This window comes from Mytilus galloprovincialis, chromosome 7 (assembly GCF_965363235.1).
Source record: "Mytilus galloprovincialis chromosome 7, xbMytGall1.hap1.1, whole genome shotgun sequence".
Taxonomy (NCBI): Eukaryota; Metazoa; Mollusca; class Bivalvia; order Mytilida; family Mytilidae; genus Mytilus; species Mytilus galloprovincialis.
The window spans coordinates 3,867,803-3,939,891 of NC_134844.1; the positions used below are offsets into that span (position 1 = coordinate 3,867,803).

Consider the following 72,089-nt stretch of genomic DNA (forward strand, 5'->3'; position numbering starts at 1 on the left):
TTTATATATAACACATGCACACCGAATAACGTACGTAGTACTTAAAATCTAAAATAAGTTGACATCTTATAACTCTGGGATACAGTTAACAGTTCAAACACTGTCTACCTCAATTTGTTGTAGAATACTATGTCATTGATAAGATCCAGTAAAATATAATGTAATCGTTGAACAGCGTTTATTTGTTTATGTAATCGAAAGTAGAAAGTCATTGAGCAAACCATCAGTAAACCAACATCGCAGATAGTGGGTAAAGAGGAGCTGACCAAGCACGTCTCAGTCAGATATAATGACCAAGACGTGATTGAATAATTGATTATTCCTTTTGTTCATACTTCTGTTTGATTTATAGTCTAATAGATGGATTGGATCCGTAGATTAAAACTGACGAGGAAAGGTAACACCCGGCAACCGAAAGCTTTAATTTTGGGAAACTTTGGTGGTCGAGTGGTCTAGCGCGTCGGGCACATTGCAAGGCGATTTGGTGTCAAGATATCTCAGTAGCATCAGTTCGAATCCAAGTGAGGGTAGAACAAAAACATTCCGAAAGCATGTTTACAGATCTAACATTGTTGGGCTAATGTTTAGAAGAATTATATATACAGAATGTATTTTCAGCCTTGTATCACCATCACTACTGATGATTTGATGGATAAGGTATGGTGTATAGTCGTCACTGGTTCAGACATGCTTAATGCATTTTTATAATTTGTGAAGTAAAGATATGTAGTTACGTTTAAAGAGTATTGGGTTTTGTTTTGATTCATGAGGTTACAAATTTGTAATCAAAACAATAGTCCAAAATTTACCTGTATTACTTGCTAATTTATATACAACACTAGCATTGTAAAAATTATTGACGCTGATCAAGGTTATTTGTTCAGGCGAAATATTTATCAACACTGTTTCATAACACCAAATTCAAATATTACCATGTATAGTACTATTGCTCAAATCTTAGTCTTGTTTAATCTGTTCGCTACCTGTGTAATTGTCCCCATTCATGTGAATTTTAAATTTGCTGGTTGGTCCTTTTAAGTGAATGTCTGCATGAAGTTGATGTGTTTTCATTGGATTTTTCTCCTAAGTTATGACTTTAAAACAGTGGTATACTACTGATGCCTTTATTTACAGACTTCTATATATAGGCTACTATACAGTGTGAGGTGCCTTCAGATTATTTTAATATTGTTTTTGGCTTCTAAAATACTTTTAAAAGCCTAAAGCAATTTAAAATTAACTTTGTTGTTTAAAATAGGACAAAATTACAAAATTTCCATTTGGGAGCTTTCATAGTAGAAATCCCCCGCAAATAGTGACAGTTGGCAGATATGTGAATTGGGACTATCATTTACTATGTTCAGTGGACTACGAAAGTGAGGTCAAATCTCTTTATTTTGTATTAATATGAGAAAGATCATATCATATTGAACACATGTACCAAGTTTCAAGTTGTTTGAACGAACAGATGCACAGCCTGAAAACATAAAGACTCTAGGTGGGGCACAAAAATGTAAAGCAATTTTTGTTTATCCATATGGCTGTTTTGATATTTAAAACTCACATGTTTATAAATAAAACAAGACCTAGGTTATGCATCAATTAGACATAAATATGTATGTTAAATAGTATGTAACTGTGTAAATGTGCATGATTAATACAGCACTGAATACTGTTGTGTAAATATGCATTTCTACATCAGTAAATTTGCATGCTTTCATTATTTTGTGAATAAATTATGCTGTTCATTTTCTTGTTGGAAGTGTTTTACATTAGTAATTTTTTGGCCTTTTATAGCTGACTATGTGGTATGGGCCAGCCTCATTGTTGAAGGCCCATAGTTGTTAATTTTTAGTGTCATTTTGTCTCTTGTGGAAAGTTGTTTCAATTGCAATCATACCACATCTTGTTCCTGTGTATAATAGGAACTATTGATATGACATATCAATGTCTTGGGGCTGTTCTTTATTTTCCCATAAATTTGATAATTTATCTTATTTATATTCACCCTGCCAGGTATAGATAGGTTTGAACCACACACCAACCCTTTACATGAAAGTCTTGGCATCACATGTCAATCAACAACTCATCTTCTCTGCTAGGTGAAATGAAGAACTATTATCAAAAGAATTAAATCTTATTTATTTTATTCTTATATATTTAGATATAAATGTAACGAAATGATATAACTGTATTGTCCCTGATGGTGGATATTATTGCAATAATCATGATAACAAACATGGACATCACATGAACAATAACAAGAGGCTCTCAAGAGCCTGAATCGCTCACCTTAATTCTTTTGGTTAAATCTCTCATCAATGATTATTTTGGCTTTTCAATTTATTTAAATGTTTTTTGGATCGTCCTATTTTCTTCAAAAGCCAAAAAAAATAATCATTTTCTCCTATGTTCTATTTTAGCCATAGGAGCTATGTTTCTTGACATACAAGGAAATAAAATATAAAATTTATACTAGATACTCTGAAACTCATTTAGCCTAAGTTTGGCTGAAATTGATACAGCAGTTTCAAAGGAGAAGATTTTTTTAAAGTAAGTCAACATGATGAACAAATTGTGAAAAAAGTCTTTAAAGGGCAATAACTCCTTAAGGGGTCAATTGACAATTTTGGTCAAATTGACTTAATTGAAGATCTTACTTTGCTGAACATTATTGCTGTTTACAACTGCATTTGACCCCTATGTTCTATTTTTAGCAATGGCGACCATGTTTGTTGATAGATCATAACTTCGGATACAATTTACAAACTAGATACCCTAAGGAACATTCAGTTAAAGTTTGGAAGTATTTGGCCCAGTAGTTTCAGAGGAGAAGATTTTTGTAAAAGATTACTAAGATTTACGAAAAATGGTTAAAAATTGACTATAAAGGGCAATAACTCCTAAAGGGGTCAACTGACCATTTCCGTCATGTTGACTTATTTGTAAATCTTACTTTGCTGAACATTATTGCTGTTTACAGTTTATCTCTATCTATAATAATATTCAAGATAATAACCAAAAACAGCAAAATTTCTTTAAAATTACCAATTCAGGGGCAGTAACCCAACAACAGGTTGTCTGATTCATCTGAAAATTTAAGGGCAGATAGATCTTGACCTGATAAACAATATTACCCAACGTCAGATTTGCTCTAAATGCTTTGGTTTTTGAGTTATAAGCCAAAAACTGCATTTGACCCCTATGTTCTATTTTTAGCAATGGCGACCATGTTTGTTGATAGATCATAACTTCGGATACAATTTACAAACTAGATACCCTAAGGAACATTCAGTTAAAGTTTGGAAGTATTTGGCCCAGTAGTTTCAGAGAAGATTTTTGTAAAAGATTACTAAGATTTACGAAAAATGGTTAAAAATTGACTATAAAGGGCAATAACTCCTAAAGGGGTCAACTGACCATTTCCGTCATGTTGACTTATTTGTAAATCTTACTTTGCTGAACATTATTGCTGTTTACAGTTTATCTCTATCTATAATAATATTCAAGATAATAACCAAAAACAGCAAAATTTCTTTAAAATTACCAATTCAGGGGCAGTAACCCAACAACAGGTTGTCTGATTCATCTGAAAATTTAAGGGCAGATAGATCTTGACCTGATAAACAATATTACCCCCATGTCAGATTTGCTCTAAATGCTTTGGTTTTTGAGTTATAAGCCAAAAACTGCATTTGACCCCTATGTTCTATTTTTAGCAATGGTGACCATGTTTGTTGATAGATCATAACTTCGGATACAATTTATAAACTAGATACCCTAAGGAACATTCAAATAAAGTTTGGAAGTATTTGGCCCAGTAGTTTCAGAGGAGAAGATTTTTGTAAAAGATTACTAAGATTTACGAAAAATGGTTAAAAATTGACTATAAAGGGCAATAACTCCTAAAGGGGTCAACTGACCATTTCCGTCATGTTGACTTATTTGTAAATCTTACTTTGCTGAACATTATTGCTGTTTACAGTTTATCTCTATCTATAATAATATTCAAGATAATAACCAAAAACAGCAAAATTTCCTTAAAATTACCAATTCAGAGGCAGCAACCCAACAACGGGTTGTCTGATTCATCTGAAAATTTCAGGGCAGATAGATCTTGACCTGATAAACAATATTACCCCATGTCAGATTTGCTCTAAATGCTTTGGTTTTTGAGTTATAAGCCAAAAACTGCATTTGACCCCTATGTTCTATTTTTAGCAATGGCGACCATGTTTGTTGATAGATCAAAACTTCGGATACAATTTATAAATTAGATACCCTAAGGAACATTCAGTTAAAGTTTGAAAGTATTTGGCCCAGTAGTTTCAGATGAGAAGATTCTTGAAATAGTTTACGACGACAGACGACAGACGACGACAGACGACGGACGCCGACGGACGCCAAGTGATGGCATAAGCTCACTTGTCCCTTCGGGACAGGTGAGCTAATAAAAGGTGGTATTTACTACAATAATGAAAGGTAGTATTAATTATCTGACCTGGTTACCTAAAAAGTAATTTTCAAATGTAAACAGTAAGTGTGCTGCTGCATTTAAATAAACTCATCATAGATACCAGGATTGAAATTTTGTATTTGGGCCAGACACACTTTTCGTTTACAAAAGATTCATCAGTGACTCTCGAATAAAAAAAAGTTGAAAAGGACATGAAGTTGGTAGTTTAAAAAAAGCATTGAGGACCAAAAATTCCTGAAAGTTTAAGCTAAAATCATTACAAAATGGATGTGTTTGAAAGTTATGAGTTTAGATATTCAAGATGATAATATCTACTACATATTTTAAAGAATTTAAAGGTACAGTAAACATTAATACTTTAAATTTTTGCAAGTACTAGAATTCCTATGAAAATTACTTTATTCGAGGATCTTCAAGCAAACAGTAAATGGAATAATCTTAGAATTATACACAAAACAATATCACATATTGATAAAAGTTTTAAATCAAAACTTATTTGTCTGACCAAAAATATTAATCTTAACAGTTTAGACGCAATATATCAGATCTTGGAATTTTTTTTTAAATAAAACGTTGAGTATCATAAAAAAAACTGCATTATGTTTTTGTGTATATAGAAGTAACACTTTTTACTTTTCTACTTTTGAATACAAAAATAACCTTATACAATTAAGAATCAGAAAATACATTTAATGTCAATGTATTTGCTATAACCAGAATGTAATATTACTTGGTTGGATATGTTATTCTAAATATGAATTATCTCCCTTAGATAACTTTCACATTTAAAGTAAAAAAAAAAGGAATGAATAAGAGATCTCCATTTAGAAGCAGAACAATCAAATAAATATTTTGTGAAGACAAAAAATACCTGATGAAAAAAAATAATGGCTTATAATGTTAGATATATCACCAACATTCATAAAGATGAAATATTTGTCTAAATACAAATTTTGATATGTAAGAATATATTTCATGGCAAATTTACATACAATTCAGCACTTTATTGTTTAAATAAAATAATGATATTTGTATATATGCAGATTTATGTGTATAAATATGAAAAATAAAATATGATGCAATGTCTGAATATTTGATTAATATTTAGAATGTTGATGACTTCAAATGAATCGATTTATTGTGTCATAATCTTTTAATGATATTAAAAATAAATCAATGAATCTTAATAGGAAAGTCCCCAATAAAGGTTTGTTGTATTATCCCTTTTCCAAAGTGCACTCCAAATGAAACAATTTGGACTTTGTGTGAAATAATACACAATATCCTCCTTTCTTATCAGATAAATGCTAATTTTAATGGATGGAGGAGGTGATACCTGCAAAGTGCTAACATTTAACACTTTTTGTTCAATTTGCAAACTGTGCCTAGTTACAATACAAAATTAGTAATCATTTAATTTTCAGTTTAAAGCCTGCATAAAAGAAATGCAATTACCTTGTACTAGAGATAAAAATATTGACCCTTTTCCAAAATCAAACTTTGTTTATGTAAAAATAATCTTTAAAATTTTACAAGCATCGGTTCTTAATGGTTCACAAGAAAGGGTAAGAGTGTAGATTATCTTTTGTCCTTCCTAAGGAAGCATATGTTAATATAAAATCTGAAAGGACATGCTCAAATCATCATTATAATTAATTTTATATTAACATTCCAATAGTTTTCATTTTTTTTTCAAAATTATTGCGAAAAAAAGTTGTATTTAAATGATTAGAAATAAATGTGGGGATGTTAGTGCTGATTTAAACAGACCTGTATAGATCATGTCACATAGAAAGGAAATCAGTTGTGTTTTTGTGGAACAAATAAAATCAACTTCATAAAACCTGATATATATATATATAGTAAACTGATTGAAAAAACATATCAATTCTCAATAACAAAATTTAAGCATTGTTTTAATTTGATACCACAGAAACACAACTAATTTAGTTCTAAAATCACACGTGTAATAAGATAAACTGATTCCTGACTAGTTTTTTCAATTCACTTTTAATTTTCATGATAAATGGCTCAATGAAAAAACATACAAAAATAATATGTAAATGTATGTACTTATAACATAAATCATATGATAACAAAAATATATATTTTTTTTTTGAAAATTTCAAAATAAACAAATGTACATAAATAAAATTTTCACAACCAATATAGAGTTATCTCCCATGCAATATACATGCACACATTGAACATCAGATCTAGGGTTATTTCCCTTGTTACATAGCCTATCACAGAAGTTTTTGAGATTCTGAAAAGTATAAAGGCAACCAAAGCTAGTGTTATAAAAGACAGTACAGTTTGTGTCTACAAATAATGGTGGACTACATTTACTGGCCTTAATAAAAATTGTTACATACATCACTTAAGTTTTTTTTAATGAGTTTTATAATATTGTAAAATAGCACTTTTGAAGATTTGTGGTTTGTTAAGATAAGTAATTGAAACATAAACATTCTCACTATAAAATGTATTAATGAACAGGCTATTATTTGAACTTGGAATTATTTTTAATTATGGAATTTGCATAATTTCTTGTGCTGGAATTTTTTGATAAATTTCAAGTTTATTTGGTAAAAAAATGGATTATTATGTTTTAAGCAGATCATAACACTTGCCATACAATGTATTTTGTATAGATAGTGTTGTGCGCGGCACAGTACATTCTATTGAAAATGTACTATCTTCTTTGTAATAGAAAGTGTTGTGTGCAGCACAGAACATTTAAATACAGAATAAACATGGAATTTATTAAAAATTTTCAGCACAAGAAATTATGCAAATTCCATAATTAAAAATAATTCCAAGTTCAAATAATAGCCTGTTAATGGTAAATGTGTACCATTCATACTGAATAAAAACTTAAATATATTTACTCTAATCAATCGACTGCATTCTTTCAAAAAATTCCACAATTGATGACTTTTTAATTATAGAATAATATACTTCATAAGGTAGAATATACTTCATAAAGTTTTTATCATATGAAAATAGCAGGTATTTGATTTTAAGACCAAGATTTACTGAAAATTTAAATAGATAACCATCAGTTTTGATAAATTGATTATGCTTATTTTAAAATATTCAGATCATAATTTTTTTCTTTAACATTTATTACTTTGCATCATAACATAATATAAATACAGCTGAAGTATAACTATGACAGAATAAAATTTTTGATAGGATTTTTATTATTAATCTGGAATCCTGATAATTTAGGTGTTGTGTTAATTTCATTTGGCATAACTGAATAAGTAATTATTTTCAACCTTGTTTTGTTTTATCTCTCTCTCTACGAAATGAAATTGAGAGAGAAACTAAATAATTTAACTTCCTTCTTCCTTAAATAATCAAAATATTTAATTTTTATTATCTTCTTTTATACAATAAATCAAACATTAAAAGGTTAAATTTATACAATTTTAACCTTTTAAACAGACTTAAAAAATTATTACATGTATTTGTCATTTCACAAGTAATTACCTAAAGGAAACATTTTATGGTGATAAAGTATTTAATATGATTTGATAGTATTTTGGATTCGAATACAAACTTTCAAGGAAATATAAAAAAAAAAAAAAAAAAAAAAAAAATAGAACTATTTTGCATAGTATTTGTAATTCTGTACATGATCATTTGACTAATTATGAGATATCGTTACGATTTGACTAATTATGAGATATTGTTATGATTTACTACCTAGATGTAGGAGAAAACAATAAAAAAAAATAGTTCAAAATTTTATAACATAAGATCATTCATTATTAACTATTTTAAAACGGTTATCTAATTTAAAAGCAAGATTTATTTGGAATTTTTTCCTACCTATATCAAATGTTTTTGGCAAGGTTAAAATGCAAATTGGAACATTTTAGTTATTTTGAAGGTTTAATAAAACACAAACGTATCTTAAAATTTGTAAGAAAATCTGTACAACTTCTTCAGTTATGAAAAATGTCAATACTAACAATATTCAGTCTTTTTTTAACCATAAAAACCTCAGGGGCTATATTGGACACCGTGTTACCTTGGAATCTGACAGCTTTGAACCCTGAAAGACTAGGGACCTGCCTACTGGACCCTGAGATACCTGGGAAAGTCTGTTAACTAAACCCTGAAAGACCTGTGAATCTGCCTTTAATGGACCCTGAGTAACCTTGGAAAGTGCCTGTACTGAACCTTGAGAATAATTTCAACACATAGACAATGTATTACTAAAAGAAGTTCTTAAAACTGGTCATGTGGAGTTTTGCATGGGCCAAGATGTCTGGAACAAGGCCATCAAGGTTTTAACATTGACCTTCAAACCCACTTAGATGACAGAGCACTGGGAAAAGTCAGAAATTGTTCAGACAGCTAAAACTAACATTACCATTTTAACAATAAAATATTACAAAAATAAACAAATATATAACTATAAATCACAACCATGAACATATAAAGTCAACATTCTCAGCACCGTAGACTTGCAGAATTTACATGTGAAATTCTCAATTCGTGTCACAACTCTTCCTCGGAATACAACTACATCTTCTTGATGTTCTTGGTCTGTTCCAACACAGTAGGTCAAGGCCATTTACGGATTATTTTTCCTGTATTTAGTAATCGTCTTTTATCATCGATCAGCACTATTGTCACTAATCACAGAACTGAAAAAGAGAAATACAACAATACAGGAAACACAGAAATTTAAGCTTTCCTATTCTATTGTATATTTGAAATTCACTCTGAAAAAAAACCCCTAAATCTTTATTTAAAACAATGAATTATTTCCCTTGTTTCGATGTATACTGGTAAAAAAAACTGGTTGGCTGCAGTCCAGAGCAATGGTGGTGGATGTACATAGAAAACTAAGTTGTTAAACTGTTTTTAATGTGTCATTTTGGGGTCTTTTATAGCTTAATGTGAGCCAATGATACCTGTTGAAGGTTGCATTTAAACCTATAATTGTAAACTTTTTATTCATTGTGACTTGGATGGAAAGTTGCACTTAGACCTATAATTGTAAACTTTTTATTCATTGTGACTTGGATGGAAAATTGTTTCATTTGATCTTATACCACATCTTCTTATTTATATTGAAATGGTTGTGACAGAAACAGGTTTCAATAAACAAGACTGAAGTATATCATTTCTTCTCAGTGCCAAAAGTGATTCAATTTAAAACTAAAAAGTGCTTCTCCTTTAAATGTTTTTGTAATTTGTGTCATTGGGTTGTTATTGGCGTTTAGCCTGCACCTCTTATTTTACATAAGAAACAGATTCAAATATTTACTACAGATATCATTTTAAAGAAGTTGTTAAATGAGTTAAAGGGTGCCATTATTTAAAGCAACCACTTAAAGTGGCTAATAACAGACTGCCCTTTCTTCATAGCCTGGATTTTTAATGAGGTTCAATAGACAGATTCACATTTATACTTTTATCTGCCTAAAATAAACTAGAGTAAGTTTTTTTACTGACTTTATTATGAATTTGTCTGTATTTATAATTTTGTACTTTAAATATTCTTTACACATAATAAAGAAGTCATTTACACCGACAACCGCATACTTTATCTTAAAATGTTCTTAATCCCAAATCTTTTGTTGTATAAATACCAGTCCCACATATATTATAACAGTTAAAAGCACTTATTATTTTAAACTTCTTAACATGTATCATCGGTATCAATTCTCACGGCACAATTTTGTCACAACACAAAACTAATTGAATTGCCAAAATATTTAAAAAAAACAAACATTTGGTCAAAATTAAGACTAATTTCTACATAAGGTTAAAATAAGGTTAAAATACAACTAATCTATTGAACTGGTTACTTTTACTTTTCTTGTTAATTTTTCATACTCTCTACATTCTCTAGGTGCCCTTTTTATAAAATTTTGCACACTCCAAATGCCCTTTTTTAATTAAATTAGTATGCCTTTTTTGTGGGAAACACTTAAAGAGTACCGTTATGTAAATGTTCTTTACCCTCAAAAGCTGGGCTTTAGTTTAGATACAACTCTGCATTATATTTGTCATAATCTTTACATCAAGCATTTGTACTCTCGGTATTGACCAATACAATGCTTACCCATGTTACAATGAGCCTAGGCATATGACACATGGCAAGATTAATTCTAGTCTTAAAACCTTAAAAGATATCCAGGTTTGCAATATTATCATCGGTACAATTAATGCTTATCCTTTAGTTTGAGTGTTGGTGCAATGCTGAATGCCTCTAATGGTTTAACTTTCCATGTCTTAATTTGTGTTGCTTTGATATTTCTCCAATACACCTTATCGCTAATCCCGGCTGACCCGGCAGCTTGAACTTTTGACGCATACAACAATCAATTTTCCATAGTGGAGTCAGATATTTTGTTTTGTGACGTCAAAAATTTACGGGAACCTGTGTGATATCTAGTAATGGCGGACAAATAGCGATAAGGTGTATTTACCCCAAATCTCAACATTAACAAGTAGCAACAAAAAGCATAACCTGACTAACCCAAAACATAACAAGTGTCATCAAAGATAAAACCAAACCTTACCTATTATCTGAGGCAGCACTTTTGGTAAATCCTGGTGTGTAGACAGTTGTTACAGATATCTTAGACTTATATCCATAATTATCATTTGTGTCACCATTAACATTGTTCTTGGAAGCACTTAATGAAGCATCAGTTCGTTGTGGAGACAGTCCGGCTGAACTGTCTGATTCATCAGCTGAGTAAAAAGATGTCTTTTTAGAAGTACTAGCACCACTGTCTCCTTGAGAATTAGATTTAACGATTTGTTTCTTAGGTCCACTCCAATTGTTATAAACCTGATTACGCTTAGAATCATCTTGTTGTTTGTTTGGATATGACAGTAGACTTGTTTGTGGCCAGTGTAGTCCTCCGTTTAACATGTAAGCATTTAATTGCTGAGGCGTTGATGTAGGTGTTGAGTTCTGAACACCCATCATTCGCATGTATTCACTCAGATCATAAGACATGTTTGGCACATTGTTATTATACATAGGACCTCCAAACCCTGATGGAGCTCCATAGGGTAAACCATACCCAGGTTGCTGAGCAAAGAACTGAGAGAATTCCACTGGGTTAAAGCCTTGTTGGAATCCATTAGGTGGAGGCAGAGGTGGCGCTGACAGCATCCCATACTGTTGTTGTTGTTGTAATAACTGCTGATGATACTGAGCCTGCATTTCTAATCTCTGCAAGCGTTCACGAGCTTCTAACTCACGAGTACGTTTAATATCAATATCAGCCTCCATTTCCCTGCGCCTTTCATCCTCTCTTTTTTTCTCCTTTTCTGTTGCATCCATGGTGATTTGTTCACTGATATGTTCTCTCTCTTTTCTACGAACAGTATTATCGAAAGTAAACTTCTTTTTCTTATTTTTAAGTTTTGGTGCATGATTATCGAATTCTCCAGGTCTCTGTTCACCTGGTTGTACTTTATCATACTCCGGTAGAACAACAATTTGTCCACTCTTACTAACATATGCCACACCAGCACGTTTCAAATATTTCTGATCACTACCATCCTCATTATCAGTATCTTCGTTACTTTCAATATGGCCATTTGTTTCAAACATGACCTGGTTATTGACAATTCTCTCTTCATCTGAGCTTTCACTACTCAGAGACACATGATCTTGGTAACCATTAGGTACCATGTATTTAAAGGCACGATTTGACAACTGTCCATCACTTAGATTTGGTCGACTTTCTACCGGAGTGCCGGAGAATGATGGCGTAGATGAGGATGATGATAAAGTCCAGTTCATTGGTTGTTCATTAACATTATCTAAGTCCTCTGATTTATTTTTCTTCAATACCTTCCCAGAAGCTTTACTTATAGAACCAAATGCATTTAACACACTTTTGTGAACAGAGTTTTTGAATTTTTTAATGCTGCCATGTTTTTTCTTTTCATCGTTTTCAATGCTTTTCTTGAACTTTCTCTCTTTTCCTTTTTGTTTCTTACCTTTATAATTTATTTCATTAACTTTTGCTGGGAATACTGATGATTTGAAGCCATTAGATTTGCCAAGACTTGAGGTCAATACCTCACTGTCAGATATATTATCATCAGAATCTAAGTCTACTTCTGGTGTCCAGTCTTTTGATGCATAAATAGAATTACGGTAACTATCCTTCTGAGAACCAATGCCACCCCCAGGAGTCATCTGTCGGGGATGATGTATAATTTCACCCTTTTGTTCTACCATATTGCCATTTGTAAAGACTGGAAGATTAGGCTTTTCACCTTTATTGATGGTAAAAACTTCTTTTGGAGATTCAACTTGAACATTTGTTTCTTGTACACTAGTCTCTCTCTTTTTAGTATCCTCTTTTTTATATTCCTCATTCTGTTTACGAATGCTATCAGTTCGTTTCACAGTAACCTGATCTGTATAAAACACAATGTTAGCTTCACTCTTTTCTTTCTCCTCTGCCTGAGCAGCTTTTAATTTCTCATCAATAGTAGGTCCAGTCTTTGCTCTATGATCACGCTCATAAGCAGCTTTTGCAAGCTGCTCCCGAAATGCCTGTGCTGGATCCATAGGTTTTTCTTTGACTGGTGTGGCATGTTTAACAATTTTAGTGGCCTTTGATTGTGCTGCTAGTTTTATATCGTGTTGCAAAAGACTGTTGAGTCTACGAATTGCACCATTCTGATCTTCACTGTTACTTGATGACTGAACGCTATTTGCAGTGCTTGTTTCAGATGTAACAGAATTTTGACGCTCAAATGAAGATGATGATGATCTATTGGGTTTCAGTGCCACTGGTGGTGGAGTTTTAACAGGTAAATCTTGATCATTTTTGGCACCTTCCAAGGTGTTTTTAGAAGCACTAAAATTCAAGTTGACATCAACTCTATTGTCTATATCACCATTGATAGGTGGAGTTGAAGTCATGGCTGGTTCTGAGTTTTGTCGCCGCATTGCACGATTTTCTGCAGCCTTCTGAATCTGTGATAAGAATTTATTCTGTTCAGTTTGTAAGGCTGGCTTATTGAAGCTATCTTGACGAACTGGTGGACTACGAACTTTTATAAAGTCACTAGCACTATTGGCCCTTGGTAGTTCTACCATTGATTTGTTCAATCTTTGATTAGTATTGCGTAATATTCCTGATCCTGGTGGAGGTGGGGGTGGCGGTGCGTTTGGGGGTGGAGGTGATGTAGCAGGAGCATATGATTTTCTGCTACCACTAGCAGAACTTGATGATCTATTAATAGAAACATTTTTCCTTGGTTGAGCATCATCATAATCTGCAGGTGGCTCCCTGTCTACTGAATATGATTTTAATATAGGTGGTGGCTTATTAGGTCTGGCAGGTGGTGTATGCATATTACTGCCTCTGGGTGTACTTGGGGCTGATTTAGACCCTGGTGCAGCTCTTGGTGTATTTGGGGCTGATTTAGACCCTGGAGGAGGAGGCGGTTGATTGGGAGGTGGTGGTGCTCGACTTTTCTTCTTACTGACAGCTGATCCAGCACTATGATAACTTTTGGCTGATCTAGTAGATGGCGCTCTTTCAAAGTTTGATTGTTTATCTTCTGCGTATGCTGATAGATCTTCAATCTTCCTCCCTGTTTTTCTTTCTAATTCAGCCAGAGTTTGATTACGTCGATATTCGGCTAACTGAGCATAAGTTAGGTTTTCTGAGTAAGGCATATCAAAGGAACTTTTAGCAGGAAGAGTTACCTTCCTTGGTCGATCATCATTATATTTAGGTTCATCAGGATGTTCTATAATCGTATTCTCTTTAGAGTAAAGAACAGATGAAGCAGAGAGTTGTCTGCGATGACCTTTGACATTAGTATTGTTATTACCACCACCACCATTAGTGTACATTGATACAGGGCGACGGTTCAAATCTCCATTTCTGTTGTCATTGGGTATATGTCCATTTGACCTTGGAGATAAGTTCCCATTTACATCCTGACTATTTATACCGTGTTTTGAACCATCATGAACCACTTCCCCATTAGTAATATTTCCATTATCATCTTCTAAACTTTCCGAACGGAAGATTTCTTTATATTCTGGATGAAAATCACTTAATTCCTGAGACACTGGTCTTAATAATGATTTGGCAGAGGAAGGAAGCACTATTGGCAAGACTTTATTTTCAGGATTAACATAACTTGGTCCCTGTGGCCCTAACTGACTGAGTCCACGAGCACTTGGTTGTGCACTGGGTCTAGCTGGTGGACCTTTTGGTGTTGTTGGTATAGAACGAGAGCTTTGGTTCTGTCCCATAGTGTCTCAGCTCTCTAGTGACCTATAAAATATATAGAGTAAATCTAAAATTACAAATTTAATTTTAGTCTAATCAATTTTATAACAATGATTAGAAGGTGTTTCATATAATGTAACAAAAGCATAATGTATACAATGTACTCTATTGTAGACTACATACAACTTCAACATGACAGGTTAATACACAGATTTTGTGAATTGGGTCCATTGCTATAAATGTTTACTATATATAACCTTAAATAAAACCCTGCAAAGTTTGATGCTTAACCACAATATGAACAAATGTTTCAGAAATTGACTGGACTACCCAAGTTTAATTTATAAATAACAAGTAACCTAGCTTAGACCAATGATCAACACATCTTTAGACAGTCATAAGAAATACTTTTTTTTTTTTTTAAATTTGACTTATTAATTCAACCAAGTAAGTAAATTTAATAACAGGCAAAAACCTCTTTTAAATGCATTGAATTTTTACATAAACATCAAAACTATAATCGTTTGTTAAAGATGTCAATTCTGGAGAAAACTTCATATTTTCTCAACATGCCATAAAATGACAAATGTCTATATTTTATAATCTATCACGTTTCTTAAACATTCCTTCTATTGTAGCAAACTAAATGTTGAAATAAGCAATAGAAAGAGAGCTACACCCTGTTAATACTATACAACAATACAAGTATACATTAGTAATATAAAGACTTATCCAGGCTAAATGTCCAACTTATTATTTATTTTTAATTTAAATACATCTATTATTAGTTGTAGGACAAGTTTATTTTAATATCTGTTTATGAAATTTCTCATTTTAATCCATAAATAATAAAAGGGTGCAACTACCGGCCTTGGATGAAATTGAAAACAAAAGTAATTGTGGAAAATAAACATAGCTTATACATTTGTAATTCAGTGGTAAGGGTTGGTTGTTGTCTATTGTATTTTGTTTCTTGTGTATAGTAAAATGTTGTCTGTTGTATTTTCCTTTTTGTTTAATGATATATTATAAATCAGGATGTTTCTTTTGTCTGAATTGTTTTTATATTTGTGAAAATGATGTCAAAATTTTGATAATCTAACTATAGTTTTTATGTTTTGCTCATTGTTAAAGGTCATACAGTGACCTATAGATGTTTACATCCACATCATTATGTCTCTAACATTTAGACAAGTACCTATGGTATAGAGACACCCTAAGGGACGACATCAAAAAAGTTCAATGTAGGATAAAAAACTTAATTCACATAGTTTTTTCACTGACCCCCCCCCCCCCCCCCCCCCCCCCCCTCCCCCCTTAACTTAATTTGGGAAAAATTGGTTGACCAATATAGTAATATGTGAAATTGATTTTGGATTAACAAAACTTGCAGCAATTGTTAACCCCCCCCACCCCCAAACTATTTGATTTAAGTTTTTTATCCTACATCGATCTTTTGATGTCGTCCCTAAGTTACTATAGTCATGTCCAATTTCCATTACTTGAAGAGGAAAATCAACAATGTTGGAAGTCTATTCCCTGAGTTACAAATCTTAGACATAACATAAGATAAACAAACTGATTAGTAATTCAGGAGCTGTTATCATATTGACCACAATTGTAGTGAAATATAACAAATAAACATCTTTTAATTAATTGTTATTACAATGTTAACCTCAATGTGTCAATAGGTAGTCACAAAACAAATATAAAACCTTTCAATTTATTGTCACTTAAAACAGAAATTCATATTAAATATTCAAATCAACAATAAATATGATTTCTGAATACAAGATATGAGGCAATAACAAATATATAATTCTATAAAGAATACTTAATTTGGAAGCTGATCTAGCAAACTATAAAAAATACCTAACTGAAACTGATAGAGATCATATATAAACATGTCTGAAATCTCTTTTCCTTCATTTTTTATTGATTCATTAAAAGCACTTTTTATTTGAAAAATCTACAAAAAAATATTTAAAAAGGCTAAATTATGACAAGTGAAGATTGAAGTTGACTCATAACACATAAACCCTATATATGTCACTACCATAACTTTTCTGTGTGGTAAACATTTCATAATCTTGTCAGGTCAAGGAAATAGTAATTCTGGAGTGAAAAGTTGTAAATAAATTTACATAAAATTAATTATAGTAAAAACCCAGCAATCATTGTTTAACAGACAATCTAAGCAATGAAATAACTTGTATAAAAGATGTAAGATAAATCAGAGATATATGTTTAATTTAAGATAAACAAATGAATAAATGGGTACTGATTCTACAGAGATGCCTCACTCAAAAAAAGAGAACTGTAACAAAATTGTGCAAAGGGAAGTAGCTTTCCCAGAAAAAGATAAAAGGCAAATATTCTGTATTCACAATTGCATTCCAACACCAATTATCTAGACTGCTTCAATTTGACATCATTACTTTTGTTGAAGTAAATACATTGACCTCTTCAAATATTACATGTTGTAAGCTAGGCTAGCTGTTTCACTAATGTAAAATATCCAACAATATATTGCATGTTATTGATATCTATGACTTGATTAAGGGAAATAATCACTATAAGCAGGGAATATAAAGTCTAATATAAAACATAAAACTGCCCTCATTATACATATATCATATCCAATATTAATTTTTCTGACAGTTTATATCGGTCATCACCGTTAACTACAATACTTGTTATCTGAGTTTTATGGGAGGACATTGTGATTGTGATTTCTTGGTTTGATTAAACATTTTAATACCCCACCTATAGGAAGGTTACTGACCGCTGTCCCCTCAATCATTGGTTTGATTAAAAATTTTAATACCCCACCTATAGGAAGGTTACTGACCGCTGTCCCCTCAATCATTGGTTTGATTAAACATTTTAATACCCCACCTATAGGAAGGTTACTGACCGCTGTCCCCTCATTCATTGGTTTGATTAAACATTTTAATACCCCACATATAGGAAGGTTACTGACCGCTGTCCCCTCAATCATTGGTTTGATTAAAAATTTTAATACCCCACCTATAGGAAGGTTACTGACCGCTGTCCCCTCAATCATTGGTTTGATTAAACATTTTAATACCCCACCAGGCCCACCTATAGGAAGGTTACTGACCGCTGTCCCCTCAATCAATGGTTTCGGGTTACTGAGCTTCATTATGGAATAAACAGTTCAATAGAAATGACTTTCACCAGTGTAAGAGTTATACACAAAGGATGTCAATCCCTATTAAGGATGAATCAAGCAAATATAAAAAAGAAGATGTGGTAGGATTGACAATGAGACAACTCTCCAAAACAAAGGTCCATTTCTTAATATGTGGGACCCAAATTATAATTATTCTGATAAAATGATAATAATTAATGTTTTACAAAGAGAACTCAAAAGATTGATACTTTAATTATCGTCCAAATTTAATAAAATAATTCAAATTAATAACTTACTTGCTTATTTGCCTATATCATTATAACTTCAATATTACTTAAATCACCCAGTGAATCATATCTTAAATAAAATATTATAATTTAGTTACTATAAGAAAATATGCATATTAAATGGTGTAAGGAACACTCAAGTATTGTTAGCTATACATGTATTATAAAAGTTTGCTGCAAACTTGACTTTATATTAGGTTGTTGTCCCATTAACACATTCCCTGTTTCTATTCCCTATTCTATGTAAGTATACTGACCATTGACACATTACAAACATTAAAATCCACAGTTCATCTATAGAATTGTCACTACTAAGTTTACCTATCCAAACTAAGCTAGGTAAGGCCCAATATCTAAATTCAATTACAGAAGTATAGACTGAGCCTTATCATTCAGTAAACAAATATACTCCTTCCTTAACTCATTAAGTGTTAACATAATTGATAAATAAAGTTAACCAAAGAAAGTAAACAAATCACCTTCCTATATACATAATAAATAACTGAAAACTTGATCAGCTTATAGATTAAAAGTTCAAACCCAGGTAGTGAGAACCACAAGATGTAACCGATTTACTTTAAATAATGAGAATTTGTCAACATAATGTTTCTTTATTTAAAAATGTAATGCAGTGTGAAATGTATTAGCGTAAAGAAATTAACATTCTTTGACATTACGCCTGACCCAGGTCAGAGGTGCTGGTTGTTCCGTAAGCGATACACTCACACGGTCTGATACGAACTTTAGTGAACTTAAATATTCCTTAAGTCAGGTTAACGAAATAAAAATCCGAATAATCTGTCAAAAAAGAATTTATCAAAAGATTTATTTTATTATAATATTTTGATTAACCCATAAAAACAAGTTTGTGGTATTTAAAACTTTGAAAAAGCTTAAGTTTAAAAATATTTTAATCCCTCCTATGACTTGAGGAGTAAAAGTAGCTAAAATATCATAATTTAAGGTTTTTTTTAATATTAAAGGGTTAAATCATACATGCAGATATCTATATAAAGATAAACTTCATGGAATTTGGTATTATTGCCATTTAGACAACTAAAAATAAAACGAAGTAGATGTGAGCAAAAATAGGCAATTTCAGCATTGTACGACAGACATTTTGTGTTTAAATGACGGATTATGCTGTTTTATGACATGCCTTGGCAAGAATATATAGTAAATGTTGTCTATTTTTTATTTGTGAATGTTCTCAAACGAATGGAAATCAATTCGATCATAACAGAAAAAGAAATCAGTTTTCCCCTAACTTTCATCAGTCCTTTACATGCCTTTTTTTGAAAATGAAAGTAGCCATTCTATTATTTTACAATTTGACAAATGTGTTTCCTAATCTGTCAGCCAGGGTAGATCTACTTCAGAAAATCGATCAGATATTTCTCTATTTTCCTGGTTTAGAAGTATTCAATTTATATAAATATTGACCAAATTAAATTTACAGTGACAGATTACACTTCAGTAAACGTTGTCATTTAAATTTTCACAAGTTCTTAAAAGAAAATATTATCTTTTCTAGACATTTATTTAAACAGCAAATATTGAAATCTTTGATTATTAAATTTATGTCTGGTCATTCAAATTTTGTTTTGATATTAATTAATTTTCTTTTATAGGAAGATTGTCATGTTTGCAGGTACTAGGGAATTTATATTCACAAAATACTTTTATGGTTTTACCTAAAATGGAGTATCTTCAATTAAGAATGACTTCAAATGAGACTAAACCATAGATATTTGTATTTCACTGTTAAGCTCAAGAGGAAATATATATTTTGGGTTCTAGGATTTCTGACCTCAATTTGTTCTAACAGTTGACCTAATAACATTTGGAAAATAGTGATCATGTAATGTTTTTTGGCATATGCTAATTATAAGAATTAGGTAAAATAAGATGTCAAATATCACTTGTAACAGCTTTATGTCTCTGCCATTTAAAAAAGATATTTTTGTGATCAATACAACTTGATCTAATGACAGACACAATTTATCAATAATGATTTTTTATTCAGTTTTGACGAGGTATAATTTCAATCTGAAATCAGTAAAAATACAAATATCTGTCACTTGAAATAAAGTGATCAATCTCTTATTACATGCATTAAAGAAATAAAAATATCAAATCAAAAATAATTATTGTATTCTTTATACAAGGGAGATAATTCCTTTATGTATTAGCAACTCAACTTGAAATAAATCATATATGAGATGGTGCACAGACACAATGTTAGAGCAAGGGGCTCCTGAGAAATGCTAATTAAAGGATCTTATTTGACACCGAATGCTACAATAATAATAATGCATGTGTTTTAATATAGATCTACAAAAACACTCTGAACTTCATACCAATGATAGACAAAACATCAATGATACAGTCACAACCAAATACATGTACTACAAAAACACTCTGAACTTCATACCAATGATAGACAAAACATCAATGATACAGTCACAACCAAAAAAATAAATTCCTTTTAAAATTATTGATTGATAGATTGTTTGTGTTCCATGCCACTTTCAGCACTCTTAATCAGCTATATATCATACAGGCATTCTCATTGGTGGAGGAAGACAGAGCCACTTTCAGCACTCTTAATCAGCTATATATCATACAGGCATTTTCATTGGTGGAGGAAGACAGAGATGATCATCAGATATCCTAATGTAACATTATAATGTACTGTTTTCATGCTTTAACTTAACATTCTTGAGAAAAAAAAATACAGATATGGGTTCTCAGTCATAAAACTTTACTCAGTTCACAGTTTGTGCACCAAACACTAAATCCAGTGTCTTGATTGTTTGATTTCTAAGTCTGTGTATGTTTATCGTACTTGAATTTTTAATAACTGTAAGTAGATATAAGAAGATGTGGTATGAGTGTCAATGAGACAACTCTCCACCCAAGTCATAATTTGTAAAAGTAAATCATTATAGGTCAAAGTACGGTCTTCAACACTGAGCAAGTTGGCTCACAGGAAACCTGAAAGGCCTGGTTTGGATTCAATAATGAGAAAATGCGGTATGAATCCCATTTTATTTATTTTAAATGTGACCTCATTGGATTAGATTCAACAGATACTTAGACTATTAAGCCATCGAAACCACAAATCTACCTTCAAGGCAGTGGCCTAGTTATACTGTAGACTTAATGTCAAAACCAGTAATGTTGTACAAAAAGTTAAATCAATTTCTCAAAATATATTCTCCTGAGCAATGTTCCATGTTGTTAACTTTGAAAGAAAACAAAAATCTAAATATAAAATAAAAAAAAAAAAATTGTATACCATTTTCTGAATTTATGCTCTTAAGCGATGTTCATGTTGTTCAAATTGAAAGAAAGCGAAAATCTAAATATAACACATACAAAAATCCATTGTATACCATTTTCCTAATTTAAAAAAAGTAATTATATGTATTAGAAACTTACAGTATAAGAGATAGATTATCCACGCTCTATAATTCATGCTTAAACACAGATAATTTAAAATCACAGTATGAAATATCAGTCCGTCTTTTTTATTCTTCCAATACAATTGATGGACCTCCTACTCACGTATTATCACACTATGATGTGTATAATACCCCGTACATAATCAGCACTTCAACAAATCATTCAGTTTACCACAACCTATTAAACAGGAGATTTCAATATTCACCAACTATACAGTCTGTTTTGATCTCTTATTGATTAACGATTTTATTAGCAAACTTATTGATACGATCAAAACAGGTTTATATCCGAAGAAGCATCTAAAAGAACCTTAATAAACTTATCTGATCGTTGACGCTGAAAGGTGCGATAAAAGTCATTATAAGACACTTTTTTATCGTCTTATTAAAGATTTTGTCAATGTCTTCTATAGTTGATTGACTGGAATCACATGGAAATCAAAGGACTGAGAATAAGAGTAACCAGACAAACTCTGTTCAAGGTCAGGCAAACTTGTCCAAGGTCAATAAGTGTGTATGACTTTAAACAAGCTCTGGACCTTAAGATGTATTATGAAAATATTGACTTGTGAACCAATCTAAAAGACCAGTCATACAAAACTTAATAAATGACTATAAGAACTTATTGGGTGAAATGCATATGACTTAAAAGACACAAAATCTATTTAGGACTTAAAAGCTCCTTGTCAGCCTTATATAACTTTATAAGCAATGGCTTGAAAAAACACTGAAAATTAATGACTTGAGAGTTACAAAGTTTAATTATATTCTCTCAGTAAGTCAGTATGTAATATGACTTACTTAATATCTAGTCAGTGCAATGACTTGTGGGATACCTAGTAATTTGGAATAATTGAAAACAGTAGACAGTGTAATAAGCAAGAGAATGTTCCTTCATCCATGCATATCTTGGATGTGCAGGATGAAGTTCATTCTTAGAATATGAGCCTGAGGCTCGAAAGAAATTAATTAATTCATTACTTGAGACCGAAGGCGAAATATGAATAAGAATCTCTATGCCTGTTTATGTACCACATATAGTCAATAGCTATTCTTTGTTTAAGATATTTAAATGTTTAATTAACAGATAATTTTCTACCACTGTAATGAACTTCAGACATGAAATGTTTACAATGAGGATCTACAGCAAGGTTTCTTAACTGTTTTACTGTATTTATAAAATCCAATAATGAACCTATCTTTTTAAAATTAGCCAAAAAAAATTAAAATTTTGTTTCTTTTTCCATATATCATATATATAATACAATTTTTTTTCTACAATTTTCTTGTTTAATGTAATGATTTCATTGTAAGTAAAATAAGTTATAAGATTTTTTCGGACCAGTAAAGCCATTATTTAATTTTTATGGAAGGAACGGCCAGTCCTTAAATTATTGTCTATATCTAACCTTTGCAAGTAGTCAAAGTGTCGCTATCAACAGACATTACTCCATTAACTGGTTAAACGGTGAGGACTTGTTTTGACAGTTGATCAAATTAAATCATTCAAAACAGTGAAAGAAGATCCTTTCTATTAAGAAAATCTATATTTTAAATCTTGTTTTAATACTTAGCGAGTCTATATTCTATAATTTTACTAGGGAATAGATTTACCATATCTTATAGTCTCGATATCAAGTCTCTTTAAAGTCAATTGCCTCTGGATATATATATCAGTCATATATAATCAGGGTTTGGCTAAATAACAATTCTTTATTTTTTAAATATGCAATTTAAAAATTAAACTTTATTTTCTAAATAATGGGAAAGGTAGTGGTGATAGATACCAAGAGAACATTAAAATCTTATAAGTTGAAGACCAACTGATGATACCATGGCAAAAAACAAAAGGCTACAAACAAGACCCTATAACATAGAAAACTAGACTAAAATACACGAGCCCCACCAACAACTTAACATGCTTATTGTGGTCTTCTCAGATATGTTCCAGAATCCAAGGTAAACAGACCCTGCCTCATCAGTGTCACCAGTCATGTTGCTTATCTAATTGCTATTTGTTATTACTGTCCTGTACCAATGTTAAAATGTTAACAAGAAATTGCTTAAGGTAAACAGATCCTGCCTCATCAGTGTCACCAGTCATGTTGCTTATCTACTTTGTTATTACTGTCCTGTACCAATGTTAAAATGTTAACAAGAAATGCTAACACAAAAGTGGTGATAGTCTGGATTGGGAGGGGGCGGGGGCGGTTCTAGAGTATTTCATTCTCTAACAATGTCATTAAAAGAGGCCCCAATATAACTTTTACAATTTTATCAAGTGTTTAACACATAATCATTAAATAAAGATAATGAAAATTTCAATGATTTCAAACAATTCAGTATAATCCAAAAAAAGGACCCTGCTATTCAGGACCCCTGTAATATCCCGTTCTATGATGTTCGAACATCTTATAGTTTTGGTAATTCTATGACCTTTTTATATATTGAATGGCTTTAACAAGTATGAAATTTTCTATCCATATTTAAAGTATCAATGTTGTCTATAGGTATATGTTCTTTGTTTCAATTTATAAAGCAGGAAATAATTCAAATCAAGTTATCCCAAATCATTAAAATTTATCGAATCAAAAATTCATCAATCACTGTCAAATGTGTCATTTTCTACCAACTTTAATACCAAGTCCAACAGTTGCTTTAAAATTATCAAATTACTCTGAATCAATTCATCCAATGTATATTTATGGATTTTTGAAGGGGAAATTTCTTTGATAACCTTTTACTGACAATGTTTTATTTCATTATTTTTTAAATGTAGTACGTATTCATCAAATAAATGTCTAACCTTATTCCCCTCTTTTGCTCCCCATTAAGACCAATGTGTCTTTACTATAGTTGTTAATATGAACTTAATAATATGTGGATACTCCTTTTGTGGTATGTTATTTGAACTTGTTCTCAGTTATTCAGTAATAGAAGAACTAATATTTATCATACACCAATTACAAAAGTGGGTGTAGAAATTAAATTTAATAGTCTTAAAGTGTCCCGTATTTAAACTCATTGGCAAATGTTAAACCACTTTAATTGAGTGAAAATTTCTTTTTTTAATTTTCTTGACAAGGTTATTAAATTACAAAGTACATTAGATATATAATATATCATGATTCTGGAACCTGATTTTTTTTTCTTTGCTCTTTTAATCTAATATATACTCTAATTTACATTCCAAATATGCAGTAAAGGGAGAGAACTTAGTAAAATTGATCTATACTTTCACAGAATAACACTACTTTACAACTTTTCATCGACCATCAATGCAGACAAAATCTTATCCTTTAATTCATAATAAATGTTTAGGTAAAGTCCCTGATGTATAATTCAAAAAGGGTCAGATTTAATCTGAGGAGTATTGCCATAACCTTCTCTCGCCGGATGATCCATCAATATTCTTTAAAGATTTCTTGTATAATATCTATAAAAACCTTACTTACAGCGGTATAGAAGTAACGTCCTGACATGAAGTTGGCAAACTCAGTTATAAAATGACCTGTTGGTTCGTAACATTATTTACACCTCAGTGCAATGCTTGGGCTAACTCCAAGTCTTATAGAGACTATGACAGGCTTGTAATACCCTAGTTTGTTATCATTATCACCACACACAGAAGGTCACAATTAAAGAATAATAGAGGTATCATTTGACAGTTTATAACACCCACTTATATAGGTCAAAACTAGAACTGAATGATACCTCAGGTCTGACCGAGAACCAGACAAATATTCAGACAAAGGACCAGACAAATATTTAGCCTTCTATTCAATTTCTGAAACATATCTGTCTGCTTTTACTACATATTAGACATGTCCATTTGACACAATGACCTGCTCCATTTATTATGTCTGTGTTCAGTGAACCATAAAATACAGGTCAAATTTTTAATTTGGCATAAAAACTCAAAATCTCAGATCATAATGAACATGTGTACTTAGTTTCCTGTTGGTGCGCCCACAAATTCATTGTAAACTAAGGAAAAACCAAAAAATTTAAACTGGGAATGTACTCAATTGTGTACTATCACTTTTCGATGTTCAATTAATCATGAAATCAAGTTCAAATCCGTAATTCGGTGTATAATTACAGAAGTTTGTATGAGCATTTGTACTATGTTTTAAGTAGATGTGAACTTAAGGGTAACCAACTACACTTAACTAATAACTAAACCTTTTAAAGAAGGGACTGTCTAGGAACCAATGAACCAACAGCTAGATGGATGCACTGACTAGAAAATATAATTACCACTGAATTGTGATATAAATTTAAAGAGATATGTTTTTCTTTCAAGATAAATGAACACATGTATAAACCACATATATGCATTTCAAGCAGTTTCTTTCTTTCTTTATGCAATGCTTTTAAAAGTGTTTTAACTGTAGAACCTAGAGGGGTTCTTAAATCAAAAGCCACAAGAGATAAGAGTATTGAATACTATTGGAAGGCAAAATATTTGATTTTTTTATGCTGGTGACAAGCAATTTTTAAACTGGGTGTTACAAAGAGGTACATTGGCCCTCCCCATCTCTGCTGTACTTTTTAACAGTTCTTAACACCAACAATTGAATCCTGAATAAATATTTGATGAACAAACCTCTTTATATTGCCGAGTTTCAGGTACTGTAATGACCAGTCATATCGTAGTATACAGGAACATATCTGAAACAAAAATGTATTCTATTATAAAATTGTTATTAGAAATAGGGAATGTGTCAGAGTCAACAAACCCCTCAAACAGATGAAAACAGCCCAAGGCCACCTATGGCTCTTCAACACTGAGTGAGAAAATCATGCATCCAGAGGTGGGCTTTAGCTTTAGCTGACCCCTTAAACAAAAATGTGAAATAGTTCAGTGAAAAAGGACATCCCACTAAACTCTGTAACCTATAAATGAACTGAAATTGTTTTGCTGTAAAGATTACCCTTTCTGCAAGGTCACTTATTTCATGGTGTTGAGGTAACCCTTTTTGCGTCAATAATCTAATCATGTAAGTCTGACGAGGGTATCGTTTTAAAGATTTTACAAATTCCAGAGCATGGTTATTCCTAATTATACATAAACAATGGTACATTGAAAGTACATATATATATTGAACAAAGGTTACAGACAAGGTCAAATAACTAAAAAGAATTACATGAAAAAGTTCTGGTCAAGGTAAAATAATCATCAATGAAAACATATCGTCACTGAGATCTTCCCACACTTAGAGAAATATAACAACACTAGATCACATTATATCACAAAGAGGCTCAGAATTTAAAAACTGGTCTTTTATCCCTCTTGTTTAAAGGAACCATTCAAAAATAAATACTGACACATGACTTTAATTCCATGTCTATTATAACCCCCTGAACAAACAAGGCCTGACAAATATACTTATAAACATTCATACAGTTATTCTTTTCTACTAATTTTTTTTATAACTTAGGTCAAGTAACTTTGAGTAAGTAACAACGGAAATTCCTTTAAATGGAAACAAAAATTCTGATCATTCATGGTTACTAAGTACCTATAGGAAAGGAAAACAAAATTTTTGGAGTAATTTTTATTCTTGTAAAAAGTTTGATCAGTTTATACTATAATCTCTATTGTGTATCTAGCTAGTGTCAAAGAAAATAGTGTTCAGTTGGGTGTTTAGTAGACCACAATATAAGACATCTTTTGGTAAATTACAATAAATTACAATGCTTCAACTATAAAATATGTCTTGAAATGTATGGATGTTATTGTGTTTGACACAATGTCAATGACTTTACAATCAGTTGGTGTTTACAATGGCTGGGTTTCTTTTTTTGTGAATTGTGATTTTGTTTTTTGCAGGCTGTCCTCAACACTGTTAATCAAGTTTTAGTGTGCTGTAACTGTTTTTTTCCTGATAACATTGTATTCTGATGTGTTGTGACTGTTTTTGTTTTGATATTGTGTTCTGATATTTTGTAACTGTTAGTGTGTGTGATCTGTTGAGTTTTGACTATTTTTGAGTGTGATGCCTTGTGACTGATCGTACTTTGATGTTTTTTGTGACTGATTCTTTGTGTGATCTGTTTGTGTTATGACTGTTTTTATGTTTGATGATATCGAATTCTAATGTGTTGTGACTTTTTTGTGTGTGATGACATTGTGTTCTGATGTGTTGTGACTGTTTTGTGTGTTATGACATTGTGTTCTGGTGAGTTGTGACTGTTTTTGTGTGTGATGACATTGTGTTCTGTTGTGTTGTGACTGTTTTTGTGTGTGATGACATTGTGTTCTGATGTGTTGTGACTGTTTTGTGTGTTATGACATTGTGTTCTGGTGAGTTGTGACTGTTTTGTGTGTGATGACATTGTGTTCTGATGTGTTGTGAATGTTTTTGAGGGTGATGACATTGTGTTCTGATGTGTTGTGACTGTTTTTGTGTGAAGACATTGTGTTCTGATGTGCTGTGACTGTTTTTGTGTGTGATGACATTGTGTTCTATGTGTTGTGACTGTTTTTGTGTGTGATGACATTGTGTTCTGATGTGTTGTGACTGTTTTGTGTGTTATGACATTGTGTTCTGGTGAGTTGTGACTCACAGTTTTGTGTGTGATGACATTGTGTTCTGGTGAGTTGTGACTGTTTTGTGTGTGATGACATTGTATTCTGATGTGCTGTGACTATTTTTGTGTGTGATGACATTGTGTTCTGATGTGTTGTGACTGTTTTGTTTGTGATGACATTGTGTTCTGATGTGTTGTGACTGTTTTTGTGTGTGATGACATTGTGTTCTGATGTGCTGTGACTGTTTTTTTGTGTGATGACATTGTGTTCTGATGTGCTGTGACTGTTTTTGTGTGTGATGACATTGTGTTCTGATGTGTTGTGACTGTTTTATTGTGTGATGACATTGTGTTCTGGTGTGTTGTGACTTGTTTTTGTGTGTGATGACATTGTGTTCTGATGTGTTGTGTCTGTATCTGTTTGTGATGACATTGTGTTCTAATGTGTTTTGATAATAACTTTTTAATGTGTTGTGACTGTTTTTGTGTGTGATGACATTGTGTTCTGGTGTGTTGTGACTTGTTTTTGTGTGTGATGACATTGTGTTCTGATGTGTTGTGACTGTTTTATTGTGTGATGACATTGTGTTCTGATGTGTTGTGTCTGTTTCTGTTTGATGAAATTGTGTTCTAATGTGTTTTGATAATAACTTTTTTGAGCAACCATACATTATTTATGGTATACTGTATACTTGTCTTTTTTGTTGAGTTGTTATGTCGCCTTTTATTTATCTGATGATATCTTGTCACAGATTCTAAGTGTTTTGTATAAAGATACCTTTTAATGTGCAAACTCATTGTGTTTTGTTATAATGTTTCTGGTGCTTTTGATGTTTGTGATGTTTTAATGTTATTTGTCATCTATTTTTAGATGTGCTGCAACTTTCTGTTTTGATATAGCTGTACTTAATATTGTAGTGGAATAGTGCTTTGGTGTATCGATATCATGACAATGGTAAACAAAGTCAAATATAAAATAAAATAATAAACATTACTTGGTATTCTTAATCATAAGGAGATCTAGAGGACATAAAAAAAGTTTCACTTCAATAACAGTGCAGTAAATCAAATTTAATATATAATTGTCAAAACTTTTATGAACTATTCAAAAGTATGTCACATACCCAATAAAAACAGACATAGTTTAACCATGCAGAAGTAAACAAGTAGTTTGTATTCTTTTCAATTCCAATGAATATTTTTTTTTATTCATATCAAAATGTGACTATCTTTTATTTCCCTAGATTTTTTTAAAAGTAAAATTTGGGCATCATTCTTTTATTTTGATTTTCTGTGTTTTAACACTACTTATTAGAACCAATTGTTGGCTATTTGGTGGCGGCCAGTGCCCAGATAAACCACTGACCTTAGGTAGGAAAACTGACAATCTTAGTCAATCAAGATTTGTGTCCAGTATACCTGCACGAGTGGGGTTCAAACTCACAACCTCAGTGTTGATTGGTTAGTGACTACAGTAGTAACTACTTAGACATCATCCTTTTAAAAATAATACCTCAAGAATCATCAATGAAACATTCATAATTATTTTGCTCAGAAATTAACTCCCTGAGAATTTGGAATTTACGAAAAAATTCAAAGCTTAAGATAAATGTACTGTCTATATTTGTTTATGTTTGACTTAGATATAGGGTTCCCTTTATTTCTCTGGTCACATTGGATTAACTCCCTTTATATATCTGGTCACATTGGATTAACTCCCTTTATTTATCTGGTCAAATTGGATTAACTCCCTTTATTTATCTGGTCACATTGGATTAACTCCCTTTATATATCTGGTCACATTTGATTAACTACAATAAATCATAGCTTACCTAATGTCATTAAAGTCTAAATGGTCTTGAGTTTGGTGAGAAGGAAATTTCTGAATTCTTCTTTTACAACATATTCCAAATAATCTGCAAATAAAATGAATTACAATTGAGTTTTGTAAACCGTTCAAAAATAGCAACTACAAAAAACAAGAAATAAAAACAAATCTTCAAAGGTACCAGTGAGGCATTACCATTCTACCACAAAAATAGTCATCTGTTGTGCTAATTGGAAAACTAGTTCAATTGGGAAGTTGTCAATAGCACTGAAAACAAAAAATCACCAAAAAGTGCTTTGCTATCCAGTGGCTAATGATTGATTGATTGTGTTTTAATGCCACTTTTGAAGGCCATTTGTGGGCTATGTCGTGCCAGCCAGTTTTTATTGGTGGAGGAAGCTGTAGCGCTCAGACCCTTGATAGGAAAACTGACAATCCTAGTCAATTATGAATGGAGTAGTGTGCACCCGCACAAGCAGGGTCAGTAGCTTATGATTATGTGTTCATATCCTGTTCAACTTTTTATGGGATTGAAATATTTTCATATCTTAATACCATTTCTTGGGAATACAGAAATTTATGAAATGAAAAAGAATATAACTATGTGACTAATTTTCAAATAAGATAAAATAAAGAGGGGTGATTTTTTACAAATGAGACTAAATAGAAGTTAATATTTTTTAAAACCTTATTCCATGGCAAATTTGTACTTACATATTAAATTAGAAAGTTATCCTCAATTGAAACATTCTACATACCACAAGTCAAAAATATCATATCTATATATATATATATATACAGAGAACTTAAAATCCTTGTATGAAAAACACAAAACACAACAAAACTACTATAAATATAAGATCCTTGAGCTGACACAATTCACAATACATCAGATCTATATACTGAAATTATGAATTTATTCATTGAATTGTTGATCCACGTCTCAAATTTCCAGTTTCATTCATAAAATTCACCACAGGTTTTTCAAAATCATCCAACGTTGACAATATAAGTATATTTTTAAAGAAAGTTTGTGATCGTCAAACACAAAAGCTTTAAAGCTAGCATAATGACTTCCTTTTTTCTGACTGGGTGAGAAACATTATGTTTTTCCAGACTATGGGGTACTCTGACCAAAAGGTATTGTAGAGGCTTACCTGTGTTCGTTCATAAAACTCAATTAAAAATTTTACTGCATGAAATTCTAGTTTATACTGAATAATAAATGAAAAAAAAAGTTATGACTAAATAAGGATAGCATTATTAACCTCAGGAGGCCATATATGAATGAGGTCCAGTGAACTCAAGGCTTAGAGGGACAAAAGTCACTCACATTATAATGAAAAATGTCTTTACTTGACTAACAAATTATGATATTCAAATTTGTTTACCTCCGAATTGCTCCAGTTTCAACCTTTTCTACAAATTTCAAATTAATTTTGTAATTTCAATGTATTTATGAAATTTGAATGGTTCATGACCTCAACACTATATTTGATCTTTTCCCCGTGAAATGGTTTTCAGATAATGACCATGTCGAGGGACAGATGTGTTATAATGTAGGTATCAGTCAGTGACAATATCAGCTCCTTTATCAACTAAATTAAAGTGTCTTACATACCAAAATGTAGGGAAAGACAATCTAATGATATCCATAAAATTCTCCTGAACCCCATTAAGGCAGTAAATCTGGCCCATTCAATCTTATTGTGGACACTTCTTTACACACTTTAAACATACATTAGAATTTATGTTGACAAAACTGAACTATAGAATAATATAATAGACAAGTTGTCCTAAAATTTAAGATTGTAATCTAAGAACATGTCCACAAATGTGTTTTCATTCTCGTTTTAAAACCACATGTACTATGTCCTGAATGTTTAAACTCATGGCTATTCAATAAATACAATTTAATACCTATTAATTAAAGTCATAAGTTCATAGAGATCTAATTATAAAAGTAATAGCGATTTTTTTCATTTCAGAATTTGGTCACCCAAGATATGATGAGTGCCACAATAAGTCAAGGGATATACACATCTTAAAATTTTCTTACCGGAATGCATTTTGAAATTATGCATATAACTGTTTAGAGCACTTAAAAAATCTTTGTTGATATCTATACTAATTTTGGCTTTTTACTTCAAATATGTTCGATCTTTGAAAGGGTTTGTGTTGTTTATTCTTTAGTTTTCTATGTTGTGTCGTGTGTACTATTGTTTTTCTGTTTGTCTTTTTTATTTTTAGCCATGGCGTTGTCAGTTTGTTTTAGATTTATGAGTTTGACTGTCCCTTTGGTATCTTTCGTCCCTCTTTTTTTGTACATTTGTCATTTCATGTAGATTTGATAGTTCTTTGATTTTTTTTGGTATTTCAACTACCATTAAAAAAAAATATAAAAAATATATACTTGTTTCAGATGTATCATTTTAAAAATATTGGCATCAAATATATCAAAGGTTTTGTTTGATTTTTGAAATTAAAAAAATTACACTGGAAAATTAATGTCCCCTTAAAATTTTATATCAGAATATCTGACCTTATAGTTTTTTTCAACATCACCCTTTAACTTGCCTCACTTAGTTTCAAGTGCATATATTTGTTCAATATGCTCTGTATGTCTAGTGAACAATTTCAAGTGTAATATTGTTTAAATATTTACCCAGGAGAGATGAATATCATTATAATTACTGTTTATCTTCAAATTCCAAGCATGTTCAAACTTTTCACACTTTAAACTAGAATTAACTTTAAATTTGTTAAATATTCGTTTCAAAATGGATTTGGAATTGATTTTTTATTGATAAGCCAATTACACGTGTTAATTATGTGATTTACTTATAAAATCACAATTATCGTCAGTAATTATAGGTAAAACGATTTTTGATAATTCACCATTTAAAAGAGATAAAATCAACATTTTTACCATTTTCTAACTTTTGGATTTTGTACACAGAATTAAGAGAATGGTTTTATATTTTATAGTACTGATATTTACTGAATGTCAATTCATTTTGGTATACATTGGATCAGGAACCTAAGTAGCATGTTTACTATTAGATGTTTAAAGAGTTGGATTGAAAAAGGATATGTACCGTAGTCCCACGGCTCCCCTCCCTCCTCCCAATAAACCTCATTTACCTCTAAGATATGAAAGTTCAATTACCTTGACTTCAAAATGCTTGACAAGAATTATTTTGCTAAATAAATGTTTCTATTTATATCATCAATGCGCTCTGTCTCTGTGAAAAATTTAGATTTACTAAGACACCAAAATTGCAAACTTATTGATTGCCTCATAAAAATGACAAAACAACAGGTCCGTTTACACGAGTAACAACTATGAAAGTTAAACCAGAACATAAAATTCTATATTCTTCCTCATTCCCATATCCTTTCTTATTTATGCTCTGTTATTTCTAGTTCATAAAATGATGTAATAGCGTAAACTAATGCAGTTAAACTTCTCTTGTGTGAAGTTGATCTTTGGGGGTTTTTATAATGATGTAATAATAAGAGTTCTTCTCTTATGGGAAGTTGATCTCTGGCTGTTTTTGATTTTCTGTTTATGTCCTTGTTATTTTTTATGCTCTCAAAACTTTTACATTTTTGGCATGCCAATCTTTTGACATGAATCATGCTTTAATAATATAATTCCAGAAACATGTACATTATTGCGCTCAGTAAACATCTCATACAGTTTTTAAGATTGTAAAATATTACATAATGACTTTATCAATTTTCTTCATCTTAATGGATTTTCCACTTTACCATGTTTGGTACAAAATTATCACATGAGTAATTGTATATACAGTAATTTTACCCTTGCATTATAATGTGGCCTTCATTATTGTGAAACTGGTTTGGAAATCTTTTCAAAATAACCATTTTTTAAATACAGAATTCATTTAACGCTTTGTTAGAATGAAAATGTGCACCAACTGTACAAAGTGTATATAGATTATAATAGATAAAAATATAAATTTCTGAGTCAGCACGTTTTGATTGTTATCTACTGAAAACATGTATGATTTAACACAATATAAAACTTAATGAAACTTATGTTTACTAAGTATAGAAGAATAAGAATTTAAAGAATGGAAAATTAAAACATCAAAGGAAACTAAAATGTTTAAGTATCTATGGCCCAGTTGGTATGTCAGGAACAGATTTAATAAAAACTGTCACATACTCAAGATTATTGTTAATTTACCATTATAGGTAAAAGGAGAGCTGGGATTACATCAATGATACAGCAACTCAACAACAAAAATAATCAATAGCTAGAAGGTTACAGAAAGTCTTGAACAATAAACAGGTGTCTATAAAGTATGTCAACTTGTTACAAATCAAGGCCAGAAAATTTGTAAACAAATTCACAGATCTAGCAAAATTAGTTCTTTAAACAGATACCAAAAAAACTTATAACAGTGGAGATAATAAGTCCACACATTAATTGTGACTACACCTTTATGTCAAATGTTAAAAATCCTGGTCCATTGTATATTAAAAATGAAATTTGGACCCACTTTTTTATACCATAGTATAGGAAGTCTGTATAAACTAAAGTATATAATCTTTATCAAAGTGGTCTATATATCCCAGATATCCTTCAACGGGGATTAAATTGTGATCAAATATGACTAATAAGTTTCACTTTTAACAGATTAACTTGACGGCTAATCAATTAATATAGTTTATATATGTGGATTATCAGAATTCATATGTTCATACAGGTCGGTTCATACAAGTATTCAAATATAACTGCATGACGCTGACATAAACAGAATTATAATTACCAAATATAATCCCACTGATTCTAACAGATTATTTTGGGGATGTCAAACAAATAAAATTATTAAGATCAGAACACTAAAACTTCTTGATCAAATACAAGTCATTTTTAGAACTACAATTAAATTGAAATTTTGTACAAAGCAATTTATATTTTAAATAACTCTTAAATTTTTTTTAAAAGTGCCATAAATCCTGACAAATTAATTCTATAGAACTTTACAGATATTATGTCAAACAAATTTTTACTAGCCTTTCGTTCTGTTATCGGAGGCTGTAAACCACCCTGCTAATAATTCCTGAAGACTAAAAAGTCATTCTATGATAGATCTTTTCCTTGACTTGTCTTTGCACTTTCACAAAAAATGTACAAAACTGGAAACTTGTCAAAATATTTCTGCTTATCTTTGATACTGAATCATAAAATTGTCTTTTATCAATCAATAATGTCCACAAATCTTAGGTTGACCACCTTTTCATGCAGTAAAAATCTCTTCAAATCACATTTCAATTCACAATAAATCTCTTAAAACTTACTTTTGTCAACAAATCCATCATGATTTTCACCTGACCTAAAATTAAGTCGTTTGAGAAAACTTTCACCTGGACTTTTAACCATAAGTCAAAAGTTTAAGACACCAACATTTTTTGATGAATTTCATTTAAGATGTAATACTTCTGCTTTTAATTTACATATGCCTAACATGTCTTACATATTTTTTGGTAATTTTGTAAAAAATAAATGGAGAAAATTTAAGGTCTATTTGTTGATGTCACGTTACAGTCTACTATATACAATGATACATGCACTAGCAAACTCTTCATTGCCACCACAAGGTCAGTACAACGTTAGAAAATACTTTCAAGGGAGATGACCAATTATCTGTGCCTCACTGCAATTTCAATTTTTAAAAATAAATTACTCCTAAATATTAGATGGTTTACAAAACTTTCTTTTCGCAGACAGCTTTTTGACAGTTTGCAGCATTTGACATTTTTGTTTATATAACATGTACGTAGTCAAGTAAGACAAGTAAGGAAGGCCAGAAGGTCCAGACAGATAGTACAAATCTAAATGGAATAAAATGTCTCCATTTTCCAACAGATTTTTAAAATGTGCTTAAGTGAAATTTTTTTTGGAAACAATATCTTAAAATTGGAAAACTGGTAACATAAGACAATCTTTATTAATTATCCCTTTCAGGTCATTTCAAGGTTAAATTCCTAATTTTAAATGATCCCTACCAATGGGTGTCACTAATCCCCTTTACATAACATACTTAGCCTTAGGATTGCTTCATACATGCTCCAGAAGACACAAGATCGTACAACATGACCTTATTAAAGTTCCAGGTCAAACTAATTTGTTACAAATACCATTTTTGGTATATATATCATAATACACAAGATTCCAATTGAATTTCTTCTTATGAATGAACTGCTTCAGGGAGAAATAGTGTCAAAGGACATTGTGATGTTAAGACATTTAGATATTTGCTTGGTGAAAACAAATTTTTGTCTGGGTAAATCATTTTCTATATTTGAGGTAACAAATGTTGAGTGGAGTGCACTTACTCCACAACAAAGCTTCGTATTTTGACTAACAGTTAATATTTTACAATACCAATATGCAAACAACAATGTAATCTATGTATAGGCTTGAATTTGCATATTTTGTATTATTGAACCATTAAGTGTTTTCTTATTTTTTTTCACCAGCAAACCTCAAGATTTTGACTTGATAAATTCCAGTAAAACTTATCAATGTCTGTTCTGATAAGATTTATTATCATTTGTACTTTTCACTTATTTGACATCATTTACAGGGTTTTGTATTGCTGTTCTTCATCTGAAAGTCATCCTGAGGCCTTCAACTGGACTAGCTGTAGCTCATCTCAATGTAAATTTAACACTGATCAGAGAGGAATACATATCTTATAATCACTATTTTGAGTGATTTATAGTATTCTTAATTCATAGAATAAACATAGGTTTGATTTGTAACAAAATGTAACTTTTTTTGTAAATAATAAGAATTGTCCATCATATGATTTTCAAACAATTATCCATTTTGTAATAACTATAATTACCTACTTTTGTCCATGTTTTTTACTTTACATATATTCTTATTTCATTTGACATTAGTTAAATTGTTTTATTACTATCTACATATATATCCAGAAGCTAGCTGTAAAACTCAGAAAAATCTACTAAACCAAAAAATCACTAAAAACGAGAAAAATTTGGCAATCCTTGTAAACCATCTAACATGTCCTATGGTCATTGTTAAAATTAGAGGATATGTGTTTTAAAACGATAGATCCTTCATGATAACAAATTTGATAGCTGTATGTTGACTAATAACTGGTTTGTAATTCATACACCCTTCAAATAGTCTTTGTTGTCCCCCCTAAAGCAAATGTTGGATTGTCTTAATACTGATCAATTATGACAACTTTTATGACAAGATAAAAAGACAAACTCATTTGAGGATTAACTGTCTTTGTTTGTTGTTTTTTTTTATTTTATTATTTCTGGTTTACTTGACATCAGTTTGTTGGTATTGTTGGTAGTTTAATTGTTGCAGCAAACTGAATTCCAAATGCTAATTGCAAGAGTGTCACTTATTTACAAAATTATGTGCTAAAGCTATCAATTTTGCTGTTTGGAACAGCATGTTCTATAATATTTTCATCAGGTTTATATCTGTGCAATTACAAAAGCATGTAAAACTTGCAATAATTTACAAATAAATAGAACTCAACAACAATGGGCAGGGTAGAATAACATTTAGAATTTATGGAAGTTTTTAAAATGTTAAAAAAAAAAAGACATTTAAATTTTAAAGTATATTATTTGTTAGATAAGTACATATCCATTATAGACTCTATGATTTTTAGATTGCATTATGACTCACCATGTATGTCTGGTATACCCTCCATGAGTGAACAAAAACATATCAAAATAGCCAAACCTGAAGACCATACCATAGCCTTAATAATAATTGCTTACATCCACTTTATTTTGGACAGTAGATAGTTGTACAATGTATCATTGGCAATCATACTATATCAACTTATTTTTATACTGACCCTTTTTTTCTTAAAATTCAATTATATATTGTTAGAACATAATTATATTGTATCAATTCTGCTTATCTTTTCCTTGTATAAATATCTATTTGTGGTAGAATTAGGACGTTAATAAAGATATTATATATGTAAATAAAGACAGTTTTACATTATTAATCAGCATCCAATCAAACTTCACTGAACCAGGAAATTATATTTTTATATTCAAACAATTATCTTCATCCCCCAGGATAATGTGTTTTGTGACATTTTTTTACCATAAGCAATTTAATCAAGAAATAAATTGCATTAGATGATAAAAATTGCCTAGTTAAATTGTAATACTGTGTATTTAGAATTCCCATAAGACTCATGAAATTGTAGAGCAATCTTAAAGTTTCAAATGAGTTTTTCTAAATGTAAATATAGTCTGTATGTATTGTAAGTTAACAGGTATTATAAATATGCTGTATGGGTAAATCATTACAAAGAATAAAAATCAACTTCAAAGCCACTTTTCCTGCAGGAATTTAATTCATGTAACTGAATTTGAAATGAACAAAAGGTGTAAAGACATTTAGGAGTTAGACATCTGACTGACAAACATCGATATCAGTGGAACATTATTGTGAAAATTTTAAAAGATATAAAATAATTCTTTTTCATTTCAGTCAGTGGCAGATCCAGGGGGGGGTTTCTGAACCCCCCTTTTTTTTTATGAACAATGCATTTGAAAGGCTGACATATAATTGGAGTACCCCTTTTAAAAATGGCTGAATCTGCCATTGTCAGTGATATCTATACTGTTAAAGAAGCCATATTTGATTTTAGCAATTAAGATACAGAAGTGGGGGTTAAACAACATTCACTTAGAAACAGCAACCCATTAATACAAATTGATAAAATTTAAATTGGAAACAGGGAATGTGCTAGACTAATAGTAACTTATGGTTGCTTTTTAACCTTTAAATCACTTGGTCTCTAGTGAAAAGGTAGGAAGTTGTCTATGATAACTGATTTAAAATGATTTTAACAATATATTCAATTCTACATGTTATTCATATTTGGATTGAACAATTTTCAATTATATATATATGTAATTGATCATAACAGGGGCATTTTAAAAGGGGGGTTCCCAACCCAGGATAAAAGGGGTTGGTTCCAACCATATGTCCACATTCAAATGCATTGATTGGCCAAAAAAAAGGGGGGGGGGTTCCTACCCCCGGAACCCTCCCCCTAAATCCACCACTGCATAAGAACATCAATAAAATAGACACATCTACAATTTTTTAAATACCAAAAGGACATTAAGCAAATCACTGAAACCACATAATTAATCCAAATGTGTACCTGTTCTTACTGAGAATTACCACTGAATTAATTGCTAACATTTAACATTGATTATGTATCTTTTCCTCCCACAATATTCTGTATGACACACCCAAAAACAGTAACATCTTGCACTGTATAAATCTATTTTAATATGTTTAATGGAAATATATTACTTATCAATATGAATGCATTAATTTCATATCTATTTATTATTCATAAAAGCTAATGTTTCAAAATATTATGAAAAATGAAATTGATTTTTCTGTAAAATTGCAACAAATGTTACAACAACGTAGATGTTATTTCATAAATTTATTGAGATAAAACATGTATTATGATGTATATTGTATCAAATTCAGTAATACAATACTTTTATACTTGTCAAATAAGACTGTCTTATATTTCAGAATGTCAAACATCTTTTCAGTTTAAGTTGGTCAGACAGAACTAATACAATATGGGGAAGTTCCTCAGATAAGGGATTAACTGACAATATAGTCCTCAATCCAAAACAGACAAAGGGTTACATTTACCAGATCTATATTCATATATTTGTGGAACAAAGTTTTCTCAAAGAACATCAGTAAACCTTTGCTTCATAATGTATTTGAAATAAGTTGTTTATAGATTATTTAGCATGTTAAGTAACCTACATGTATTGACACATGATTGATGCCTCATATTTCTCATAGAATTGTAATTCTACTTTCAGTTTCTTAAAAAAAAATATTAGGCCCATATGAAAGTTAAAGGTTTCTACTCTCTTTGATTTGATAGATTTCAAATTACAAGATATTTGTTAAAGAAAGTTTTTTTCGTTGTCTGTAATCACTGCATTTTAAAATAAAGGTCTACGTAAAAATCTCTTATCAATCATGTTAATATAAAATATCCATTCCAGAAGAAAATAAAACCGCCAACAGAAGTGTGACTCCCCTTGTTTTAGTGAAGAATTCCAAATTTGTTAAAAACTTTATACTATCATATTCCGCAATACCTTAAACTAGATGGAGAACCGCAGTAGCTCTTAGGTCTTTTGGTCCACAAATTTTCAAAATATATCATTAGGACCTAAGAGCTACTGTTCCTCAGCTACATCTAAAAATCTAAAACATGTTCAATTTGGTAAACAAAACTGCTCCAAATAAGTTAATCATAATTTTATCATTTTTAAAAGTAAATATGAATATTAATGGAGCTCAAAATGATATGTTTAAGTTATATACATTATGATGGATTGAATTCCATTTTTATTAAAAAAAACTAATTTATGTTCTTGACAACAGGCTAAGAATAAATTATTTGATATTCACTTCAAGCAACCCAGGACAAGTAAAGGAATGACCCTGTCAATCATAAGACATTTCTCTATTGTCAAACTTTTCAATAGTAAGATATAAAATGTCCATTTTATCATGCTGTAACTAAGTGAATCACAACTTCAACAATTAAAATTGAACTACATAAGATTAAGAAAAAGGATCTGTTTAAATATTCAATTTATAACATCAAAGAATTGTACATTGGTAAGATTATAGAAATGTGTATTGGTATAACTACTTAATGTACCTACCCGGATCGTGTATTACACCTGGAGGAATTAATCACTTTTCTCCCATTTAAAAACAAATCCTCGAAAAAAAGTTTTTGTTTTCAAAAAAGTCACCTCTTAAACAATACATCCACCATTTAATATTCCAAACAAATAAATCCCGGGAGATACAATTGCAGAAATTCCTCCTTTTTCTCACCAAATGATTTACACATCCAGTAGCGAAGAGATTAAAACACCCAATAGTCTACCCCTCACCCAATCAATACTATAGTATTTACCTGGTGATCACTGAACCATGACATCTTACCTGAACCATATAACAATACATATATTTACCTGAGCATGTCAATATAGATTAATCAACTTCTTTGTTCAATTAAATTATCAAATTAAACTAATTAAGATATGTGATCTAGAAAACAAAGCAGGACTTGTGAACACTGATTATTTTTCAGAGAATTACTTTGATTAATTAACAAATTGTCCTTTTGACATATCACTAAACAGAGGGTCACCTGAGACACTAATCCTTGTTTAATCACTAATCAGTTGTTTAGCAAACTTAAAAAAGTGTGAGCAGTACTGGAAATTTAGAAATTGAAGCAATGTTTTTATTATTGCTAAAAATTGTGACATCATTCTTTACGATAAGCTTTGAATCCAGAACCCCAAGGCTCAATTTTATGATTTCAGTTTAGTTTGATTCAGTTGGCTTGTAGAAAATTTTACAACTCTGAAATCAATTTACAAGCTTGGGCCGGTGGTCTTATAGAAATGGCTAAACAGCAGATTTTAAAATTGCATACTCGCTAAAACTCAAACTGACTATGCAGTATGGGCTTACCTTTGCTCATTGTTGAAGGCAGTACGGTGACCTATAGTTGTTAATGTCTGTGTCATTTTGGTCTCTTGTGGAGAGTTGTCTCATTGGCAATCATACCACATCTTCTTTTATATATATACAAGCTGCAGACAAGATATTAAATCATTTACTAGCATAGAAGTCAAGAAAACTTTGAGGAAATCTGTCTATCAGACAAACAGACTGAAGGTTTATACAGTCATACTATTGACACATGCAGGGATGATTCCACTATATAGTTTAAATCGGCCAGCGGCCCCCAAAAAATGTACATAAAAATGAATTCCCAATTCAGGAAAATAAAATAAAAATCGATATTTCCAGAAAAGTTTCTGTCACCGATTAAGGCAACTATAATTTTTCATAGTTTGTTATCAAAACGTTTTAAAATCCGTTTAAGAATACTGTTTACGATCACATTTTATTAACAACGATTTGATTATGTCAAAATGTTGCAAACAATTTTATCAGTCGAATTCAATTGATTAATATGTATAGGAGTATCCGATCTTGTAAAAGCAGATCGCCCAGCAGGTTGATAAAAATGGGTGTCAAAGCAAACCTCGGCAGAGAGAAAATTCAAATTTTGATTTATTATTAACATTGATGGATAAAGTTTAATGGACGTCGATCTCGTAAAAGCAGATCGTCCAGCAGAGCCTGTTATATAATATGATGAAAATTTGTTTTGTAAAAGTTATGTCCTCAAAAGACAAAAGTTTGACCGTTTTTTTTAAATAATGTTGATGATAGACCATTCATGAAAAACGATGTCATCATTATTATCAGTTTTGAAGATGATTCAAATAATTTTAAAGAACACTAGTTCAATGCTTTAAATATCTTATCAATTAAGTATATGAACTTTTGCAATTGCTTTTCTGAATTTGACAATTGACCAGTTCAATTTGAAATCTATTTGAATCAAGGTAAATTTATAGAGATGACCTGCTGTTGAAAAAATACCCGATGAATTATTTTGTTCAGTGGTTTATGTTAGCTGAAATATATGTTTTTGTAATAGGCCTAGGTAACTATAGCTAAGATGATGGACTAGTGCATCATTTTCAATGATATTCATGTAATAACAGTAGCCCATCCAGAATTATTCAAAATGTTACAACTTACATGAACCTCAGTGTACAGGTTAAACTTAATAATATACATTTTCCGTTTTTTATACAGGAAAATAATATTATTTCGTCTTAGATTTTATGCTTAAAAAATTCCCAATTAGAATAAAAATTCCCAATTTGATGTTCAAGGGACCCATTTGAAAACACCTGGAATCATCCCTGACACATGAGTATTGATTTATTGTAAGGCAAAAGATCCTACATGAAGATAGAGCTTGTATTTTGCATTTCCTTCCATTAAGAGGTGACTGTGTTGGGTAATTTTAACCTTTTAATTAACTTCTAATTAATGTCTCCTGATTTGAAGAATAGTCATAAATAAGATATCCATATATTATTTCCAAAAAATACTTTGTAACCCGAGTCTTACAAATAGCAAAAGTACCTATCCTAACTTATAAAAGACAAGTAGACTTTATGCTTGATATTCAATACAATACATAAATCAAAATATTGTAGGATTATCAACCTGAAACAAATCAATTTGTCATATCCTCTGTACAGCCTAATTCAGATGTCTTTTTGTTATTTGTGTTGATGGGTAGCTGTCTCATCAAAGCATAACCCAATCATTTTATTTTAAATTAATTTCAATCTTAACAAAAAGTTGGTACCAACCTGCAAGTTTATTTAACTATCAACAATGTCAGCAAGATAGGAAACACAATTATCACCAGACTTTATTTTTACCATCAGCACCGAGTCCATTTAGGTTCAGTGGAAGGTCTCCTATAGACAGTAGTCTTTATTCTAAACCTCTCACACCTCTTGACTGGTCACTTATCTACAAAAGAAATGATTGATTGAAGACCGCTTTTTAAAATTTTTAAATCTTTAAAGATTACTCTTTTTTTTATAAAGTATAATGGACACATGCCCTAATGGAACTTTCTCTTATTTCCCCTGAAATATAAATAAAACTAGATGTGTCAAAGCAACACAAATGGCCCGTCTCAAATAGTTGAAAAATCTGCAATTTCAATAACACATGTGGACATAAACATGATGGTAGTCTCATTTCAAAAATTAGCTCAAAATCTGGATACATATATAGAAAAAAAGTCCATATAACTGTGGTTTTCAAAGTTGTAAAGCCTTAATTTGGCAAATATTATTGGATCGGAACGTAACTTAAACTTGATCTGTAACTCATCATCATCGAGTAACTAACATACCAAAAATCATCCCAATATCTGAAAGCGTTTAGAAAAAAGTCCATTCAACTGTGATTTTCAACATTTAACAATTTATCAAAGTCCATAGCCTGTAAATTCGGCAAAAATGAGACGAGCGGAACAAAACTTAAACTTGATCTGTAACTCATCTTGGTTAACTCACATGCCAAAATCATCCCAATATCTGAAAGCGATTAGAAAAAAAGTCCGTACAACTGTGATTTTCAACAATTTATCAAAGTCCAAAGCCCGTAATTTCAGCAAAAATTAGCGGAGCAGAACAAAACTTAAACTTGATCTGTAACTCATCATGGTTTACTCACGTACCAATATATCAGCCCAATATCTGAAGGTGTTAAGAAAAAAACTCTGTATAATGGTTTGTTGCGGAATGACGGAATGACAGATTTACAGAATTTCTGACAAGGATTAATCTATATATGGCACCAACAACTTCTTTGCGGGGCCATAAAAAGCACAGTATACAGTCAACATCACAGTAGACACAGCAAAATTAGCATCAATATTTGTTCATAAACATTTGTAACCACTTCATACAGGCTACCAGTAATTTCAACAAGCTTGTGGTGCATTTATCATTGTATTTTCTCAGTTTTCGTTTTTATATAGATTTAAGACTGTTGGTTTTCCTGTTTGAATGGTTTTACACTAGTAATTTTTGGGGATCTTTATTATAGCTTGCTGTTCGTTGTGAGCCAAAGCTCCATGTTGAAGGACGTACCTTGACCAATAATGGTTTACTTTTATAAATTGTTACTTGGATTGAGAGTTTTCTCATTGGCACTCATACCACATCTTCCTATAACAGCACTTCATCAGATTATTTTTAAAAGTGAGAACTTGTTTCTCTCCCTGACCTTGACTTTAAATTTCATAAATGTTCACGGCTCCATGAATTTCAAAGTTTTCATTTGTATATAGAATGTATGTAACAGTTATGATACAATATACACCTAATCTAGTGTGAAATTACAATCTTCATGTTATTTATAAAAATTTCAAATTTAATAAATTTCAAATAGGATTATGCAAAATAAATTTAAATTTTGACACCTGATATTTTTGTTTAATTTAAATGCTTATGGATTTAGCTGCAAGAAATACTCTCTTAATGACTTCATTTTCTAAATAATTTGAAAATAAATCCATTAAAAAGATGTGACACATTTACAGTGCATTCTTGGTATATTTAACTATTACAGGTATTTCTAACACCTTCCACCAGGGAAATCCTAAATAAGTTTTATAAGTTTAGTAAATTGATTTAACAAAGCTCACATATTTATCCATCCCAAACAACCTAGCTGTTATACTGTCAACCTGCTTTTAAGTTGTCATTTATTTTTTACTAGTGTAAACATGGTAAAGCAAAAGTTTTACTGTGATTTTCTTTTCAGCTAGCAACACATACTTGTCTACAAACTATTTATAAAAAGTGGTCAATGCCATTCTGCTTTTAGCTAGCACTTACAGCAAAATGCACATGTTTCAATGCCATTCTGCTTTTAGCTAGCACTTAAAGCAAAATACACATGTTTTAATGCCATTCTGCTTTTAGCTAGCACTTAAAGCAAAATACACATGTTTTAATGCCATTCTGCTTTTAGCTAGCACTTAAAGCAAAAAGCACATGTTTTAATGCCATTCTGCTTTTAGCTAGCACTTAAAGCAAAATGCACATGTTTTAATGCCATTCTGCTTTTAGCTAGCACTTAAAACAAATAGCACATGTGTCAATATCATTCTGCTTTTAGCTAGCATTTTAAAGCAAAAAGCACATGTTTCAATGCCATTCTGCTTTTAGCTAGCACTTAAAGGAAAAAACATGTTTCAATGCCATTTTTCTTTTGCCTAGCACTTAAAACAAAAAGCACATGTTTCAATACCATTCTGATTATAACTAACACCAAGAAACAAGCACCTGTTCCATGCCTGACATTCTGATTCTAGCTAGCACTAAGAAACAAACACCTGTTCCATGTCTGACATTCTGATTCTAGCTAGCACTAATTATATAAGAGACAAGCACCTATTCTATGTCTGACATTCTGATTCTAGCTAGCACTAAGAAACAAGCACCTGTTCCATGTCTGACATTCTGATTCTAGCTAGCACTAATTATATAAGAGACAAGCACCTATTCCATGTCTGACATTCTGATTCTAGCTAGCACTAAGAAACAAGCACCTGTTCCATGTCCGACATTCTGATTCTAGCTAGCACTAATTATATAAGAGACAAGCACCTGTTCCATGTCTGACATTCTGATTCTAGCTAGCACTTAGAAACAAGCACCTGTTCCATGTCTGACATTCTGATTCTAGCTAGCACTAATTATATAAGAGACAAACACCTATTCCATGTCTGACATTTTGATTCTAGCTAGCACTAAGAAACAAGCACCTGTTCCATGTCCGACATTCTGATTCTAGCTAGCACTAATTATATAAGAGACAAGCACCTGTTCCATGTCTGACATTTTGATTCTAGCTAGCACTAAGAAACAAGCACCTATTCCATGTCTGACATTCTGATTCTAGCAAGCACTAAGAAACAAACACCTATTCCATGCCTGACATTCTGATTCTAGCTAGCACTAAGAAACAAACACCTATTCCATGCCTGACATTCTGATTCTAGCTAGCACTAAGAAACAAACACCTGTTCCATGCCTGACATTCTGATTCTAGCTAGCACTAAGAAACAAACACCTGTTCCATGCCTGACATTCTGATTCTAGCTAGCACTAAGAAACAAACACCTGTTCCATGCCTGACATTCTGATTCTAGCTAGCACTAAGAAACAAACACCTGTTCCATGTCTGACATTCTGATTCTAGCTAGCACTAAGAAACAAACACCTGTTCCATGCCTGACATTCTGATTCTAGCTAGCACTAAGAAACAAGCACCTGTTCCATGTCTGACATTCTGATTCTAGCTAGCACTAAGAAACAAGCACCTGTTCCATGTCTGACATTCTGATTCTAGCTAGCACTAAGAAACAAGCACCTGTTCCATGTCTGATATTTTGATTCTAGCTAGCACTATGAAGCAATGCTTAGCCATGCTGCAGTTTTCCCTATATAATCATCAAAATTTTTCCAACAAAAGGGGGGACGCCTATGGCAAACCACTGGTTTCACTGTCATTCTAAAGATAAGATGCGATTTTTCTGGTTGGCGCACGGGGGGGTAACTTCGATATTTTCTTGGTAGGGGTGTGCCATTTTTCCCTCAAAAAACGTACCCATTTTAATATAACATTCACTGAAATTTAGTACCTTTAGTTATATAAATATTTAAGAAAGAATGACCTATACTTATATATATGATACAATATTTAAAATATGACCCATGCTTATATAAGCACTAACTCGCCGGGGTTCATTTGGGAACTTATTTGAAAGCACTTTGTTTGAAGGGTGAACTTTCAAATGAATTGATTTAATCTAATATAATAATTGACCATTAATAATTTATGATTCTCAATAGCATATTTATATATGATATGTAGATCATACCCCTATTCAATATATAGTTATCAAACGTTAATGCATTTTAATATAGGATGTCATTAAAAAGGAGGGTCATTTTTATATAAAATCTCGCAAAATTATGACCCATATTTTTGGCACATCCCCGTATACCCAATAATAGGAAGTTGACCCCCCGTGGGTTGGCGAAACTTATTCATGTTTTATTGTTTATAATAAATACATAGCAATTTCTGTATAAGTACCCAAAATCTTCTACATCTTATATTGAGAGATCTTTAAACAACTTGACACCCGTTCCTTTCCAGTGCTATTACTCCTGTTTCCGTATTCTTTCCCAACTATAAAAGTTTCTTGTTATATACTTTTCGTTAACTTTGTACGACCTCTTTGTACCACGAGAGAATGGGGAGGGAAACATGCCGTACCGTATTTAGTTTCATGTCTCGTGCAGCATACATATTGCCGATATAGGTAAATAATCGTCCCGTGGATAACGTCGTGTCAGGTATTTACAAGTTCAAAAGGTTTCCCTTTAGTCACCCTCATCGACCCTAGTATAATACAAATTAAATCTCAAATTCCAATGCCCCCCGCGATGCACAATAATATTAAAAAAAAAAATTGTTCTAAAAAAAAAATTATAAATATTTTTTTTAGAAATTGATCATGTGCATACTTGAAAACAAATAATTGTGTATCTTTAATTGTGTGTACAGTGTAACTGCATGCATGCAGGTAAATCGAGATAAATTCCAAAGCACTGAAATTGAAAATTAAGCAGTTTAGAAAGTCTGTTTTGAATTATTATTTGATGATAATACCAAACTTTTATTGCTGCTAAGTCTGTCTCATATATCTTGACTCACATCTAGAAATTAAATTTAACAGCGTCTGAACATATGTAATAGTGACATTTTTAGTGGTCTTGTGATGTTTGTGAATATAATTTTATATATGTGTTATTTTATGAAATAAAAGTCAGAAAATAAATAATAAAAAGATAGCAGTTAAATCTTTTAATAAATTGTTTTAATCATTTAATTAAAGTGTTGGAATTTATTGTATAGAAACTGGTCTCTTTATATAATGTGAATTACCTTTACATTATTATGCAAATGAGTTTAGTCCGGGTATAGATTTCCCGCTAGTCATGCACGCTTGGTTATTGTTTTCGTTTTACGGGTATAGATAGTTATCTAGCTAGTTCGCTGCTGAAAGTTGACGGGGTTGGATGTTCTTTTGTATTGAAGATTTGTCCAAAGGCATGTGGTTGTTATAGTTGAAAATATCAGGTATGTTTAGGATAATTTCTATTGTCGGGTTTCTGTATTTTTCGGTTTGATATACTAGTAGTTCATTTAGCGCGCATTTGTCAAATTAGTTCTAGTAAATGCGGGATTCGCTATTATTGTTAAACTAACACTTTATTGCAATCATGTTCCTTATTTTTACAGTGAATGCACATCTTTGACGCACAAGTATGAGTGGTCAGTGAGCCTAAAATCCATAATTTTGGTATGTGTATATTAATGTTTTATAAAAACATAATATTTTAGCGTGAGCGTATTTTCTCCATATTTCGGGTGAAATGTGTATGTTAATGAAGAAAATGTTTTCTATGTTCTATTTTTATTCTATTACATTGAAAAGTATTTACAAATTAAGAAGGGTTGTCATTTAGACCGTTTTACGATTAATAGATACATACAGTTTAACATGAGCGTGAAGAAATAATTCATTGTTTACATACAGTGATTGCCGACACTTTTTTGTCGAGAATACTAAGATAATTATATTTTACTTAGTTTGATACAGGTGTGCAAATTATAATTGCACGAGGAGGTATATTTTGTAGAGTTATATATAATAGTTTTCATGTGTATTACGTGATAACAGTAATATCGACCGTATGTACTTATTGATCATATTCTCGGGAGTATTCAACTTGGTGTATTTTTAATGATAAAGTTCCGAGAACATTCTCGTAAAGTTAAAGTTATTTTCTTTTGATAATTCATACAGATTAAGAAAAAATGAGAAATATAAATACTTTGTTTTATTGTGCATTGTGTTATGTAAATGCGTTTATATATGTTGAATATTATATTTATAATTTTAATACAGATATTGGCAGATAATTATAATTGTATTTATTATGTTTTGTAGGGCGTTTATTTCATTATATTGAATACGTCTGGTGCCAATAATAAAATTATCAACTTTTACTGGATTGGTTTTGTTAGCCACATGACACCCTGTTACACATATGGAGTATATATCTCCCATGCAGTTGATCGATATTTCAGGGCATTTATCATAGGCGGATCCAGGAGACTGGGGCCAGACCCCCCACCCCTTTTCGTGGGAAAAAAATTGATTGATTATATAGGGAATCCCTGAAGCATGACTGGAGTGCCCTCCTTTTAGGTCAGTTTTTTTTAATTGGGCCTAGTGAAACTAGTATATATAGCAACCGTCGATAAACTTTATAAAGAAAAATTATAAGGACACGTTACAAAACATGGTCGATGTTACAGATGGTCAGCCAACCTATGATTCGATATATGATTATAATCTCTTTATTTTGCCGGCCTGGCTGCAAATCTCCAAGCGCAGATGCAGTGTGTTCGACATCTAGATAGGAATTTCACAAAAACTAGATTTCGGGGAAGTTGACTTTGTTGTCAATTGTGAGCTTTTTCCGCACTATGAATTCAGTAATATGGGGTTTGTACTCACATGACCAACAGGAAGGTTGTGGAGCAGAATCTGTTTACCTTTCCTGAGCATCTGTGTGGGTTTTTTTGTGGAGTTCGTGTTGATCAGTCTTGAGTTTTGTATATTGTTTTATTTAGACTGTTTCGTTTTTGTCTTTCGATCGTTTTTCGTTTTTGGTGATGACATTGTCAGTTCATTTTCGATTTATGAGTTTGACTATACCTTTAGTATAGTCCGCCTATCTATTTCTCTATTGTATATTTGAATTTTACTATATCTCCTATACAGATGGCGTTCTTTATTGCTATCACCGGTATTAATTGACAAGAATGCCGCGAATTTTAGCTTGTTGGGATCGATCTCATATATATTTATTCAGAATGGTTTATAAATATATATCCATCTTAATTATATGCACGTCTTTCCAGTGGTATTAAGAGACAATTGTTCTGATTCATTTTTAATAAAATACAAGTTCACTTAAACCATAGCCCAGAACTATGCGGAAATTGATTCTGTTATGTGTGTTATTAAGGCAGAGCATTGTATATATAAGACTACGTACCAAAGTGGTTTATTAAGTAAATACGCATTACATTGAGTAAAACTGATTTGTTTACTTGTACGTAGGTATAAGTTTATAAACCCTTTAATATGTAATAATGATATATTCTAACTGATAAATATAATAATAACATATTCTTACTATTTAATGATTGGCGTGTTTTGCAATACCAAATGAAAAGTCATCTTCAAAATTATTTTTGTGACATTTAAAGCTATCGTAAATTATTGGTTTATAACTTTATATTTTAAAATTTCTAAGGAACTTTATATGACAATTCTGAGACTTCTAATACTATAGGACTATTGTACCACTACACAAGTTTTATACAAAGTTTTTGATAAGTGCTCATGTTTGATTGAGTACAAATACATGTATATCAATTACACCAAAGTGATCTATTCCATTCAATAAAGTATCTAAAAGACATGAAATTTGAAAGATAATACTAGAATGCATGCTCCTTACAACAATTCAGATTGCATTGACTTCAGCTATATTTGATTGTATATTTACTTTTATAAATTGTGACTTGGATGGAGAGTTGTCTGATTGGCACTTATACCACATCTTCCTATATCTATATATGCCATGTATTAAAAAAAAATGACATATGACCATTATAATATTTTTTTTAAAGATGACAGTAAAACGTTAACAAGCTTAAGCCTAACCGCACAATGAAAACTAGAGGTTTTAAGTGATCGAGTACAATTTTTTTCTACTTATGTTTGAAAAATACTCAATTAAATATAAAACCATAAATGTTCCATCGAGTAGAAACACGAATTTAACTCCGTCTATCGATTTGACCTTGATATGGGTCTTGTTTCTCTGTCTTTATGTATATGTGTTGAGCATTGTGAAACTTTGTTTGTCTTTTCTCCTGTTCTTCTTTATTTCACCGTTATATCTGTTTGAGCCACTTATGTTTACTTTAAGAATTCATACATCTCGGCTGAAAAGAATTTCTCTGATGAAGACCACATTATTATTTTATATCAATTAAGGGGGTAGACCTTTGTTCAGGGAAATAACTCGATAATTCAGTGATGCGTTTGTAAAAGTCAAGTATCATCATTGTTTTTGAAGCATTTATATGAAAAAACTTGGAAATAATCTATGTATCTTAGAAGCTCAAAATGCATCTATAAAATTGGCTGACACAAACTTACTGATGATTTTTAGAGTTATTTCCCTTAACGAACTATACAAATGTTCACATATTTTGACAGTATTCAATCTTTTATATTTTCAGCTAATAGAAGAAATAAACGAAAATAGCGCATGCATATATTATAAAGAATTTAACGCTATATTTTATATTATAGAATTGAGATTGAACAAAGAGCAAACAATTGAGAATGAACAAAGAGCATAAAACACCCCAAGGCCATGAATTATGACATCAAATTATGCATTTTGATTAAAACGACATGGGTTTTGTTTTGTTTTTTTTTACATAAAAAATGGCAATACAATTGAAACGATTGAGTCTAGCATGCCAGACCTTACTGTTTCATAAACATGTTGATTTTGAGGAATTTTTCCGTTAAGTTAAATTGACAAAACAATTACGCACAATGATTATCTTTTGAAAATTTTCTGACTTGTTAAAACAAGTTTTTTCAATAACCTGAGAAAAAAGATCAAAACAATTAGAATCGTTGTTTTTTTAAAATATAGATACTTAACATAGGTCACCCTGATAAAAGATTAATTGTAAGGTACACTCTTACGTTCAATTTACAAAACTATTTCTAATTCTAATTCAAAAAAATTGTAACATAAGCCAAACCCTTTGTTGTTTAAAACCCGTTATTTATCACTACGTCTTTATAACCGCTATTGCTGAGTCGACAATATGATTTGTTGACATGCACACATCATCAAAAAGCTACAATGGTACTTCATTGAACTTTAAGCACTCCATCGAACTACTCCATGGTGGTCGACCTCTTGTAGAAATGGTTATTCTCCATATTTAACCAATAAAATGTCAATGAGTATTTTGATTCATAAATTTCCAAGTGTCAATATGAGCGTATTACTTTAATTTAACATATATTCAATCACTATTTAAGTAGGGACAGTTCAACAGGTTCAATGGTCACTACAACTTACACTTCTGATTGTCATGGTCAAACCAATGTGTATTTTATAAATATGTGGACAAAGGGAAAACTAAATGTTTGATTTCTCCGAAAGAAAGAAAAGTAAATCTCTTTGGAACAAATAACGACTTCATTATGTCTGATTCATGACATCTGATTTCATCTGGTTAAAGCCTTTTATAGCTGACTATATATATTATATGGATATTTTCTCATTGTGGAAGGCCGTCTTCTTTTATTTGTTTATCTTGATTTTTTTTATATAAGTTGTCTCCCTGCCTTTTATTTGCCAAGTTGCTTTTGATGCTTTTTTTTTTAAATTTCATCCTACTTGCACCCTCCCCCTAAAATCTAATGGTAGCTCCCTAACCGTAGACGATATCTATTGTTTACATGCTGACTCAACTAGACGAGTATAGATTATAATGGTTTAAAGGACAATGTTTGTAGAAGAAGAAAAAATAAGTGAATCAAATGATGGCATCTTCCATATAGTTGCAATATGTACAGAAGATTTTTTCCTTGATTCTATCTTGTTCTTCTTGGGTTGTTTTAAAAAAAAAAAAAAAAAAACAATTGTAGGGGTTTGGTTGTGTGTAGAAAGTGTCTACGCACTTGTTAAACTTAAAAGACAGCGATTGACTTAAATATTTAAAGATAGATTGAATTTGCAAAAGACTATTCCACTGTTGTTTTGCACAAATGCCCCATTATATATTTTATGTGACATGTTTAAGATTTAACACACACAAGAGAGTGCATTAACATTCATTATGTCCTTGAAAAAAGCTGACAAAATCCTAGTATTTGTAAACGTGCCAATCTTTATCAACTTCAAAGAGGTTTTTACTGGGTTTTTCTTATATTGATAATATAAATATATATATACATTTTGTAATGGATTTCGATTTTTTATTTAATATTGATAGTTCAATTTTATGTCAAAATAATAGTTGCCATTGAATGTGTCTATCAATGATTATCTGTTGTGATTGACTAAGTTATGGTATATACGTTTTTAATACTTATCATTAGACTGAGGTATGCAAGTCAACAGGTCTTTAAATCTGTGTTTTCCCAAGTCATGCCCCACGTATTTAGGACTAATATCTATCCTAAGTTCCTCTTCTCCCAAAACTAAAGGAAAAGAACAAAGAATAAGTTTATGCATCTGAAGTGCATTTCTGGTTTTACAAATTAGTTAGGAAGACTTGAAATCGAATATTTGAAAGCCAGGGATATATAAGAACCGAAACAGGTGAAGAGCTATATTACAAAAAAGGAAATATAATAGCCTATGTAAACTTTGCCTTTAGGGAGTTTAAACTCTATTTTACCAACAAATTATAAATATATAAACGGCTCTGTGATATATAGAGCTTGTAACATACATGATAAAGACGCTTGTTCAACGTTATGCCCTTATTGTTCGCTTTTTAATAATTTTGAATAAAAACGTTTAAAATCATCTTCCCTTTTAATTCTGAATTTTCAGGTGTAAAACAGTACCTATTCTAACAATCGCTTTTCGATAGCTAATCAGATTTACAAACTATTCCTCAAAGAAGTTTTAAGTCTTCTTATAATCTATTCATTTTGATAAACGAAAACGCAATATCGAAATGATAAATACCAAACTGCCTTTTCTTTTCTTTACATAATTATACCTTTCAAATTCAACTTTATGAATAATTTAAATGATTTTTAATCTAAAAATCTGATGTGAAAGTGACAATCAGTTAAGACATTTCCTAATCAAATCAATACTGCTACATTGTACCCGGTCTGATTAATGAGAGTTGTGTTTACACTAAAATGTCAAGATTAAGATCCAAAAATGTAAAACACAAAATTTATCACCATACCTTTATCTTATTAAAATCAAAATAAGTTTGGGGAAAACAATCTTAAAAATATCTTTTGTATTCCTATTAAATAATTTCAAACTTATTAACGAGGGAAGTAAATTCCAAGACGTAACACCCAATGAAGTCCAAAATTACTGGCAAAACGAACACATAATGAAGTCCAAAATTACTGGCAAAACGGACACATCGGGCCTTTTATAGCTGACTATGCGGTATGGGCCTTGCTCATTGTTGAAGGCCGTACAGTGACATATAATCGTTAATGTCTGTGCCATGTTGGTCTCTTGTGGACAGTTGTCTCATTGGCAATCATACCACATCTTCTTTTTTTACATAAAGAAGATCAAAATTACTGGCAAAGCGGACACATAATTAAGTCAAAAATTACTGGCCAAACGGACACATTATGAAGTCAAAAATTATTTACAAAACGGACACATAATAAGTAAAAAAATACTGACAAAAAGGACACATAATGAAGTCCAACATTACTGTCAAAACAGACACATAATGAAGTCTAAAGTTACTGGCAAAACGGACACATAATAAGTACAAAAATCCCGACAAAAAGGACACATAATGAAGTCCAACATTACTGTCAAAACGGACACATACTGAGGTAAAAAAATACTGGCAAAACGGACATAAAATGAAGTCCAAAATTACTCGCAAAACGGATACATAATGAAGTCTAGAATTTCTGACAAAATGGGCACATAATAAAGTAAAAAATTACTGGCAAAACGGACACATAATGAAGGCCTAAATTACTGGCAAAACGGACACATAATGAAGTCTAAAATTACTCGCAAAACGGACACATAATGAAGTCTAAAATGACTGGCAAAACGGACACATAATGAAGGCATAAATTACTGGCAAAACGATCACATAATGAAGTCTAAAATTACTGGCTAAATGGGCACATAATGAAGTCAAAAATTACTGTCAAAACGGACACATAACGAAGTCTAAAATCACTGACAAAATGGGCAAATGAAGTCCAAAATTACTGAAATAACGAACACATAATGAAGTCCAAAATGAAGTTGAAAATTGCAGTCAAAATTGTTGGCAAAATAATCACAAAATTAAGTCCAAAATTACTGACAAAACAGACACGTGAAGTCTTAAATTACTAGAAATATGGACACATAAGGCTGTCCAAATGAAGTTCTAAATTACTAAAAATGGACACTATGAAGTCAAAAATTACTAGCAAAACAAAAATGAGATTCAAAATTAAATGCAAAGCGGACACTTATCTAGTGAAGTTAAAAAATATTGGCAAAATGAACACAAAACGAATCGCAAAATTACTGACAAAATGAATACACAATGAAGTTCAAATTTACTGGCAAAGGGCAAATTGAAAGTCCAAAATTATTGGCAAAAAAACACAAAATGAAGTCCAAACTTCCTTGCAAAACAGACACATGAAGTCAAAAGTTACTTGAAATACTTTAATCATATACAAGATCTTATTTTTGCTAATTACTTTATTTAGCGAACATATACTACGTATGGCAGTGAGACATCTGTTAGTGTTATGTCTGAAAACATGAGTCTGATACTAAACACACGTGGGAGTGACTGGAAACCACAGAGCGTGATTTTTATTATAAAGTCACATTGTCTCCACCAGGAGGGAATATATGTGTTCAAAGTCAGCGATTTAAACAACTAATTGTATGAAGTACTTAACTAGCTTAATGACTACAATGCTCACGACTGGCTAAGTATCTACTACTTAAAGGAAGCACTCAACAGTGTCAATGGCTCATTGTTCACGACTGGCTAGGTATATTTTACTCAAAGGAAGTACTCCCCAGTCTCAATTGTTCAAGACTGAATAAGTATCTATTACTCAAAGGAAGCACTCACCAGTCTCAATGGCTTCATTGCTCACGGCTGGCTAAGTATCAATTACTCAAATTAAGCACTCACCAGTCTCAATGGCTTCATTGCTCACAGCTGGCTAAGTATCTACTACTCAAAGGAAGCACTCCCCAGTCTCAATGGCTTCATAGCTCAAGGCTGGCTAAGTATCGACTACTCAAAGGAAGCACTCACCAGTCTCAATGGCTTCATTGCTCACGGCTGGCTAAGTATCGACTACTCAAAGGAAGCACTCACCAGTCTCAATAGCTTCATAGCTCACGGCTGGCTAAGTATCGACTACTCAAAGGAAGCACTCACCAGTCTCAATGGCTTCATTGCTCACGGCTGGCTAAGTATCTACTACTCAAAGGAAGCACTCACCAGTCTCAATGGCTTCATTGCTCACGGCTGGCTAAGTATCTACTACTCAAAGGAAGCACTCACCAGTCTCAATGGCTTCATTTCTCACGGCTGGCTAATATCAATTACTCAAAGGAAGCACTCACCAGTCTCAATGGCTTCATTTCTCATGACTGGCTAAGTATCTACTACTCAAAGGAAGCACTTCCCACTCTCAATGGCTTCATTGCTCACGGCTGGCTTAGTATCTACTACTCGAAGGGAGCACTCCCCAGTCTCAATGGCTTCATAGCTCACGGCTGGTTAAGTAACTACTAATCAAAGGAAGCACTCACCAGTCTCCATTGTTCATTTCTCACGGCTGGCCAAGTATCAATTACTCAAAGGAAGCACTCACCAGTCTCAATGGCTTCATTGTTCACGGCTGGCTAAGTATCTACTACTAGTACTCAAAGGAAGCACTCACCATTCTCCATGGCTTCATTGCTCACGGCTGGCTAAGTATCTACTACTCAAAGGAAGCACTCCCCAGTCTCAAGAGTCATATTTTGGTAGATTGTCTACCACTATTTAGAATTTGTTTGAAAGGAATGCATCAATGCTATATATTTTGATAAAGTCTGGATTGTTTCAGAGAATATGTCTAATCGATTCAAGGATTATGTACTCAAGTGCTTGTCTTCATCGTCCTGTCGTATATACATTTGTTATTATATTTTACGTGTTTTTTTTATGTGAATTGCATTATTTGATTAATTTGACTAAGATAATGACAAGTACACTTAACTTTTCGAATTTTTCTCACTGAGGCTGCAGTATGGAATTTTCCTCATTATTTAAGGCCGTTAACTATGATAGCAAAGGAGTGTTAGATGTTGCCGATCTCCGAAGAGGCCAGTTTGGAATGTCACACAAGGAAAGAAAAGTACGGAAAATATTTCTGATGTATTATCTGACATTACACAATACCGTGATCCTATAAAATAAATTCTATAGAGTTCAATACGGTAGATTATAGATCATTGTGGTGATAAACTAAAAAAAACACTTTCAGGAGTCGAATTGTTTATGTACACCGCTTTTCACTAAAACACGAACAAATGATATTTATCTTATATATTGTCAGTATAAAGTTTAAATTTTTATTGCTTTTTATAAATACATTTTACATTTTACATAATTGAGAGCTAATTTAAGTCTGGCACATCTAAATAACGTGTTATAGTATTTTGTTATTTATCTTTATAATTATTAACCTTTACTGTTTTGTTTTATCCTTTTGGCGTGACTCGGTACTTATGAATCCCGTTAAATGTTTTTCTGTGCTGTAGACAGAGAAACAATAGAACACATGACACAACATAGAAAAGTAAAGAATAAGCAACACGAGTCCCACCAAAAACTAGGGATAATCTCAGGTGCTTCGGAAGGGTAAGCAGATCCTGCTTCACATGTGGCACCAGTCGTGTTGCTTATGTTATAAAATTCATGAAAGGGAAGGGGATTGTAGTTACGACGTAAGGAACATATCCGATATCTTTTGTGAAACGGTTATTCCATAACGGTCAACCAACTCGTGATGGCGTCCTTAAAATTTTCGATGGGGTGATTTCTACTTCATAAAATATTGATAGAAACTTATTTTCTCCTTCATTGAGATTTTAAGTTGGCTGATAACACCGACGTTCCTTTACAATATGTTGCAGCTCTTCTACACTGAGAAGCCTTCTATTGGAAATCTTTCTATGCCTCATATTGTAACATTACCTGGAAATGCCTACAATACACGAAAGGTATACAATGAGTTTACAACAGATGGAGATAAAGGATAAAGGCAGAAGGTGTCATGTTATGGCGGTCTCTTAAACGATTTCAAATGAGGTAGAAATGGAGGTCATTCTATGTACCGATATGAATATAATTGTTGTAACCTAGCCGGAAGAGCTGTCAAGGTAAAAGCACAGGGTCATCATCTGAAGGTAGCTGGAAAAAGCTTTTATTTAGACAGACAAACGGTTGCCTGTAGTTGTGGACAATATCTACAGTCTTTCCAGTTGAAAAGAAATAATAGTCGTCTACGATATGATATCACATGCTGTCGAGTTACACGTTAGTTTAATATTTTAACAATTTTGTTAATAAATTGTTCAATCAAACTGTTAAATTTTGATAATCTGGATTATAAAATCTGATATTTCTTAAAAATGTTTACTCAAGCTTACAAATAAAAGAAAACTGTCTCTGTCTTGCAAATTCTGTTCTATGACATTTCGTCTCGTTTAATGTACTTACCCTTACCGTCATCAAAACCACTCGAAAAAAAACTGGCCAGCTTCACTCTTACTATTCGTCTTTGATCAGACATCAAGGAACCCTGGAAAATCTTGCGGGGTTAGTCGTTGGCCAGATACCTGTCTTTTCAACAGATTGTTTCTTTGACAAAAGTCTAACATTTCCACCATTTGTTTCTGTCTTCAAACTTTATAAGAAACTATTATGGTCTCTTGCGGAGAGTTGTCTCATTTGCAATCATACCATCTTTTCTTTTTTATATAGATAGAGTTTATGATAAAACACAGTACATAGGAAAACATCCATAGGTCTGTACTTGTTTACCATTACTTGTTCCACAGTCGCGGATAAAAGGCAATTCGTATGAAACAACCTTTAAGTGAGTCCCTGTTCCACTGTCTATGATAAAACACAGTACGTATGAAACAACCTTTAAGTTAGTCCCTATTTCACAGTCTAGGATAAGCGCATTTCGTATGAAACAACCTTTAAGTTAGTCCCTGTTCCACTGTCTATGATAAAACACAGTACGTATGAAACAACCTTTAAGTGAGTCCCTGTTCCACTGTCTATGATAAAACACAGTACGTATGAAACAACCTTTAAGTTAGTCCCTGTTCCACAGTCTATGATAAAACACAGTACGTATGAAACAACCTTTAAGTTAGTCCCTGTTCCACTGTCTATGATAAAACACAGTACGTATGAAACAACCTTTAAGTTAGTCCCTGTTCCACTGTCTATGATAAAACACAGTACGTATGAAACAACCTTTAAGTTAGTCCCTGTTCCACTGTCTATGATAAAACACAGTACGTATGAAACAACCTTTAAGTTAGTCCCTATTTCACAGTCTAGGATAAAACGCATTTCGTATGAAACAACCTTTAAGTAAGTCCCTGTTCCACTGTCTATGATAAAACACAGTACGTATGAAACAACCTTTAAGTTAGTCCCTGTTCCACTGTCTATGATAAAACACAGTACGTATGAAACAACCTTTAAGTTAGTCCCTGTTCCACTGTCTATGATAAAACACAGTACGTATGAAACAACCTTTAAGTTAGTCCCTGTTCCACTGTCTATGATAAAACACAGTACGTATGAAACAATCTAAAGGTTGATCCTTGTTCCACAGTCTAGAATATGTAAAGGCAACAGTAGTATAAAGCTGTTCTAAAGTCATAAATCGATTGAGAGAACACAAATCCGGGTTACAAACTTAATTGAGGGAAACACATCAATTATAAGAGCAAAACAACAAAACAACAGAAACACTCAAATGCAACATAACAACAAACGTATAAACCCATCTATAGGTTTGTTCTTGTTCCACAGTATAGAATAAAACACATGTCAATTGGACATGCTTTGATACTATATATGCCCTTGAATTTTTACTAGATAACATTTTTGTTCGCTTTGGGGATTCCTTATATCGTCAGATTATCGGAATTCCAATGGGGACTAACTGTGCACTACTTATTGCGGACCTGTTTTTGTATTGCTATGAGTTACAATTTATGACAAAAATTAGCAAAGACCCATTGAAACAACATCTGATAAACAAATTTAATAATACTTTTAGATATTTGAATGATATTTTGGCTCTCAATAATGACGACTTCAGTATGTATATTAAAGAAATTTATCCTGTTGAACTTACTTTAAATAAAGCTAATAATAACAATGACCACTGCCCTTTCCTCGATCTTGATATCTATATCACTAACGGAAAGCTGAGTACTAAAATTTATGATAAAAGAGATGATTTTTCATTTCCTATCGTTAATTATCCATTTTTAGATGGTGACGTTCCCTTGTCACCATCTTACGGTGTTTATATATCTCAACTTGTAGGATTCGCTCGTGTATGTAACAATGTTTTAGATTTTAACGAGAGAAATTTATGTATTACTGAAAAATTATTACACCAGGGGTTTCGATATCACAAACTAGTCAAAACATTTACTAAATTTTATCATCGGTATAAGGACATCATTCGTAAATATAGCTCAACATGCAGACTTCTTATACGTTCGGGTATTTCACATCGAATTTTTTATGGAAATATTCTTTATAAAGCACAAAAGAGGGACGAAAGATACCAAAGGGACAGTCAAACTCATAAATCTAAAACAAACTGACAACGCCATGGCTAAAAATAAAAAAGACAAACAGAAAAACAATAGTACACACGACACAACATAGAAAACTAAAGAATAAACAACACGAACCCCACCAAAAACTAGGGGTGATCTCAGGTGCTCCGGAAGGGTAAGCAGATCCTGCTCCACATGTGGCACCCGTCGTGTTGCTTAAGTGATTACAAATCCGGTAAATAGTCTAATTCGGTAGGTCATATTCATGAAAGGGAAGGGGATTGTAGTTACGACGTAAGGAACATATCCGATATCATTTGTGAAACGGTTATTCCATAACGGTCAACCAACTCGTGATGGCGTCCGTAAAATTTACGAAGGGATGATTTCAACTTCACCATTTGGAACTCTTGGTTTAATAGCTTCCTTGTGAGCAGTAAACCTCTATCAAGAAAATCATGATAGGAAATGCAAGCACGGGAATATCGTATCAATTGGGAGATATATACCCCGTATGCAGGTGCTGCTGGAATGTTGCTACTTAGAAATGGAAAGTTCACAATTGGAAAGCTGAAATCATCTCTTTTGTCGTAAAGTTTTGTTTTCAACCGACCCTCATTGTCAATTTCTAGATGTAAGTCAAGATATGAAGCCGACTTAACTGTATCTGTAGTATCCTTTATCTCTAGTTCGATTGGATAGATGCGTTCCACATAGTCACCAAATTTTGAATTGTTTAGTGAAAGAACATCATCTGTATAGCGGAAAGTAGAGTTAAAGGATATTGCTAACTTCTTATCTTTCTTCCTAAGAAGTTCCTGCATGAAGTCAGCCTCATAATAATAAAGAAACAAGTCGGCGAGTAGAGGGGCACAGTTTGTTCCCATTGGAATGCCGACAGTCTGTTGAAAAACACGTCCTCCGAACGTAACAAATATGTTGTCAATCAAGAAATCAAGCATCTTGATAATATCAGTTTCAGAGAATTTTTTGTTTGAATCAGAGTGATTCTTTACAAAGTAGGATTTATCCCTCCCTAAGACAAGATACTTGTATCTACGTTGGCCATTCTTTTTTATGAAGCAAAGTAATATCAACTCTTTCAATTTGTCTTTTAGTTTGGAATGTGGAATACTTGTGTACAGGGTAGAAAAGTCAAATGTTTTAATACTGTTACAAGATGAAAGAGAGTTAGATTGTATGTACCACTAAAAGATCTTTTGAATTTTTAAGTATCCACATCTGATTCACGCCACCTCTAGAATAGGCAATTTCACAATAACTTTGAAGCCCGTCTTTGATTGCTGATAAAATAGATGTTAATAATTTAGAAAGAGGTTTCGTGGAGCAGTTGGAAGACCCAGCAATATACCGTTGTTTGTAAGGACACTTATGTAGTTTATGTATCCAATACAGTGATGGAAGATCCAGTTCTTCATCTTTGGTTGAAATTCCAAAGGAACATAGAACAGACCTATGATTATCCAGGATTTCCTCTTTGGTAAGTGTCGTGAGGGTATATGTTGAGTTACCAAGTGAATTGTCAATACCTAATTCGTTTATCAAGCAGTTGATGTAGTGACTTTTACACACAAAAACGATGTTATTTGGGGCTTTATCTGCAGGGACAACAACATATTTGTCATGGAGGTCGGATAGGTGTTTTGCAACATTTGGGTCTTTAAAGATTGACGTAGCATGGGCATTGATGGACCTATTCAGTTTCTTAATTCTGATTTGTATCAACGACCTCACTGCCTTAATTCATTCGGAAAGAGTGTCTACGTCTTCCTTCTCGCGCTTAGCCCATTGCCTGGCATAATCCTCGACTGAATCCATCAAAATTTTAAAGTTGTATTTCCAATTGATGGATTTAGGCTCACGATATTTGGGACCTTTCGATAACACATTTCGTAGAGAAGTGTTATTAACAATGTTAAGGTCACCGGTAATAACGTGGCCAGCAGGATTATATGTGAATTTGGAACTAGCACAAGTGCAATCAGGAGGTTTAGACTTGAAGTCGTCAATATCGAGATCCTGCAAAACGCGTTTGTAATTGAAAATTTTAGTTGCAATAGGTTTGGTATAGGTATAAGAAATTATTGGTACAGACTGGTCTTTGAAATAAGGAGGTATTTTCGATTGCACTAATTTATGATGAAGGATATTGCCTAGGTTGACGCCATCGAGACCTTTGTTGGCAAAGGAAAGATTAAGAAAAGATCTTTTCTCTTTTTCATCTTTTCCAATGCGAACTGGCTTGAAAAGTCTGTGACTTGCAATATCCGAAATTATAGCTTCAAGTTTGTATTGGTTAAAATGAGGGTTTGTAACAGTGGATTCCAAACATAAATTGAACAGAGAATGAAGTTTCGAAAGGGGTAATGAATAAAGTTTCGTGCAAATGTGATGAATACCTAACGGCTTTTGTATGAATGGTAGCAAGTCATTAATAGAGACATCATGCAGAGAAGGTGATGTATAATGACGATGACACAAAGGTGTCAGTATTCACCTCAAAAACTATTAAAAACTTTGAATAGACTTATTAAGAAGGGATATAGTTACGATACTGTTGTCAGGTCATTAAAGATTGCATATTTTGGCGTTAATATTGATTCACTTATAGGGTCTTTGCATCGGAACTAAACACATTTATTCAAAAACCAGTTGTTGGCATGACACGGGTTATGTTCTTCTCATATATGTTATGATGGTATGATACTAAACCCCTAACGGGAAGGATTGTGCCTGATGTTCATATGATGAAATCATAATCTTTCAGTCAGTTTAATTGAAGTCTTGAGCTGGCATGTCAGTTAACTGCTAGTAGTCTGTTGTTATTTATGTATTATTGTCATTTTGTTTATTTTCTTTGGTTACATCTTCTGACATCAGACTCGGACTTCTCTTGAACTGAATTTTAATGTGCGTATTGTTATGCGTTTACTTTTCTACATTGACTAGAGGTATAGGGGGAGGGTTGAGATCTCACAAACATGTTTAATCCCGCCGCATTTTTGCGCCTGTCCCAAGTCAGGAGCCTCTGGCCTTTGTTAGTCTTGTATTATTTTAATTTTAGTTTCTTGTGTACAATTTGGAAATTAGTATGGCGTTCATTATCACTGAACTAGTATATACTTGTTTAGGGGCCAGTTGAAGTACGCCTCCATGTGCGGGAATTTCTCGCTACATTGAAGACCTGTTGGTGACCTTCTGCTGTTGTTTTTTCTATGGTCGGGTTGTTGTCTCTTTGGCATATTCCCGATTTCCATTCTCATATTTATACAGTACGTATGAAACAATCTATAATTTGGTCCTTGTTAAACAGGCTAGGATAAAACATAGTACGTATAAAACCATGTTTAAATCGGTCATTGTTCCACAGTCTAGGATAAAACACAAAAGGTACAGGTATGACAAAAAATATGTCAACATTTTAATTTTAGACAGAATGATTGCTGGTGGACGTTTCGTCCCCGAGGGTATCACCAGCCCAGTAGTCAATAATTCGGTGTTGATATGAATATCAATAATGTGGTCATGTTTACAAAACTTTGAATTTTTCGAAAAACTAAGGTTTTCTTACCCCAGGCATATATTACCTTAGCCGTATTTGGCACAATTTTTGGAATTTTTTATCCTCATTGCTCTTCAACTTTGTACTTGTTTGGCTTTATAAATATTTTGATGTGAGCGTCACTGATGAGTCTTATATACTCTAAACGCGCGTCTGGCGTACTAAATTATAATTCTGGTACCTTTGATAACTATTCATAGTCTAGGATAAAACACAGTACTAATGAAACCATCTATAAATCGGTCATTGTTCCACAGTCTATGATATAACAAAATACGTAAGAAACCATCTATAAATCGGTCATTGTTTCACAGTCTAGGATAAAACACAGTACGTACATGTATGACAAATATATGTCAACATTTTAATTTATACAGAATGATTTCATATGTCGCATATGTAGTGAAAACCTACAGAAGTGAAAACCTACAGAACCACACAAATCACAAAGATATAATTAGCCTGATAACCAACATAATGAGACCTTCACAGTAAAATCTAAACTAAAATCAACAAAAATAATTCTGTAAAAGATCCGCCAATCAGAAAACGATCCAAAACAAGAAGTTAAATCTAACGAAAATCATGAGATCAAAGAAATACAAAAACTTTGAACAAAGAGGAACTCAACAAGAGGTATATAATCTTCCTAAAATTAAATGGAAAAACAACTAAAGATGATATCAGCCTAGATAAGGCATACATTACACAATTAGAGACACAAATTGAAAGGCTTACCTCTACGGTAGAGATCTTACAAAAATCACAAAATTTGGGAAGACAAAAATATAATCAACTGAATCTTTTCCCGATAAGCCATAGTTTGACGTCGCGAAAATAACAATTTACTGCAGTAACGTCATTACCTCCCCTGTAACTGTGTCGTATGCCCTTATAGACGACCATAGACAAGACTTCCGATTTTAAACTTTTAAACATAATTTTCATAATTACTCGGGTTTAGGACAATTATTTTTGCGTTATTCTGCATCTATACTTATATGAGTATACCCCTTAAATATATAAAGACTCTCTATATAATATAGCAGTGATCGCCGTGGAGAAAAAAAACTTGGAATTGATAGTTAATAGCAAATACACTTTAATGATAATATACGTATGTTCATAGTATGTACATCAACGCGAAAATCATGGAAATTTAACAGAACACAACAAAAAATAAACGGACTTTGGAAAAAAGGGAGTGGGTTTAAAATAATTGTCCTGTCTTCGAGTACCTATGACTTTTGATATCTTTTCCGAGATTCTCAAGACATAAAATCTTTGACAAAAAATCATCATACAACAGTTTACATACTTTCAACCAAGCTCTAAATGCCCGCGATTTCGTGGGTGTCAACAATTAATTATGCATTTTCCGAACCATTAACACCTTATCTACCAACAAAACTACCGGGACCTCCTCAATACCATCCCTGTCATTCAGCTTATTCACAAATACCACATGTAGCTGTTCATCAAATGTATTTACCACAAAACCACCAATATGTAAAAGCCAATCTCATATACAAACAGGCACCCGCATATTACAGGTCCACTATCTCATCTCAACAGCCACACCATCCAACACATGTCAATCAAAATACATATACGGGACAACCAAATTAACCCAATATAACAATAGAACTACCCTATGGTTATCAACAAACAGTGGCTATAAACAATCAATACCCAAGTTCTCAGAACCAGAGTCATAATATACCATCAAAATCAAACTCCTCTGAAACAACCAGAGTTAGCATGCATATTAAAAAAAATGCACCAGCATATGAATACAACTCTATCAAACCAAAGGATGAAGAAATTAAAGAAAAAAAAAAACCTGCAACACAGCCATATCCAACAAAGGCAAAATTTGATAGAAGCTAAGTCAAATGTCTATCCCGACCTACACAATTGCATCAGGTTCTATCCTATGACAAGGACAACAAAAATATAAATCCAATCTCAACATCGAGCCAGGAGCAAATTGTAGTATCGACTCCTAACATAGAACAAGAACCTCAGAAATGGTTTTTATACAACGCTCAAATCCATCAAGAATCTCCATACAGAGCATTACTCCACCTAGAAAATAAGTTGTCTCTCACACGTGACAGTAGCATCACGTAATATTGCAGTGGTCAAATCAAACAGTAAATATCTATAGCTATATAAAAAGTGTGATATTATATGCCTTCAGGAACATTGGATCTACAGCTTCCACCAACATGAACTACCAATATCTACCGAATAAACACTAAATTGCTCGTAGTGTTGACTCTGTTGGCCACATTTCATCTACCTAAGAGGAAAAAGGGGGTCAGAAATTCAGAAATTATGGTTAACCCATCAATGACGAAATTTTGCCAACGTATGCATAGAAATCGTGGACAATCCAAAACCTCAGCAACCTCCATAATAAAAGGACCCGATTGTCATATGTGTGATATAAAAAAAAAACCAGCTATGCGCTTTCACAGTATATGGAAGACCTTGGTATACCAAAAGATAACAGTTACGAAAATACATTTCTAGATTTAAGAACTAACACCATTGATCTCGTATATTAAAACCTGAACAATGAATTAGAACCACTATCAGAAATTGAAATTTTTGAAGCATAAGGAAAAGTTAACACAGGCAAAGCTATGGATGAATTTGGTACCTCAGCAGAACATCTCAAAACTGCTAGAAATATTCTTTCGTCAATAGGCACCTCCTTCTTTACTTAAATCGTAACTACAAAACAAATGCCACTTTTCTTCAAAATTGGAATTACCAAACCAATTTATTCAAACAGACATGCAATTTTGTTTGAAAGAAGATCTCTCTATGCTCATAGCTGCCTTTTTCGTATCAGAATGTAAAGAAGAATCCATACACGTAACTTTAAAACCCTTATATATGATGGTGGTAGACAGCCAAACTGCATTTGACGTAGTTCCGCACATCATTCTTCTAGATAAACTGTATGAATAAGGCATACATCAATAACTTTGACAAATAGTCAAAGATCTAAAAACAGACATGTCCTCAAAAATACATAGTCAAAGATCTAAATACAGACATGTCCTCAAAAATAAATTGGAAAGGTTAAATTAATGTCACATTTCCAGTAAAACAGGGAGTTCGACAAACTTCTTTGTCATTTGGTAATCACAGAAGTGACATATGGATGTTAATTTCCTTGTCATTTGACCATCAAAGACGTGACATATAGCTGTTAATGTCCTTGTCATTTGACCATCAAAGACGTGACATATAGCTGTTAATTTCCTTGTCATTGGGTCACAAAGACATGACATATAGGTGTTAACTTCTTTGTAATTTGACCATCAAAGACGTGACATATAGCTGTTAATTTCTTTGTCATTTCGTCACAAAGATATGACATATAGCTGTTAACTTCTTTGTCATTTGGTCACAAAGACATGACATATAGCTGTTAACTTCCTTGTCATTGGTCACAAAGACGTGCCATATAGCTGTTAATTTCCTACTCATTTGGTCACGGAGACGTGACATATAATTGTTAATTTTCTTGTCATTTGACCATCAAAGACGCGACATATAGCTGTTAATTTGGTTGTCATTTGACCATTAAAGATGTGACATATAGCTGTTAATTTCCTTATCATTTGACCTTCAAGGACATGACATATAGGTGTCAATTTCCTTGTCATTTGACCAACAAAGACGTGACATATAGATGTTAACCTCTTTTTAGTTTGATCACAAAGACGTGACATATAGCTGTTAACTTCTTCGTCATTTGGTCGTAAAGACGTGAAATATAGCTGTTAACGTCTTTGTCATTTGACCACCAAAGACGTGACATATAACTGTTAACTTCCTTGTCATTTGACCACCAAAGACGTGACATATATATGTTAACTTCTTCGTAAGTTGACCGACCAAGACGTGACATATAGCTGTTAACTTCTTTATCATTTGACCATCAGAAACGTGACATATAGGTGTTAATTTCTTTGTCATTTGGTCACAAAGACGTGACATATAGCTGTTAATTTCTTTGTAATTTGGTTACAAACACATGACATATAGCTGGTAACTTCTTTGTGTTTTGACAATCAAAAGCGTGACATATTGCTGTTAATTTCGTGGTAATCAGACCACCAAATACGTGACATATAGTTGTTAACTTCGTTGTGATTTGATCATCAAAGACGTGACATATAGTTGTTAATTTTTTGTCATTTGGTCACAAAGACGTGACATATAGATGTTAATTTTCTTGTCATTTGACCATCAAAGACGTGACATATAGGTGTAAATTTCTTTGTGATTTGACCAACAACGACATGACATACACATGTAATTTCTTTGTGATTTGACCATCAAAGACGTGACATATAGCTGTTAACTTCTTTGTCATTTGACCATGAAAGACGTGACATATAGGTGAAAATGTCCTTGTAATTTGGTCACAAAGACGTGACATATAGCTTTAAACTTCTTTGTGTTTTGACCATCAAAGACGATATATATAGCTGTTAACTTCCTTGTCATTTGACCATCAAAGACGTGACATGTAGCTGTTAATTTCCTTGTCATTTGACCATCAAAGACGCGACATATAGCTGTTAATTTTCTTGTCATTTGGTAAAAAAGACGTGACATATAGCTGTTAACTTCTTTATCATTTGACCATCAATCAATGGTTCACCAGAGGCACACACCATACTCCTATAACATGATCTCTGGGCGCTATTTCATTATTCAATCAAGGGTTCACCGGAGGTACACACCATACTCCTATAACATGATCTCTCGGCCCTATTTCATTATTAAATCAAGGGTTCATCGGAATCGGAGGCACACACCATACTCCTATAACATGATCTATGGGCGCTATTTCATTATTGAATCAAGGGTTCACCGGAGGTACACACCATACTCCTATAACATGATCTCTGGGTGCTATTTTAATTTTCGGTTTGTTATCTGATATTTTCTTTTTACAGATCTAAAGGACAGATCTAGTAAAGGTAACATAAAACATCTTTATCTTGTAAAATTCACTGATAATCTTTAAATGTATCAGAGAGGCGAAAGAAACCAAAGGGACATTCAAACTTATTAGTCTAAACAAACTGACAATGTCATGGCAAAACATAGAAAGGAACCAAAGGGACATTCAAACTTATTAGTCTAAACAAACTGACAATGCCATGGCAAAACAGAAAGAAACCAAAGGGACATTCAAACTTATTAGTCTAAACAAACTGACAATGCCATGGCAAAACAGAAAGAAACCAAAGGGACATTCAAACTTATTAGTCTAAACAAACTGACAATGCCATGGCAAAACATAGAAAGAAACCAAAGGGACATTCAAACTTATTAGTCTAAACAAACTGACAATGCCATGGCAAAACATAGAAAGAAACCAAAGGGACATTCAAACTTAGTAGTCTAAACACACTGACAATGCCATGGCGAAACATAGAAAGAAACAAAAGGGACATTCAAACTTATTAGTCTAAACAAACTGACAATGCCATGGCAAAACATAGAAAGAAACCAAAGGGACATTCAAACTTAGTAGTCTAAACAAACTGACAATGCCATGGCGAAACATAGAAAGAAACAAAAGGGACATTCAAACTAAGTAGTCTAAACAAACTGACAATGTCATGGCAAAACATAGAAAGATACCAAATGGACATTCAAACTTAGTACTCTAAACAAACTGACAATGCCATGGCAAAACATAGAAAGATACCAAAGGGACATTCAAACTTAGTAGTGTAAATAAACTGACAATGCCATGGCAAAACATAGAAAGATACCAAAGGGACATTCAAACTTATTAGTCTAAACAAACTGACAATGTCATGGCAAAACATAGAAAGAAACCAAAGGGACATTCAAACTTAGTAGTGTAAACAAACTGACAACGCCATGACAAAACATAAAAAGATACCAAAGGGACATTCAAACTTATTAGTCTAAACAAACTGACAATGTCATGGCAAAACATAGAAAGAAACCAAAGCGACATTCAAACCTATTAGTCTAAACAAACTGACAATGCCATGGCAAAACATAGAAAGACACCAAAGGGACATTCAAACCTATTAGTCTAAACAAACTGACAATGCCATGGCAAAACATAGAAAGAAACCAAAGGGACATTCAAACTTAGTAGTCTAAACAAACTGACAATGCCATGGCAAAAAATAGAAATACACCAAAGGGACATTCAAATTTTGTAGTCTAAACAAACTGACAATACCATGGCAAAAAATAGAAAGAAACCAAAGGGACATTCAAACTTATTAGTCTAAACAAACTGACAATGCCATGGCAAAACATAGAAAACAACCAAAGGGACATTCAAACTTATTAGAAAACAAACTGACAATGCCATGGCAAAACATAGAAAGATACCAAAGGGACATTCAAACTTAGTAGTCTAAACAAACTGACAATGCCATGGCAAAACATACAAAGAAACCAAAGGGACATTCAAACTTATTAGTCTAAACAAACTGACAATACCATGGCAAAACATAGAAAGAAACCAAAGGGACATTCAAACCTATTAATCTAAACAAACTGACAATGTCATGGCAAAACATAGAAAGAAACCAAAGGGACATTCAAACCTAGTAGTTTAAAAAAAACTGACAATACCATGACAAAACATAGAAAGAAACCAAAGGGACATTCAAACTTATTAGTCTAAACAAACTGACAATGCCATGGCAAAACATGGAAAGAAACCAAAGGGACATTCAAACTTATTAGAAAACTAACTGACAACGCCATGACAAAACATAGAAAGAAACCAAAAGGACATTCAAACTTATTAGTCTAAACAAACTGACAATTCCATGGCAAAACATAGAAATAAACCAAAGGGACATTCAAACTTAGTAGTCTAAACAAACTGACAATGTCATGGCAAAAAACAGAAATAAACCAAAGGGACATTCAAACTTATTAGTCTAAACAAACTGACAATGCCATGGCAAAACATAGAAAGAAACCAAAGGGACATGCAAACTTAGTAGTCTAAACAAATTGACAATGTCATGGCAAAAAATAGAAATAAACCAAAGGGACATTCAAACTTAGTAGTGTAAATAAACTGACAATGCCATGGCAAAACATAGAA

At 32.1% G+C, this 72,089-nt stretch overlaps 1 protein-coding gene and 1 long non-coding RNA gene across 3 annotated transcripts; one reads left to right on the plus strand and one right to left on the minus strand.

Annotated features, from left to right (window-relative positions):
• Positions 1 to 2,124: 2,124 nt before the first annotated feature.
• On the minus strand, positions 2,125 to 41,012 carry LOC143082146 (uncharacterized). Of its 2 annotated transcripts, XM_076257704.1 has the most exons (5): positions 40,786 to 41,012; positions 30,014 to 30,097; positions 26,254 to 26,318; positions 11,029 to 14,778; positions 2,125 to 9,141 (listed from the first exon to the last, which is right to left on the minus strand). In XM_076257704.1, the coding sequence occupies exons 4-5, from the start codon at positions 14,754 to 14,756 to the stop codon at positions 9,108 to 9,110; spliced, it is 3,762 nt and encodes a 1,253-aa protein (XP_076113819.1). In that variant the 5' UTR covers positions 14,757 to 14,778; positions 26,254 to 26,318; positions 30,014 to 30,097; positions 40,786 to 41,012; the 3' UTR covers positions 2,125 to 9,107. The 2 variants fall into 2 exon arrangements, with proteins under 2 accessions (XP_076113819.1, XP_076113821.1); XM_076257706.1 differs by lacking the exons at positions 26,254 to 26,318; positions 30,014 to 30,097; positions 40,786 to 41,012 and adding an exon at positions 18,435 to 18,574.
• A 7,922-nt stretch (positions 41,013 to 48,934) lies between these two features.
• On the plus strand, positions 48,935 to 49,684 carry LOC143084365 (uncharacterized). The gene is made up of 2 exons (XR_012981028.1): positions 48,935 to 48,974; positions 49,626 to 49,684. It is a non-coding gene; the product is annotated as an uncharacterized LOC143084365 (long non-coding RNA).
• Positions 49,685 to 72,089: the final 22,405 nt, after the last annotated feature.

Excerpts from the sequence above, each read along its gene's own strand:
- LOC143082146 (XM_076257704.1), bottom strand. The coding sequence starts at position 14,756 with ATGGGACAGAACCAAAGCTCTCGTTCTATACCAACAACACCAAAAGGT. Across the intron at positions 9,142-11,028 it reads AGTGCTGCCTCAGATAATAG|TTCTGTGATTAGTGACAATA; the intron begins GTAAGGTTTGGT and ends TCTCTTTTTCAG.